The 72089-nt window shown below is 40.2% G+C and overlaps 4 protein-coding genes and 1 long non-coding RNA gene across 7 annotated transcripts; 3 read left to right on the forward strand and 2 right to left on the reverse strand.

Moving 5' to 3' along the window:
* Positions 1–880: 880 nt before the first annotated feature.
* Positions 881–1401, reverse strand: LOC145422002 (uncharacterized). Its single transcript, XR_013903370.1, has 2 exons — positions 1170–1401; positions 881–1082 (listed from the first exon to the last, which is right to left on the reverse strand). It is a non-coding gene; the product is annotated as an uncharacterized LOC145422002 (long non-coding RNA).
* Positions 1402–12537: 11136 nt separating this feature from the next.
* Positions 12538–14977, forward strand: LOC113019016 (ladderlectin-like). Its single transcript, XM_026162505.2, has 6 exons — positions 12538–12643; positions 12724–12801; positions 13075–13184; positions 13980–14114; positions 14388–14496; positions 14640–14977. Exons 2-6 carry the CDS (start codon positions 12741–12743, stop codon positions 14705–14707), a joined length of 483 nt encoding a protein of 160 aa, XP_026018290.2. The 5' UTR covers positions 12538–12643; positions 12724–12740; the 3' UTR covers positions 14708–14977.
* Positions 14978–29851: 14874 nt separating this feature from the next.
* LOC113017873 (ladderlectin-like) lies at positions 29852–41276 on the forward strand. 2 transcript variants are annotated; one of them, XM_026160980.2, is made up of 6 exons: positions 38855–38942; positions 39023–39100; positions 39376–39485; positions 40279–40413; positions 40687–40795; positions 40939–41276. In XM_026160980.2, exons 2-6 carry the CDS (start codon positions 39040–39042, stop codon positions 41004–41006), a joined length of 483 nt encoding a protein of 160 aa, XP_026016765.2. In that variant the 5' UTR covers positions 38855–38942; positions 39023–39039; the 3' UTR covers positions 41007–41276. The 2 variants fall into 2 exon arrangements, with proteins under 2 accessions (XP_080149282.1, XP_026016765.2); XM_080293156.1 differs by lacking the exons at positions 38855–38942; positions 39023–39100; positions 39376–39485 and adding exons at positions 29852–29927; positions 30202–30311.
* Positions 41277–48472: 7196 nt separating this feature from the next.
* LOC145422005 (uncharacterized) lies at positions 48473–52485 on the reverse strand. Of its 2 annotated transcripts, XM_080293100.1 has the most exons (4): positions 51650–52485; positions 50798–50954; positions 50560–50636; positions 48473–50082 (listed from the first exon to the last, which is right to left on the reverse strand). In XM_080293100.1, exons 2-4 carry the CDS (start codon positions 50931–50933, stop codon positions 49786–49788), a joined length of 510 nt encoding a protein of 169 aa, XP_080149226.1. In that variant the 5' UTR covers positions 50934–50954; positions 51650–52485; the 3' UTR covers positions 48473–49785. The 2 variants fall into 2 exon arrangements, with proteins under 2 accessions (XP_080149226.1, XP_080149216.1); XM_080293090.1 differs by lacking the exon at positions 51650–52485 and having other exon boundaries at positions 50798–51253.
* Positions 52486–66622: 14137 nt separating this feature from the next.
* On the forward strand, positions 66623–68965 carry LOC113017878 (ladderlectin-like). Its single transcript, XM_026160987.2, has 6 exons — positions 66623–66704; positions 66785–66862; positions 67136–67242; positions 67968–68102; positions 68375–68483; positions 68628–68965. The coding sequence occupies exons 2-6, from the start codon at positions 66802–66804 to the stop codon at positions 68708–68710; spliced, it is 495 nt and encodes a 164-aa protein (XP_026016772.2). The 5' UTR covers positions 66623–66704; positions 66785–66801; the 3' UTR covers positions 68711–68965.
* The last annotated feature ends 3124 nt before the right edge of the window (positions 68966–72089 follow it).

Consider the following 72089-nt stretch of genomic DNA (forward strand, 5'->3'; position numbering starts at 1 on the left):
CTGGGGGGTGATCTGGCTCACCGTGGACACACCGACTCTGAAACTGAATGCTTGGTCGTGAAGGAGTCCCCGGTGACAAGGAACCTGGACAAAATTGTTCAAAATCAGTATTATGTGTACTGCAGTTACAAAATACATTATTCAAATTCCAAAATACTTTTGTGATGTCAGATTTAAATCACAAAACTTAAATCTTACATAAAACATTTTGTAATTATAAGGATAATTACAAAATGTATATTAGATAACATCTAAAACAGTTGTGTTTTGTTTTAACTTTAACATATCATAATTTGATTGGTAGCAACTTTTGCCACTACAGTGAGCCAATCACTCATAATTCCTAAACATGTCAATCAGGTAGGAATGAAGTAAGACATTAATAGAAATAAAGAGTTGTATGTTGACATGTAGCCCTTTCCTTGCTTAAATCATTAATATTTTTGAAAAATTAATCTTAAAATCTTAAAATAATCTGCAAAGCTCTCTCAAAGAGATTAGAGAAAATGACCCCCCTCTTAATTCATCCTGACCAAACTGGTTTCATAAAAGGTCGGCACTCCTCAACAAACACTCGTAGATTACTTAATTTAATAGACTACTCATACGATAAAAACATCGAAACCATAATATTATCTCTAGATGCAGAAAAAGCATTTGACAGAGTTAACTGGAAATTTTTATTCGCAACTTTACACAAATTTGGTTTTGGAAACTCTTTCATAAACTGGATAAGAATATTATACAATTCCCCAACAGCTCGTATCAGAACAAATGACCAGACATCCTCCAGCTTCTATCTCCTGAGGGGCACCAGACTGTCACGGGCTGCGACGGCAGACCGTGGAGTTGTAGAGAAAGTAGGGCCCAAACGCGAGACTCAAGTGAAGGACAGTGGATTTATTTATGGCGAGTGGACAGAAACGACAACTATATACAATTCAAGCACTGTGACTCCTGTGGCGATTCCTCCAAGAATCCCACACAGTGCACGTGTCCATAGCAGTGAAAAGGTGACAACTCCAAAAACCCGATTCCACTCTGTGATTTCCCCTCGTGACGACGTTCCTGACTCCCGACTCCTGGTGACACAAAAACACACACAGCTCAGCAGGCAGCCTTTAGTAGCGAAGCCGATCACAACACACTAATCTACGGAGGTACTTAACAGGTTCGACTTAGTATAATCCCGCGCCGACTGGGGCTCCGCCACCTTCTTAAATAAGGCGCCCCTCATGAAGCCATCAGCTGGTGAGGGCTAATGGGCGGCAGGTGCGGCAGTCCCCAGTGCGGGAACACTTCCGGGTCGCAGTCCCCTCAGCGACCCCAAAACATCCGGGAGCACCCAGGGAGAAAGGACAAAAAGGGAGAGAAAACCACCATAACATATGGAAAAACATATACAAGAAATACACCATGACACAGACAGGGATGCCCACTCTCCCCTTCACTTTTTGCAATTTTTATCGAACCTCTAGCAGCAGCATTTAGACAGGCTACAACAATTAAGGGCATAAAATGTAAGAACATAGAACATAAAATCAGTCTCTATGCGGATGATGTGTTGCTTTTTCTGCAAAACACAAAAACCAACCTCTCTGAGGTAATTACTTTAATAAACTGGTTTTCAAGAGTTTCAGATTATTCAATTAACTGGCCAAAATCTACAGTTCTCTCCATTAACTGCTCCTTCCATAATTTTTCCTCTGCCCCACTGCAATCCGGAAATATTAAATATTTAGGTATTAATGTCTCTCCTAAGCTTTCAGACTTAACTAAATTAAACCACATCCCACTTCTAAAGAAAGTAGAAGGCGATCTGACTAGATGGAAATCTTTACCCATATCACTCATGGGAAGGGTCGCCACTATAAAAATGATGATCTTGCCAAAAATAAATTACTTATTTTTGATGATCCCTAACAAACCATCACAAGATTGGTTCAGATCTCTGGATTCATATACAGTGGGGCAAAAAAGTATTTAGTCAGCCACCGATTGTGCAAGTTCCCCCACTTAAAATGATGACAGAGGTCAGTAATTTGCACCAGAGGTACACTTCAACTGTGAGAGACAGAATGTGAAAAAAAAATCCATGAATTCACATGGTAGGATTTGTAAAGAATTTATTCGTAAATCAGGGTGGAAAATAAGTATTTTGTCACCTCAAACAAGGAAAATCTCTGGCTCTCACAGACCTGTAACGTCTTCTGTAAGAAGCTTTTCTGTCCCCCACTCGTTACCTGTATGAATGGCACCTGTTTGAACTCATCATCTGTATAAAAGACACCTGTCCACAGCCTCAAACAGTCAGACTCCAAACTCCGCCATGGCCAAGACCAAAGAGCTTTCAAAGGACACCAGGAAAAGTATTGTAGACCTGCACCAGACTGGGAAGAGTGAATATACAATAGGCAAGCAGCTTGGTGTGAAAAAATCAACTGTGGGAGCAATCATCAGAAAATGGAAGACATACAAGACCACTGATAATCTCCCTCGATCTGGGGCTCCACGCAAGACCTCATCCCGTGGGGTCAAAATGATCATGAGAACGGTGAGCAAAGATCCCAGAACCACACGGGGGGACCTGGTGAATGACCTGCAGAGAGCTGGGACCAAAGTAACAAAGGTCACCATCAGTAACACATTACAACGGCAGGGAATCAAATCCCGCAGTGCCAGACGTGTTCCGCTGCTGAAGCCAGTGCATGTCCAGGCCCGTCTGAAGTTTGCCAGAGAGCACATGGATGATACAGCAGAGGATTGGGAGAATGTCATGTGGTCAGATGAAACCAAAGTAGAACTTTTTGGTATAAACGCAACTCGTCGTGTTTGGAGGAAGAAGAATAGTGAGTTGCATCCCAAGAACACCATACCTACTGTGAAGCATGGGGGTGGAAACATCATGCTATGGGGCTGTTTTTCTGCCAAGGGGACAGGACGACTGATCCGTGTTAAGGACAGAATGAATGGGGCCATGTATCGTGAGATTTTGAGCCAAAACCTCCTTCCATCAGTGAGAACTTTGAAGATGAAACGAGGCTGGGTCTTCCAACATGACAATGATCCAAAACACACCGCCCGGGCAACAAAGGAGTGGCTCCGTAAGAAGCATTTGAAAGTCCTGGAGTGGCCTAGCCAGTCTCCAGACCTCAACCCCATAGAAAATCTGTGGCGGGAGTTGAAAGTCCGTGTTGCTCGGCGACAGCCCCAAAACATCACTGCTCTCTAGAAGATCTGCATGGAGGAATGGGCCAAAATACCAGCTACTGTGTGTGCAAACCTGGTAAAGACCTATAGTAAACGTTTGACCTCTGTTATTGCCAACAAAGGTTATGTTACAAAGTATTGAGTTGTATTTTTGTTATTGACCAAATACTTATTTTCCACCCTGATTTACGAATAAATTCTTTACAAATCCTACCATGTGGATTCATGGATTTTTTTTTTCACATTCTGTCTCTCACAGTTGAAGTGTACCTCTGGTGCAAATTACTGACCTCTGTCATCATTTTAAGTGGGGAAACTTGCACAATCGGTGGCTGACTAAATACTTTTTTGCATCAATGTATTTCCAAATTCCTTTGGAAAGATAAACCCCCGCGTATCAGCTTAAAAACGCTACAAAGAACCAAGGATAGAGGAGGATTAGATCTGCCTAATTTTCACCAATACTTCTTAGCCAACAGGCTTCAGTTTGTCTCAGAATGGTTAAAACATACCTTCTTAGTTGAGCCCTGGCTAGATGTTGAACAGGCACTATGCAAGGATCTAGAGATTTCAGACCTACCATTTATTAGCTCAAACATCAAAAGACATGAATGCTTTAAAAGTATCAACATCAGCTTTTCTCTGACAGCATGGTGGGAGTTTCTAAAAATAACGGAGTCTTCATTAATCCCATGCAAACGTACACCTATCTGGAATAACCCTGACATATTACAAAACAATAATATGATTAATTTCCCAGAATGGAGTTGTAAAGGAATTAAATACTTAGAACATATATTAGAGGGAACAGAATTTATTCCATTTGACAGACTAGTTGCACAATATGGGATCAACAAGACAAGATTTTTAGAATATCAACAAATTAAATCCATAGTAAAAAAGAAATTTAACCTCAGTCAAGTTGAATTACAAACACCACTAAGTGCGGCACATTTTCTTACTCTTAAGTCCCCCAAATTATTATCTAAAATATACAGAACACTTTCTAAATTAGATGAATCAATATCCCTTCCTATTGCAAAGTGGGAAGCAGATTTATCAGTCAGCTTAGACCAAAACTTCTGGTCTCAGATTTGCTTAAAAACCTTTAAATTAATTAAAAATCCCAGTCTGCAATTAATACAATACAAAATACTACATAGAGTGCACTATACAGGTCATCGGATGTTCAAGATGGGCTTTACATCTTCCAACAACTGCTCACACTGTCAAGGCTATACACCAGACAATTACATCCACGCTCTTTGGTTCTGTCCACCAGTGCAAAAGTTTTGGCGCGAGATATGTGAAGACTTATCAAAGTGTCTGAAATGTAACATTCCAACTTCCCCCTTAGTGTGTTTACTGGGCAGCTTAGATAATGTCACTTCAGAAAAGAATATAGCCCATATGATTTTCACTGCCCTATGCATAGCCAAGAAAACAGTCCTCATGAACTGGAAAAATAAAAATAATCTTAATTCTAACCAATATAGAAATTATCTATTAGATTACATTGACACAGCCTCTGCCACCACATCAGATCAATTGCTCTGGACTCCTTTTATCAGCTCCATCACCTAGTGGGGGTGGGGGGGGTCATAGTTTGGTCCCGCCTTCACTGTTGTGATTGGTGTGGGGGTAGGGACAGGCTTAGGGCGTCGGGGGGTTCCCCGGAGGTATCTTCCTTGGGGGGCTCAACCCGGGGTAGCGGTCATGTCCGGTTGGGGGCTCTGTTGGCTCTCAGGTGACTGTTTCCTCGCGGCTGCGTGCAGCGGGGCTAGGGGAGGGTCTGTGCTGACGGACGTGGGTTACTGACCTGGTAGCCTGGCTGGCCCTGGGTGGGTCCGGGATGGGCGTGAGGTTCTGGGGGCGCTCCGTCTCTGGGCTGGGGCCCGGGCCGGGCCTCGTGGGCTTGGATCCTGGTTGGTGTGTTGCCGGGGTTGTGGGCGGGTGGGTGCATGGGGGCCCGGCCCTGGAGCAGGGTGCCGCCGGTGCGTCGAACCACCTGGGGGGCTCTTCAACTGGTGGGGGAGATGGTCACATCTTGCAGGAGCTTTCCTCTCTTCAGGAACTCTCTCTGCAGGAGGGGGAGATACAGGAGAGGTGGAGGAAGATCTCAGCCTGGGCGTTTACTGTCTTATGTAGTCTGGAAGATGAGTGGATGGTGGGGTGGGTGCAGTTTTCTCTGTGGTGGGGTTGGGTGGACTGTCCCGGGCTCTGTGGGGCCGGGAGGCGCTGCTGCACTGGGCCCCGGTCTGGATGGGCCTGGGCCCCCTTTCCCTGGCGGGTCGCAGAGTGTGGGAGTGCCTACTGAGGTCAGCGGGGGAGCTGGCCCCAGGGAGGGGTTACCTGCCCCTCCCTTCCGTCCCTCCCCATCTCCAGCGTCCTCCCTCTTCCCGCTCCACCACAACCACCCACACATGCAGGGCCTTGGAGTAGGGGTATGTCACCAGGGTGCAGAGGAGGCTACCCCCCCCCCCCCCCCTCTGTCTGCCTCTGCCTCAATTTTATCCCACAACTTAGACATTCACATTATTCACACTCTCATTACACATACATATAGGATCTTGGGGGTGGGCACAATCACGGAGTCCAAATTACCATCAGGGTGTACACCTCACCCCTGGCGTCGTTGCCCACCTCTCAATTTTAAATACACTTAGACATTGAGGGCTATCAGGAGGGACCATGCGCTTACCTGCTGCTCCTTGGCAGGTAGCTCCATGCCCTCCTGGGTTTTAATTGCACCTTAGAACACACATGCATCAACACTACAATGAGCGGGTGGAGGGAGGTTTGGAGTCTTCTCCCACCCCCATTCTCTGCGGCCTGCTGGAGCGGGAGGGCTAGGTGGAGTTGGCCGTCCGACTGCGGTCTGGAGTGTGGGGCCTCCCTGCTGCTACGAAGTCGGGGTGGTCTGCCTCTCCCCACCGCAGGGAAAAGGGTAACACCACCTGGGTCTGGGTGCAGTTCCCCCCTCCAGGGGCAAGGGTACCTAGACCCGGTTTGTAGAGTACGCTTGGGGAGTGTGATCGTGTGTACAGCGTCTCTTTATGTCTGTCTTCACGTTGGTTGAGTGTGGAGTGATTGCATATGAGAGCATGAGGGGGGGAATGGATGTTTGTGTCTGTGTGTGCCTGTATGTCTGTGTCTATATGTCAGGCTGGGTATCAGACGCCACCTCTCTGGGGACACCTCAGGCCCTCCAAGGTTTGGAGGCCTATCTCCACCTACCACCACTTCCCCTGCCGGTGGCGGACTCCCTCAGGTGTCGGTGCGTTTGTGGTTCTTTGTGTCTGGGGGTGGGCGTCCAGGTACACACCGGCTCACTCCTTGGCGGCCGCTTATCGGGGCCTGGAGCCTGGGGCTCGCTCGGGCCCCTTCGGGGGTGGGGTGTCCCCGGCCTCTCGGCTTGGGGCTCGGTCACTCAGGCACAGCTGGCGGCCGGCGGAGCTCATGGGCGCGTCACTGCAACTCCCCCTGGCTTCTGCTCCGCGGCTGCTGAGTGAACCCTCATCTGGGACTCTCCTCAGCTCTTACTGGAACAGTGGCGCGGCTGCCCCTCTGTTGGTCTGCCATGGTCTCTTGTGTTCTGGGGGCCTCTGGATGTCTGGAGTTTTGATCTCCTCCATACCTGCTTCACACCCTGGAGGACGGGGCTGTGGCCCCCCCACACTCCCTAGCAGATCGTTACATGGAGAAACCTTTGGAATACAAGCGCGCTGATCCACACAGGTATGCACACGGGTGTTCACTGCTCGTAGACCCAAATTACACCTTTCTTGGCTGCTACTTCGAAGCACATCTGTCCTGCGTGCTGCACAACAACATTGAATATTTAGTATTTACTGCTGTTTACACTTAGCTAGATTAATGCGATGGTGTTGTGTTTAGTATGTTGCTTTGTTTTGTTTTTTTGTCTTTTTTTGCTTGTTTTCTATTCTTCTCTCAACAGGTGATCCAGGAGATTTTTTTTTCTCCCCCCCTTTCTCACTGTCCCTCTCCCCTTCTGTTTTTCCTTTCCTTCCTCTTTCTTTCTCCCTTTCCTATCCCTCACTCATGTCTGTCCCGTCTGTAACATCTGAAAATAAAATATAATAAATAATAAAAACAAAGATCGACCAAATGAACCAATACGGCAATGCCACGATGATCCATTTGGCAAAGTAAATCCATTGGGTATCCTTGTTGGTCTTCAGACAACAATTCTGATGGCTAAAGAACCAAATGGGACAGGCGAAAAAAAAAAAATTAATCTGTGATAAGACATAACTTATCAAGATAGAACCATGTAACTAAAGATGAACCAAACTGTTCACAGTTTTATCTAACTCTGTTTTAATAAAGGCTGGTGACCCCTGCTATAGAGTCTGACAGCTGCAGGGATTATATACAAATATTCAACTATCCCAGAATTAAACCAGGTCTAAATAAAAAGGAGTGAGCATCACTACAAAGGTTAACTCAGTGGTCCTAATGCTACAGTTTGATATCAGCAAACACCAGCGCATACATTGATGTGACACCACAGCCATGCTATCATTGCAAACACTGATAACAGCATAAATCGAATTAAATCGGGACTTGATGAGACCTTCTGAGTATCACTAGAAATATTATAAACAGTCTCCATACCACAGTTTCCTTTCAGTAAACACCGACAGCATTCACTGTTAGCATAGCACATCCATGTTAGCAGTGTATAACTGGATGGTTTAGCATATATTAGCACAGGTATCAATAAAGGACTACCGTATTAAATACTTTTACTAACCTCAGGCAGACGGACAGGCGCTCTGCAGGTGGGATTGAGCGCCTGTAGTTGGTGTCTAGGCGGGCGATGCTGGGACCGACGAGGGGAAGCAGGTCCTCAAACTGGCCGACGGTGATAGCGCTGGAATCGGCCGTCATCCAGGCGCGGCTCCTGGAGCAAATGGTGAAACTCACCAAACTGCTCACGCCTCTGGAGGACCTGATGGACCCAGGTACGGCGAGGACGTCTTTTACGCCGCTGCTCTGCTCTCCACAGTACATAGAAAAGGGAGACTCTCTCTTCAAGCGCTAGCTCGACAGCTGCCATCTTGCAAAGATACCGGTCTGGCACAACTCCCTCCCACATTCCTCCCACATTTCCGGTTCACACGCGTCAAAATATGATATTTTGACGCGCGATGGATTTTTCTTGGACACGCATTGAGACGCGAATGTGCACGCGTCAAATCAGGGGCGTTTGGGGCGTTTTATTCGCGTCCATCGCGTTCGGTGTGAACACACCGTTACACAGGTAGCCAGCAGCTATGACCAGCACTACTTGTGCAGTTAATAAAAGGACAGGTAATGTTTGTCGCGCTGTTGCACACACAGCACGCTCGTTTGTTTTAGTTCGTCAGTTGCAACAAGGCAGCTTACCAACGTGTACGTAATAAGCCAATACTCCTGTGTGCTATACACTACAGTGCTGTACACCTACTTACTGGTTTTGTGGCATCAGTCTGTGTCTCTGAGTTAACTTGTGTTTCTCCTACAGCTCCGGACCGGAAAAAATGCGCGTGCTCTTTGTGAGCTCGTTCCCGGCTCATAACCAGCGCGTTTTGCGGTCAAGGGCGATCATTGGTTAAATGTGAACATGTGACTGATGCAAGCGAGATCCTTTTATTTAGCAAAACTGTGATTAATAGTTAAATGTTATTGTTGAGGGGCACAGACAGGACTCGCACGCACACACACATTAAAAAAAAATAATAATAATTTTTTTTAAAAAGTTGCCTCAACAAAAGGGCACTTTGGGCACCCATCAGGAAAGGGGCGGGTGCTCAAGCCCCTCTAGCCCCCCCCCCCTCTGCACGTGCCTGCCTGTAAGATGTCCAAGACGTTTTGATACTGGTTCAAAATAACTTGGATTTGAGGCACAGAGACTATGCTTTGCTCATTCATAGAATCTTCCAATAGCATAACACGTCTCTCCACTTTCATTTTGATATATTACAAATCGTTTAAAGTTAAAGAAATTTTGATCATCATCATTCAACATAACAGTGAATGAATGACGTTTGAGTACACGACTGTAATCTTCGGAGTGAAACACCTCGCCATCTGTAATGATTCATTGAAAGTACTTTACTCTGCTCCTTTGTACCCCATAATGACTCAGTGCCATATAGTCATCCCTCCTAATTAATCGCACTTTAGGATGATTAAGTGCAGTGATACCGTGTGTGAGTTACATGTTTTAACTGTTTACGTCTTGTTAGAGATTCAAATATCTCCTTGCATTCATTTGAGGCATCTTTCAGTAAAGTCTGGCCATAAAATGGTAAGGCCTTCTGTAGCCAGAACATTTTACAATCTGTAGCGCAACCCCTTGAGTGCTTTTGATCATGTCTAGTAGTTTAGCATTGTAAGACTCAAACACAAAGGCGGAACGAGCCCACAATGGCCCCCAGTTAACTACACTTCTTGGTAGTGATGGGATTTCCAACTCTTTTTAGAGATCCGGTACTTTCGGTTCGGCTCACTAAAAAGAGCCGGTTCTTTTGGCTCCGAACCGGCTCTTCAGGTTGTTTTGTTGCTTTAATTAATTTATTATTAACAATACTATAAAATTATGCACAAAAGGAATTACTAACGTAAAAAAAAGAAGTGGTTTTATTTATATATGTTTATATATAAATATATGCGGTGGCCCCTAGAGACAAAACACGTACAAACTCATGATATCTTCAAGACAGTCATTGGTCAAACTGTTTTTGAGCTTGAGTGCCAGAAATAGTAGTTGGTTTTGCTCTTTAGTTTGACCTGAATCCACTGGGACCTCTACCTGAACAGGACCTGCAGTGCACTCTTCTTCATTAGTCATCAGCAGAGTTCTGTCTTCTGGAAGGATGTCTGGGATTTCCTTGAAAAGAGAAGAAGGAGAGAATTATGGGTCCTGTAAACATCACATTATAAATCTTCAGTGTAAGAGCATTAGCCTAGTGGATTACAGCAGACATTTGAAATTGGCCTTATTCACTAACTGTGCACTATTTGACATGTCCATTCAGTCTTGCCAAAATCTAAGTATGCTCTGGCAGACCAAGATTAACTCTCAAAATGAATGCTTAGTGCTTTCTTTCATGATAAATTCTGTAAGAATATATGATTGCAGTAGAAAGTAGGAATTACCGTAAAAATCATAATTAGAACAATGATTACTTGTTTTATTTTTTTCTTGTTCAATGCACTAATACATGAATATTCTTTAAAAAATTAATACGTTTAGAAATGTCATGATCTTTTTGATTTCATTTCTTAACTTGAAAATTCAACTAACTCTTGTGTACTTATTTCGACAAATCTATAGTGTTATATTCATAATAAATTGAATTTAGGTTTATGCATTAAATGTGTTTTCATTACAGTTAACCCAAAATGTTTATATTCCACCACTAACCTTAAAAAGAGACCAATAAGATGGTCATTTATTATTTGGTATAACTGAAGTAATTAAATGCTAAGGGATAAGATAAAATGGATAATAAGATAAAAGGAATAAAACTTTATTTTGGTAATCATCACCCTCAAGTTGTTCTGAACCTGTTTCTTTGTTCTGTTGAACACAAAATAAGATATTTTCAAGAATGTTGGTAACCAGTTTCTTGTCCCTACTGACTTCCATAGTATTGTTATTTTATACTATGTCCATACTATGTCAATGGGGACCAGCAACTGTTTGGTTATCAACATTATTTTATGTTAACCTTTCCAAAATTGACTTTTCTGTTGCAACATTTTTTGACAATGATTTTTAGTCTTTTCCCAAAAATCGTTGGTTTTCTTCAAACTACGTGACATCCATTATTTCCTAACATTACGTAGTCCATATATATCCAATATGATTTTACACCCTCAATAAATACAAAGTATGACCTAGTAACAGAAAAAAAAATCTGATATTTCAATAAGGAACAGTCAGCATTTCACAAACATTACACTTGTTTTGAGAGAGTGAAAGCTATCACAAAAGGACAGAAGCTGTAGCTACCTAGTGAAACTTTTTTCTGCTCTCCATTATTTATGGAAGCATCACTTCATTCATTATTGCAGACAAAACAAAAAAGAGACAAATCAAATAAAAACTTCAAAATGCTACAAACAAAAATAAGCATAAGAAAACTGTAAAAAAAAAAAAAAAACCTGTTGAATTTTAGTGGTATTTGATGAGGGTGTTGACTGAGCATCCATCCATCTCTAAAGAAACAACAGTTTCATGTGTGACTGATGGTGCCAACAGTGTTTTTTTAATGGGAGTTGGTACAGTAGCATATGAGGAAGTGAGGCTGATACAGTGACTTTGTAAACACTCTCACATTACAGCAAATATTATAATGATACTTCTCTCATGACAACTTGCCATCTACAACTAACTATTTTCCCATAAAGGTGAAGATGGTCTGCAGGGCTGGCACATTCATGAGCTTTCTCTTTAAGGTGTAAACTGTAGTAGGATAAATGATACATTTTCTCACAATCAGCTTCTTGTATGGACTTACAAATATTTACAAATACAAACACATTTTCAGTTTTTGCAGTTGATGTTAAAATCATTCAATCCAAGCTGTAACTTGCTTGGTGCATCACAATGACCAAGCCATGTTATGCTATGTGTAAATGATGCTTTTCTTTGAGTTGCTGCAATGAAACTTTGTCAAATCAAATCATATCAAATCTGATTTGCTTTCAAAGTGTTTGTTTCCTTTTTTTTAAACTGTCTATTTTATGGCTGTCCAAAGTTCTTTATTGATCTGTTACTCATTTTAGGTATTTTGTTTTTTATAGAAATACTCCGAAATCATCATGAAGCACTTGGGTGTGACACTGAGACCATTGGAGAAACATACATGGGAACAAGACTGACGGGGAGAAAGAAAGAGAACACCGAATGCAGAGACAAGACTAAATGGAAAGGATAAGGCTGACTAAACATGGGGCATGGAAACTCCCCTGTTCCGTGCTCCATGATAACAGAAACCTACAGACTAGAAAACAAAACTAAGAAGACCTAAGAAAACAAATATAAACAGAGGGATCACAACTGTACACCAAAACGAGGAACAGAACCTTAACCATAGAACATTAAACAACCCAGAATCAAAAGTCCAAACACATTTACACTGAGCCAAAGGCCCAGGAGCGTGACATCTTTGTTGACCAGCAGTCAATAAATTAAATTAAACATCCATGAAATTCAAGATGGGTGGAGAGAATTGCATAAGGTTGGTAAAGACAGGGGTAGTGAAGCATGGAATCAAAACATACTTAAGTATTTTTAGTGCATCTCTTCCTGGTATTGAAATGTAAATATAAGAAAGTGTATATAAGTGCTCATCTCTACTTGAGGGGTGAAGCTACAGGCTGACACTTGAAAGAGGAGAAGACATTCTACAGACAGGTATGTTACAAATATGCTGAGGATCTTCTATCCTTTCTTTATCAAACTGCTAATCACTTTTGTTAATGTGTTTCTTACAGAGACACTAAATATCATCATGAAGCTGCTGACTGCATCTGCACTTCTCTGTGCAATGATGGCTCTGATCGCTGCTCAGGGTAAGTATAAAAGTATGTAACTAGTATCATACTGAATGTTGTGCATGTCAATGGGCTATATACAGCTGTCCAAATAATAAGATCTATTTTTAAATACATGTTTTTAAAAATAGAAATCTAAAGGAAGAAAATGATACATTTTCCAGTTGAAATTTGTTGAAAAGTAAAACTATTGTCAATAAAACACAAGTTAATGACCATAATTATAATTATTCCAGTAAAGGGGGAATTGAGTCAGCATTTTGTCACACAATATGTTTGCTTTGTCTTTAGATGAGTGCTATGTTCTCAAGAAGTCCTCATCATGTCCCACTGGTTGGACTGAGTCCAACAACAAATGTTACTTCTATGTTTCTACACCCTTACCCTGGGGTGATGCTCAGGTAATAACATCAGGACTCACCAGTTACTGTGACTGTGTTTCTTTGATTCTTTAATATTTGGATAAGAGCTTATAATAATATTTTTTTAATATTATATTAAACATTTTTATATTGACAATTATTAAAATGTTATCAAAGCCAATGTACTGTTAAAATTTGTTTAAAATTATAATAGTATGTATTGATCATTGTTAATGTTATCATTTATTGAATTTTAATAATGCTATCATTTATTCTAATATGTATGTATGTCATATATGGCTTTACTTTTTAACAAGTAAACAGTAACAATATATTAGTAAACAAGAAATACAAACAAAGAAGCAAACAAACTAAAGTCTCCAGTTTCACGTTCCTACAATTTATGCCATGGATAAATCACCTGTCAATTTTTGCTTCGATTAAAACCAGTTCTTATATGTACTGTGAAATATGCATCCAAGCTTATAATAGCAAATATTATTTTTTTAATTTATAAAAATAATGCTAATTATTGCAGTAAATGGTTTAAGCCACCAACATTAACTGCATGAAATAATTCTGAATGATAAATGATTGTAAATGTATTAATCATTAGTCCTTTCAATATAATAATTTTTTAAAAACGTTACTTTTTATTACTTGTTGAATTGTAAGCTATTAATAAAAGGTCAGATAATTAAAATCAATAATTTTGTCACTCAATGTAAATATTTCTTGGTATGTTTTATTATTATTTGTATGTTTGTGGTGGTGTAATCATGAAGGTTGTTTTATAAATCTTCTGTAACTCTTCTGTCTTTTTGTTTACTGTAGAGAAACTGTCAGACCATGAGTGCAAACCTTGCATCTGTACAGAGCCTTGGGGAATACCAGCTGATTCAGAGGGTGATATCTGATGGGAGTAGAGCTAATGGACGAACATGGATTGGTGGTTCTGATGGTCAACAGGTATGCCAGTCTGCCAGTTAAAACATAAATCTATCCATTGGATATTTTACTTATTTCTCATTCTTATCTTTTTTTTCATTGCCATATAATTCCATATATCTTGTTTCATATATTTGATATCTTCAGTTTCTATCTACAACGTCGGTAGTAGTGAAAGTAAAGACAAACCAATAAATGAGAAGGTGTGTCCAAACTTGGTAGTCGATGTATAATGTTAAAGTGCAGTTTCGTTAAAAAACGATTTCTTATTTTTAACTTTTTTCTGTTCTGTAGGAGGGTTATTGGTTTTGGATCGATGGAACACGTTTCCAATACACAAACTGGTGTCGGGGGGAGCCTAACAACTTGGGCAGTGAGCAATGCATGGAAATGAATTTTTCAGGTATAAAATTGTAAATAATATATACAAGTGCTATTGTCATTATACATAAAACCAAAAAAACCAAAATATTTTTCTCATATATTCTATATTTTTGTGTCCATGCAACAAAAATTTCAGTTAAAGTTGATTTTTGGTGCTTACAGGAGACCTGTGTATGAATGATATCTCTTGCCAGTCCCGATTCCCTTCTGTCTGCATTAAGAGTAAGTGATGATTCCTGGGCTGACATGAAGGCACGTCATCTGAAAAAGAAAGAAATCTTCTCATATATCACTCAAAATATCTGTTTTCACATCTTTACCTTTTTCTTTTGCTGTAACGATGCATAAGGAACGAAGCGACAAGTGACATAAAATAGTGTGATTGTGTCTTTTAAAAGGAGCAATTGAAATGTGTAATGGAAAGAATGCTTTTAGCAAAAACTTAAAAACAAAACTTTTTTTCTCTTCTGCATCATTAAACTATTAAGCATTGAATCAAACTGGTCTGTGAGTATCTGTGTTTTTGTGTAACATTATGTAAGCTTTCAGTTCAGTTTTTAAACACTCACTGATTAGATTAACTCACTGATAGATTAACCCACGTATAAATCTGCTTGAAACTACACCAATTTCTCTTGAAGTTACTTTAATCTTTTTAATCCGATGCTATTTGCTTCTGCGTCCTGTTTCTGCTTTTGATGGCATGAGCACACATGAGCATACAATTAGACACACACACACACACAAAACACACACATGATGAGGTCTCTCTTTAAATAAGTCTCCCCTCCTTTGCTTCCCTCTTCCCAAAATTTTAATTTCACCTAATAGTGCTAAATTTCAGAAATAACTAAATATTTTGCTAAAGCTTTTGTACATTGTCATACTTGTTAAGATACAACCTTGCACCCTTTTCACAAACCTCTAAACACAAACTGAACTTTTTTTCACAAAACCTCTGCAAATACATAATAAAACCATGTTAGGTTACTTTTATAACAACTTCTGGGTAAAAGCCGTAGGTTATTAGTTTAAATGTTGGTTTAAAAGTCGTGACTCAAGAGTTGGGTTGGCGATGTGCTGGGTTCTTTAATTAACTCCCTGGCTTGAATAATTCTATTGGGTCATAGGTTCGCTAGCTTTGATCAAATATTGGGCCAAAATTTTACCCAATTGTTTGTGTAGAAGATACGCTTCAGAAGAAGCCACATTATTCTTCTGAAACGCATTTTCAACTAGACTGTGACCTGATCAGATATCACTGATTTCTCCTCTACTATGAAATAAAACATGGTAAGCAAAAAGTGAATTCCAACACTCTAAAAATCACTGGGTTATTTTTGATAATTACACTTTACTGGTTTATTCTAGAACTTTGATTAAAGGCCTTTTTACAGACAACAGCTAGCTTGTGATGAAGAAAGATAAAGTTATTTCTACTTAAAAATGCTCGATAATGTCTTTTAAACTTATTATTTGAAATGAGGCTGAGGTTGCTCTGTTTGACAAATTATTTAGAGATTACTACATCTAGAAAATATTTTGGTTTTGCATCTTTTGTTGAATAGATGAATCTCAGGACATGAATCAAATATGACCAAATTAACGAGGGCTCATTTAGCTATGATGGAAGCATAAAATGTTGCTCATTAAGGTGTATGAAATGATCTGAGAGGGAGAGTCCCTCTTGCCACTTGTAATGTTGGGTTGTGTTCAGTGGTTGAGAATAGTCGGTAGAAACCTTAGCAGGATAGTAGGAAGGATACACGATCATACTGGTACTGGGAATTCCACAGCGTATCCTTTAGTGCACATTCTCTTCATCAACCACACAAGGCCTTGCAGGAGGTCTCCTCTCTTCAGGAACTTACTCTGCAGGAGGGGGAGCTACAAGAGAGGTGGAGGAAGATCTCAGCCTGGGCGTCTATAGAGATTGAAAATGTGACGTCACTCAGGGGTAAAACCGCAAAGAATTCTGGGAACTCGTGGCAAGAGGTACTAGCGCACGCAGGCTTTCAATTGAAATCAGTTATACAGCGATAAAAAGAAACACAAAAAATGGCAAGAAGCTGTTGTGTTATTAACTGCAATAGCCGGTCGCATGACAGCCACGGGAAGCCGACGGGTAAAGAGATCGGTTGTTATCGGATTACGTCGTTGAAGAGAAATTGTTCGAGCCATGTTTCCGAAGTAACAAAGAGGCGACTGGATTGCAGCCATTCAAAGACCAAATATAACGTCCCAGAACACTCCAGCTCACAGGTTAGTCTGCTCCAAGCATTTCCACAAAGGTCAGTCTGCTGTTGTAGTTAATACATCATTTTCATAACATAATTGGTGATATAGGTTACAAGCAAGTCTGGCGCTGAACAGAAATTGTCGCGCTATGCTCCTTTATTTATTGTGCATAAATAGTAAATTGTCCTGACAGAATATTGTGTTTCGCTTCTGTTATTATGGTACACTGACAAAAACATATACTTTTATTCACAGGATAAAACAAGTTTTTTGTATCACTAATTGCCCAGTACGGTTACAGCATACAATATTATTGTCACTGCTACATTTCTGTGATGCTACCAGAAATTATTTCCACTACTAATTAATTACCGTTGAGCTCAAAGTTCCCATTATTAAACGGTTAACGAATGTGTATTTATGAAGACGATTTGTGAGACTGGTAAACTTATGATACGTACGATGGTCTTTCGTTCTACACGGTGCATTTCAAGGTCCTGTACCCATCTGTCGGTAAACTGTACCTGGGCTTGTTGCGGTGACCTGAAGTTACTAAACTTCACGAGTGTATGCACTCACTCCAAGAACCGTATAATTATAAATATGAGCATGGTGAAGTTGGGCAGCACGCTAACGTATTTTGTCCCTCTGTGTGCTCGTAAGGATTTAACACTTTCACTGGTTTGATTTTTTTCCTCGTATCTTTTCTTTGACTTTTCATCATGTCTGTCTTTGTACGGACCGGCATTGTTCTCCTTCGTTTTGTACATACCTTTTTGGGGGGCAAAGAAAAAGCAAGAATTTATTGGAACCGAAGAATGAATGCTTTGCAGTGCTGCAAATGCTTGCATTTGATGCGGTACTTGGATTGTTTTGCCACGAGTTACCGGCATGCACGTGGTCTGTCAATCTCTATTGTCTTGTGTAGTCTGGAAGATGAGTGGATGACGGGGTGGGTGCAGTTTTCTCTGTGGTGGGGTCGGGTGGGCTGTCCTGGGCTCTGCAAGGCCAGGCGGCGCTGCTGAACTAGGGCCCCCCTTTCCCTGGCGGGTTGCCAGGGAGGTAAGGAAGGGAGGAGTCACTTGCCCCTCCCTTCCTTACCTCCCCATCTCCAGCTGCCTCCCTCTTCCCGCTCCACCACAATCACCCACACATGCAGGGCCTTGGGGTAAAGTTGTGTCACCAGGGTGCAGGGGAGGCATCCCCCCTTCTGGCTGCCTGTGCCTCAATTTTATCCCACAACTTAGACATTCACCTTACTCACACTCGCATTACACATATGTAACCACGGTAACTTCTGACCCCACTTCCGCCAGTCCCTTTATTGTGGCGGGAATGAACCCTGCATAAGTTCCGGGTCAATCAGCTGCATGTTCCCTGCTCCTCTGGCTGTTGTTGTCCCTGTGGTTGGCGTACTTGTCAGATATCGACAAACACTACAGACCAGTTGACAGTGTGCAATAACCTGGCCGATTCATTCACCTTTACACTACCTCAAAATCGAGTCAACGGTGAGTTAGTCGTTTGTTTTGTTTTGTCACAATTAATGAAAATGCGGAGCCGGTAATACGCCGGCAAGCTAATGCTAGGCTAGCGACAGTAAGTGCAATTACTAGTTTTATTTATTCAATATTGTTGTTTTTGTTTATTCCATTATGGCCGAATGTTGACTTAACGTATCTACAGTTGAAGGAGTGATTTGAATTTTCTAGTTTTGTCCGTTTTGGATGTTTTTTGTTACTTTTCTGATGAAATGCCAAAACGGCCTATGAGATTTTGCATAGAGTTAAATTCCATTGAGATTATTGAATCTGTTGCGCAACACCTGTGATTAAATGAGTTTTGTAAATATATTTGATTAACTTTGGATAATGTTTATTAGCTTTATTGCTGATATACTTTGACCCATGAGAATGGTTTTCTATAATAGTATTTTGAATGAAATTCATTATAAGAGATGATGGTTTATTGATTGTTGTATGAAACATGGCATTAATTAGTTGTCTTTGTTATTTATGGTTTTTTATGTATTTATTTTGTCACAGCAGTAGAATGCTGTTTCATTTTCTTCAGTGAATGATAATTTATGTTTTTGACCTTGTTTAGGTCAGGTTTTTTTTTCTTCCGCGATCAGCGCGTGATGGCGAGCCACCCGACCACCGCTACGTTGCGGTAGGAATCGTAAACCTATGGACTGAATTAAACTGTTGACACATGACCTATCACAGGTCTATGGAACTAAACTAAATCTCATACTGGACTACACCTCATCCCACCTCCTTTTGGAACCTAATAAGCTGTTTTGTATTGTCAACATTATTTTTGTTTGTGATATATATGCATATTTTTTTAATTTTTTTGTACATCTGTCTATACATTTCTCATAACAAACATAATATATATATTTTGAGCTCTAATTTGCTTTCCTGTGTTTTATTCACACACTCAGGCTCCATAGTCGAAACGAATTCTGATAGCTCATTGTCTATGAAGCTGCAGTACGGCGCCCTGGTCCTTTAACCGCGTTACACATACATATAGGATCTTGGGGGTGGGCACACTACACGGTACCCAAAAGACCATCAGGGTGTACAACCTCACTCCTGGCGTCGTTGCCCACCTCTCAATTTTAAATACATGTAGACATTGAGGGCTATCAGGAGGGGCTATGCGCTTACCTGCTGCTCTCTGGCAGGTAGCTTCATGCCCTCCTGGGTTTTAAATGCACCTTAGAACACACATGCATCAACACTACATATGAGCGGGCGGAGGGAGGTTTGGAGTCTTCACACACCCCCGTTCTCGACGGCCTGTTGGAGCAGGGGGACTAGGAGTTGGAGATGGCCGCCCGATTGGGGTCTGGAAAGTGGGGCCTCACTGCTGCTGCCGAGCTGGGGCGGTCTGCTTCTCTCCACCCCAGGGAAAAAGGGTAACACTACCTGGGTCTGGGTAGCAAGGGTACCTAGACCCGGGGCTTAGAGTACGCTTGGGGAGTGTGATTGTGTGTACAGTGTCTCTTTATGTCTGTCTCCACGTTGGGCCTCACTGCTGCTGCCGAGCTGGGGCGGTCTGCTTCTCTCCACCCCCGTTGTGGGGAACAAAGACCAAACGGCTTAATTTATTAAAACAAGGAGAAAACGATCACCTCTTCACTGGGGTGAAGAATTGGGCCGCTACGGCGTGGAGGTACAAGAATCAATCAATTTACACATCATATTCATATGAGTACGGTCCTATTAACCTTCATGCTGTACAGCAGCGGTCCCCAACCTTGTTGCGCCACAGACCGGTTTGTTAGACACGGACCGGCCTTTAAGATAAATACAACCACATAAAATGATCCGACCAAGACAAAAACTGTGGTATTTTGTAAATATAATAATAAACGTGAATGTAACGTTATTAGCAGCGTTCTCCTGAAAATGTGCCAACATTGAGAGCAACATCCTCCTCTCTGCCGCTTAATGCTCTCTGGTCGCTATGGTAACGTAAATATTTCTTTCAAAATAAGACACACAACTACAACACGGGAAAGACCCAGGGAAACAGAGTTAACGATAAAAACCCCGAAAACCATAAATTTCACAGCGGCGCCTCAACTTTCATGGCCCGGTACCAAACGACTCACGAACCGCTGCTGTACAGAACCTGTGATGTCCAGACGGTGTTCCTCTGGTTTTCTGCTGTGAAAACTTTTGGGTTTAGGGATTAACATAGTTGCCATGGTTTCCTTTCTTCTCTTATTTGTTGTGTATGATCAGGACAATTCTGGAGAAGATGGGCCTGCAGGTGAAAGTCACCCCCTTGCAGGCCAGAAGACATGAGATAACTTCAAAGAATACAAAGTACATATGTGTGTTATCAAGAAGATATTTCTTAAGAACACAAGTTAATAAATGTGCAATTACTAAGAGTTGTTGTGGTGTTTTTATTTGCCTGCTGTCATTTTTGATTTCCTCTGCCTTTAGGATTGCAAGTATCCAGGCTCAGGAGAGGGGGCCAGTGGGAAGCCCACTGCTGCTACTTGGCCCTGGTTTGCCCTCATGGATGAGGTGATAGGACAGATGCTTTCCATTAAGCCTCCTGTCCTAATGTCCTCTCTCCTTGAGGACACTGCAGGGCCAAGCACAGCAGTGGGTGACCAAAACGACAGCAATGACGAAGCAAGTCAGCCACCTATGACAGGGAGAAGGAGGAAAAGAGACCGGGATGATGAGCTGCTAGACCTCATCAGAGAGGACATGAGGCAGCAAAGAGAGGCTGAGGAGAGGAGAGCAGGGAGAGGATGGACACACTGTGTTCACTTCTAGAAAGATTAGTTCCCAAATGAGTTGATTCAAGCAAACAGTAATTGTCACTGAACTCAATTTGATTTACAGGCATTTTTAACATGTATGAACATAACGCTAACTTTGAACAATATTACATGGATATTTATTTGATAGCAATAAAGTAAACAACAGTAACAATTAACCAGACAAGGGAAACAACAATCCTCATACCAGGTATGCAGGAACTTCACTGTGACATGTGTACATCCTAACACCTAAAAGAAATGGGATGAGGGCAGGCAAAAGGTGACTTGGAGAAATTCCGCTGTGGCTGCTCCTGCTGTGGTATGAAAATGACGACTGCTCCAGTCTGTACCACAGGAGAGAATGGAAGTGTGGTTGGATGATGATGGCGAGGGTTGCATTTCTTCTTTAAAGGTGGATCGAACGACTTGGAAATGAACCTTGGCAAAACATACTGCTGACGTCGAGAGCACCAAGTGGCGAGGGCCTCCAGGAGAGCAGCTGAATCCTCCTTCCCTGGGCCGCCCATGCCAAACAGTTCAAAACAAAAAGTGGCTCTCAGAGCTGTTACTATTGTTCTTAATCCGTTAATGTCCAGAAAGGTTATGGTGAAGGTAGGGGATGACAAGAAGTTGTCTAGAAACACTACCTCTGGAAGCCTCTTGTACAGGGAGTGCAAAATTATTAGGCAAGTTGTATTTTTGAGGAATAATTTTATTATTGAACAACAACCATGTTCCCAATGAACCCAAAAAACTCATTAATATCAAAGCTGAATGTTTTTGGAAGTAGTTTTTAGTTTGTTTTTAGTTTTAGCTATTTTAGGGGGATATCTGTGTGTGCAGGTGACTATTACTGTGCATAATTATTAGGCAACTTAACAAAAAACAAATATATACCCATTTCAATTATTTATTTTTACCAGTGAAACCAATATAACATCTCCACATTCACAAATATACATTTCTGACATTCAAAAACAAATCAGCGACCAATATAGCCACCTTTCTTTGCAAGGACACTCAAAAGCCTGCCATCCATGGATTCTGTCAGTGTTTTGATCTGTTCACCATCAACATTGCGTGCAGCAGCAACCACAGCCTCCCAGACACTGTTCAGAGAGGTGTACTGTTTTCCCTCCTTGTAAATCTCACATTTGATGATGGACCACAGGTTCTCAATGGGGTTCAGATCAGGTGAACAAGGTGGCCATGTCATTAGTTTTTCTTCTTTCATACCCTTTCTTGCCAGCCACGCTGTGGAGTACTTGGACGCGTGTGATGGAGCATTGTCCTGCATGAAAATCATGTTTTTCTTGAAGGATGCAGACTTCTTCCTGTACCACTGCTTGAAGAAGGTGTCTTCCAGAAACTGGCAGTAGGACTGGGAGTTGAGCTTGACTCCATCCTCAACCCGAAAAGGCCCCACAAGCTCATCTTTGATGATACCAGCCCAAACCAGTACTCCACCTCCACCTTGCTGGCGTCTGAGTCGGACTGGAGCTCTCTGCCCTTTACCAATCCAGCCACAGGCCCATCCATCTGGCCCATCAAGACTCACTCTCATTTCATCAGTCCATAAAACCTTAGAAAAATCCGTCTTAAGATATTTCTTGGCCCAGTCTTGACGTTTCAGCTTGTGTGTCTTGTTCAGTGGTGGTCGTCTTTCAGCCTTTCTTACCTTGGCCATGTCTCTGAGTATTGCACACCTTGTGCTTTTGGGCACTCCAGTGATGTTGCAGCTCTGAAATATGGCCAAACTGGTGGCAAGTGGCATCTTGGCAGCTGCACGCTTGACTTTTCTCAGTTCATGGGCAGTTATTTTGCGCCTTGGTTTTTCCACACGCTTCTGGCGACCCTGTTGACTATTTTGAATGAAACGCTTGATTGTTCGATGATCACGCTTCAGAAGCTTTGCAATTTTGAGACTGCTGCATCCCTCTGCAAGATATCTCACTATTTTTGACTTTTCTGAGCCTGTCAAGTCCTTCTTTTGACCCATTTTCCCAAAGGAAAGGAAGTTGCCTAATAATTATGCACACCTGATATAGGGTGTTGATGTCATTAGACCACACCCCTTCTCATTGCAGAGTTGCACATCACCTAATATGCTTAATTGGTAGTAGGCTTTCGAGCCTATACAGCTTGGAGTAAGACAACATGCATGAAGAGGATGATGTGGACAAAATACTCATTTGCCTAATAATTCTGCACTCCCTGTAGTTATCCACAGCGTGAATTATGCGCCAGCAATAATTCCACAGCTGTGCGAGGTACTTTCCCTCTGAGGCAAAAGGTGAGTCCGCTGGATCCATCTTGTGGTCGCGTCGTTCTGTCAGGGCTCTGTGTGCGGGCAGGCGGAGAGGAGGATCCAAACGCAGGACTCTGACACTAACTTGAAACTCAAAAACCTCAGCTTTATTGCTGGTACGAAAACAAAACATGAAGTGAACACGGAATATGGAGAACAGAAACACACAGGCATAATCTGATGGTACGACACAACACCAAGCATGGGAAAACACAGGGCTTAAATACACAGGGTAGTAATGAGGGAATGGGCAACAGAAGGGAGACACAGCTGGGGGAGATCAGGGCTAACGAGACGGGGGAGCTAAGCTGCACACTCTAACATAAGACAAAGACTTTCACAATAAGACAGGAAGTCAAAGGAGCTTGCAAAGAAAAGCGTCTGGACTTCTTTAAGTTACTTGAAGACGTTTCACCTCTCATCCGAGAAGTTTCTTCAGTTCTAAGGTCAAATGGTGGAGAGTCCCAGATATAAACCTAGTGGGAGTAACCCCCCACAGAGGGACAAAAGGACACCCTGATGATCCTCTAATCGCCTGAGCCAAGGTGTGAAACTGGGTGTGAGTCACAATCAGCCAGAGTTTCGGGTGAGCTCATTGTGAAACCTGGCCCCACCTTATCATGCGAATTCCTGAGATCAGATGGCCCAGGCTGTGAGTGGGCGTTAAGGCGTCTGGGAAGGGATCTCAAAACTGGATTATAGATGGCAGAGAGTTGGTGTCGTAAACCCCCGCCTCTGTTCAAAGATGGTCGCTCACAGTGGACATAGATGGCTTCTTTCACTCCTCTTTCAAACCATCTGTCCTCCCTGTCCAAAATGTGAACATTGGCATCCTCGAAAGAGTGTCCTTTATCCTTAAGATGCAGATGGACAGCTGAGTCATGTCCTGTGGAGGTGGCTCTTCTGTGTTGTGCCATGCGCTTGTGAAGTGGCTGTTTGGTCTCTCCAATGTAGAGGTCTGAGCATTCTGCACTGCACAGTACAGCAAACACCACATTGTTAAGTCTGTGTTTTGGCGTTTTGTCTTTCGGGTGAACCAGTTTTTGTCTGAGCGTGTTGCTGGGTCTGAAATGCACCGGGATGTCATGCTTGGAGAAAACTCTCCTGAGTTTCTCTGATACACCGGCTACATAGGGGATGACAATGTTGTTGCGTCTGTCCTTCTTATCCTCCCTGGCTTGTGTCTGGTCTTCTTTTCTGTGCCTCTTTGCTGACTTTAATAAGAACGCCCATTTAGGATAGCTGCACGTTTTGAGTGCTTCTTTTACATGTGTGTGTTCCTTCTTTTTTCCTTCAGGCTTAGAGGGAACATGTTCTGCCCGGTGGTGTAGGGTCCTAATTACTCCAAGTTTGTGTTCCAGAGGATGATGGGAGTCAAAGAGGAGGTACTGGTCCGTGTGTGTGGGCTTCCGGTAAACTTTTCTTTGCAAGCTCCTTTGACTACGATGACCTGGATGACTGAGAACCTTCATAGACAATAAGACAGGAAACAAGAATTACTAAACTAGATGCAGACATGACACTGAGAGACAGACTAGACACTGAACAGAAACTGCAACACACATGAGAACCCAAAACCTAAGAACTGATCCCTAACCAAGAATAACAGAAACAGATCTATAATGATAATAATAAACAAAGCACCAGAACATCAGAAAACAATCCATAATGAAAAAAAGAAACCAAAACATAAACTCAAAATACTGGGTCCAACGGACCCAGAAACGTGACAAGTTGGTTTTGCTCTTTAGTTTGATGTTGATGAATTATGGGTCCTGTAAACATCACATTATAAATCGTCAGTGTAAGAGCATTAGCCTAGTAGATTACAGCAGACATTTGAAATTGGCCTTATTCACTAACTGTGCACTATTTGACATGTCCATTCAGTCTTGCCAAAATCTAAGTGTGCTCTGGCTGTCCAAGATTAACTCTCAAAATGAATGCTTAGTGCTTTCTTTCATGATAAGTTCTGTAAGAATATATGATTGCAGTAGAAAGTAGGAATTACCGTAAAAATCATAATTAGAACAATGATTACTTGTTTTATTTTTTTCTTGTTCAATGCACTAATACATGAATATTCTTTAAAAAATAATACGTTTAGAAATGTCATGATCTTTTTTATTTCATTTCTTGACTTAAAAATTCAACTAACTCTTGTGTACTTATTTCGACAAATCTATAGTCCTATATTCATAATAAATTGAATTTAGGTTTATGCATTAAATGTGTTTTCATTACAGTTAACCCAAAATGTTTGTATTCCAACACTAACCTTAAAAAGAGACCAATAAGATGGTCATTTATTATTTGGTATAACTGAAGTAATTAAATGCTAAGGGATAAGATAAAATGGATAATAAGATAAAAGGAATAAAACTTTATTTTGGTAATCATCACCCTCACGTTGTTCTGAACCTGTTTCTTTGTTCTGTTGAACACAAAAGAAGATATTTTCAAGAATGTTGGTAACCAGTTTCTCTTCCCTACTGACTTCCATAGTATTGTTATTTTATACTATGTCCATACTATGTCAATGGGGACCAGCAACTGTTTGGTTATCAACATTATTTTATGTTAACCTTTCCAAAATGGACTTTCCTGTTGCATCATTTTTTGACAATGATTTTTAGGCTTTTCCCAAAAATCGTTGGTTTTCTTCAAACTACGTGACATCCATAATTTCCTAACATTACGTAGTCCATATATATCCAATATGATTTTACACCCTCAATAAATACAAAGTATGACCTAGTAACAGAAAAAAAAATCTGATATTTCAATAAGGAACAGTCAGCATTTCACAAACATTACACTTGTTTTGAGAGAGTGAAAGCTATCACAAAAGGACAGAAGCTGTAGCTACCTAGTGAAACTTTTTTCTGCTCTCCATTATTTATGGAAGCATCACTTCATTCATTATTGCAGACAAAACAAAAAAAAGAGACAAATCAAATAAAACTTGAAAATGCTACAAACAAAAATAAGCATAAGAAAACTGTAAAAAAAAAAAGACCCTGTTGAATTTTAGTGGTATTTGATGAGGGTGTTGACTGAGCATCCACCCATCTCTAAAGAAACAACAGTTTCATGTGTGACTGATGGTGCCAACAGTGTTTTTTTAATGGGAGTTGGTACAGTAGCACATGAGGAAGTGAGGCTGATACAGTGACTTTGTAAACACTCTCACATTACAGCAAATATTATAATGATACTTCTCTCATGACAACTTGCCATCTACAACTAACTATTTTCCCATAAAGGTGAAGATGGTCTCCAGAGCTGAAAACATTCATGAGCTTTCTCTTTAAGGTGTAAACTGTAGTAGGATAAATGATACATTTTCTCACAATCAGCTTCTTGTATGGACTTACAAATATTTACAAATACAAACACGTTTTCAGTTTTTGCAGTTGATGTCAAAATCATTCAATCCAAGCTGTAACTTGCTTGGTGCATCACAATGACCAAGCCATGTTATGCTATGTGTAAATGATGCTTTTCTTTGAGTTGCTGCAATGAAACTTTGTCAAATCAAATCGTATCAAATCTGATTTGCTTCCAAAGTGTTCATTTCCTTTTTTTTAAACTGTCTATTTTATGGCTGTTCTTTATTGATCTGTTACCCATTTTAGGTATTTTGTTTTTCATAGAAATACTCCGATATCACCATGAAGCACTTGGGTGTGACACTGAGACCAGTGGAGAAACATACATGGGAACAAGACTGACTGGGAGATAGAAAGAGAACACCGAATGCAGAGACAAGACTAAATGGAAAGGATAAGGCTGACTAAACATGGGGCATGGAAATTCCCCTGTTCCGTGCTCCATGATAACAGAAACCTACAGACTAGAAAACAAAACTAAGAAGACCTAAGAAAACAAATATAAACAGAGGGATCACAACTGTACACCAAAACGAGGAACAGAACCTTAACCATAGAACATTAAACAACCCAGAATCAAAAGTCCAAACACATTTACACTGAGCCAAAGACCCAGGAGCGTGACATCTTTGTTGACAAGCAGTCAATAAATGAAATTAAACATCCATGAAATTCAAGCTGGGTGGAGAGAATTGCATAAGGTTGGTAAAGACAGGGGTAATTGGGCATGGAATCAAAACATACTTAACCCTATAAGACCTACCATAGAACCAAGTCCGCTAGAGCTTCTATTATATTTTTACATGTTGTAGTGCCATTTTTGGGAGCATTTCAAGTTGCTATACATCAATACAACCATTACAGCCTAAATTTTAAAAACATGCATGCATTAAGTGTATAGTAATTAGATAAATTGCAAAAAAAAAGGTGCAATAAACTAAAAATAAAAATTCAAAATGGTTTTTGTTTTTTTAACACATATTTCTAGTTAGAGAAATTTAAGAGGCTTATCCCTCAAAACTTTAAATACAAAAAAGTTGCACAAATAGTTTCCCACCACAGGAAATTTATTTTGAGTGTCTTCATAGTTTTATTTTTGAAATACACCAATTTCTATACACTGCAGGAAAAACGAAAATAAATATTATACTGCAAATTTGCAAAAAAGCAGCATATGCATCAAAATACACTATTTCCAGCAGTGCAATATGAGTCCTAAGGATCCCAGAAATGACACAGAAAGTCAAACATAACTTTTAAAAACACTAGTATAAGCTCATGAGGCCCTGATGGTAAAAAACTACATTTCCGCGAAAATGACATCACTTCTGGTTTCGGGCAAGTCATTGCGGACATGCAACAGTTCGTGCTGATGGACGTAGGAAGTGTTATGAACAGCTGATCGGATCGGTAAAGCGTCTTTCTGGAATATTATGTTTTTGTTGCTCCAAGTGCTTTTTACGCAGTTTTTGCAAAGCTATATGTGGAAGGAAACTGTGACCTAGGACAAGCTGATAGCATAAGATGTAAGTGCAACTCCTCGGGTTTCATATGCAAAAAAAACTTATTGCGCTAGCTTACGTGGTTGCAGTGCTACCAGGATTTAAAAATAGTTACGCAAAACAGAGCATGCGCGCTCCCACCGGCTTTAAAGGGTTAATTATTTCTAGTTCATTTCTTCCTGGTATTGAAATGTAAATATAAGAAAGTGTATATAAGTGCTCATCTCTACATGAGGGGTGAAGCTACAGGCTGGCACTTGAAAGAGGAGAAGACATTCTACAGACTAGTGATGGGTCGTTCGCGAACGAAATGGCTCTTAGAGCCGGCTCTTTGACATGAACGACGCGAGCCGGCTCCTTATCGCGAGCTGTCACGTGGTTTTTTTTTTTTTTTCTCTCAGCCTCTCTCTCGCACTTTTTTTCCGCTTCACTCTGCACGCGAGCCTTGTGCTTTACGCTGGGCAGAGGGGGGAGGGGCGGTAGTTACACTCAGTAGCACAGGAACAGAGCCAGAGAGAGAGAAAGCGAGGCAGGGACAACAACATTAGAAAGGTATAGTAATCATCCACAACTATTTTCGGTTGCAGATGATAAAGGATTGAGAAAGTTTATTCATGCAGGTCCATATGACAGAGAATGTGCATGTTCTTTTAGTTTTCATATTATAATTTATATTTAATTGTGTTGTGGTTTGCAGTGTTTTGTGTTCTTTTCACTTTAAATTTGTGAAAGGAAAAAGCTGAAAATTTAAATAGTTAAAACTTGAAATGTGAATAGTTGATTTTTATATTATATGATTTATTTATTACATTTTATGTGGAGTGAATAAATAAAAGTATATTTACGGTGGCCCCTAGAGACAAAGCACATACAAACTTCAAATCACGTACGAACTCTGAAGCATGTACAAACTCCAAAACATGTAAAAACACGTACAAACTCCAAAACACGTAAAAACACGTACAAACTCCGAAGCACGTAAAAACTCAGAAGCATATAAAAACTCAGAAGCACATAAAAACTCAAAACACGTACAAAAGACAACAGAAGTGCTCCAGGATGCTGGGCGCAGTGTTGAGCCTTTGTTATCTTGTGGCTACACAAGCCAGCAAGTACCAACGACCGGATTTGGTGTGTCATAGTAACAGGTAAATGAACTTTTTTTTAAATTATTTGAATATATATATGAGTGCCTGTGTATAAATACACAAACAATACACACATGCTTTCAATTGTGTAATTTAAGTGATCTAGTAGCTCTGCTTTGGAAGTTCAGTTCATGCTAGAAATGTGTTTTGGAGTTTGTACGTGTTTTGTCTCTAGGGGCCACCGCATATATTTATATATAAACATATATAAATAAAACCACTTGTTTTTATGTTAGGAATTCCTTTTGTGCATAATTTTATATTATTGTTAATAATAAATTAATTAAATCAACAAAACAACCTGAAGAGCCGGTTCGGAGCCGAAAGAGCCGGCTCTTTTTAGTGAGCCGAAAGGAAAGAGCCGGATCTCTAAAAAGAGCCGGAAATCCCATCACTACTACAGACAGGTATGTTACAAATATGCTGAGTATCTTCTATCCTTTCTTTATCAAACTGCTAATCACTTTTGTTAATGTGTTTCTTACAGAGACACTAAATATCATCATGAAGCTGCTGACTGCATCTGCACTTCTCTGTGCAATGATGGCTCTGACCGCTGCTCAGGGTAAGTATAAAATAGGTTACTAGTATCATACTGAATGTTGTGCATGTCAATGGGCTATATACAGCTGTCCAAATAATAAGATCTATTTTTAAATACATGTTTTTAAAAATAGAAATCTAAAGGAAAAAAATGACACATTTTCCAATTGAAATTTGTTGAAAAATAAAACTAATATCAATAAAACACAAGTTAATGACCATAATTATAATTATTCCAGTAAAGGGGGAATTGAGTCAGCATTTTGTCACACAATATGTTTGCTTTCTCTTGTCAGATGAGTGCTATGTTCTCAAGAAGTCCTCATCATGCCCTGCTGGTTGGACTGAGTACAACAACAAATGTTACTTCTATGTTTCTACACCCTTACCCTGGGGTGATGCTCAGGTAATAACATCAGGACTCACCAGTTACTGTTACTGGTTTCTTTGATTCTTTAATATTTGGATAAGAGCTTATAATAATATTTTTTTAATATTATACTAAACATTTTTATATTGACAATTATTAAAATGTTATCAAAGCCAAAGTACTGTTAAAATTTGTCTAAAATTATAATAGTATGTATTGATCATTGTTAATGTTATCATTTTTTGAATTTTAATAATGCTATCATTTGTTCTAATATGTATGTATGTCATATATAATAATGAATTGGATTTCTATAGCGCTTTTCCAGGCACCCAAAGTGCTTTACAATGCCACTATTCATTCACTCTCACATTCACACACTGGTGGTGGCAGCTACGGTTGTAGCCACAGCTGCCCTGGGGCAGACTGAGAGAAGCGAGGCTGCCATATCGTGCCATCGGCCCCTCTGGCCAATACCAGTAGGCGGTAGGGTAAAGTGTCTTGCCCAAGGACACAACGACCAGGGCAGAGAGGCCAGCGAACAAACCGGTGACCTTCCGGTTACAAATGCGCTTCCTAACCTCATGAGCCACCGTCACCTCATATGTCAGGTCAGGTATCAGATGCCACCCCTCTAGGGACAGGCCCTCCAAAGTATGGAGGGTTATCCCCCCCCTACCCCATACGGTAGGGATCATTGTAAAGGGGGGCCAACTTTGCAGAAAAGTTGGATGATGCATCCGATTTCGGGTGAGACCTCAACCATACAAGGCCTGGTTGAACGGCTGCTGCTTATCAAACATGACAGACAGTGTTCATACAACCCGTAACGTTGCAAAGGGTTTCTGGAGGAGTAAAACATATAAAGCCGTCTCTCTCCATGTATTTGCGTGCAAGCATGTTGCTCCCATAAGTCACAGGCTGTGTCCGAATTCAGGGGAAGGATGCTTAAAATGCCATATTTGGATGCAATGACGTCCCAGCGACGTGACAAGGGCTGTCCGAATTCAAAGAGCACTCAAAATGTGGCGACAAATGCGTCCTACTTTGCCCCAAATTTTAAGGATGGGTCCGATGTATCCTTCGCGTCCTACTATATCCCAGGCTTCATTGCGGGTCATAGAGGAGATTTGTTTCTGATAACGATGGTGGTCGAAGCAGGAGAGGAAAACACTTTCAAATGTAAGTATATGAAAATCTGGTTGTACAAAAGTTAAATTGTTATAGCAGTCGTTTTGTTAAGCTTTGGGCATCTGCATAGACATGTTTCTTTTATTAAAATAACCATAAACCAGCTTGTCCCATGGTTTTTCATGTATTGCCGCTTACATACAGCTAATTTTGATTTTTTTCGAATTGGTGATATGTTGTGGGGAACAAAGACCAAACGGCTTAATTTATTAAAACAAGGAGAAAACGATCACCTCTTCACTGGGGTGAAGATTTGGGCCGCTACGGCGTGGAGGTACAAGAATCAATCAATTTACACATCATATTCATATGAGTACGGTCCTATTAACCTTCATGCTGTACAGCAGCGGTCCCCAACCTTTTTGCGCCACAGACTGGTTTATGTAAGACACGGACCGGCCTTTAAGATACAAAAAACCAGTAGATGTTTCTGTTTGCCTTCCTATTAATTCATCTGTAATTCCTGGCATTCTCAAGACATTTGGGATTTGATCTTCCAAGGAGAGGTATATGTTAGGGTCCCTGGGTCGTTGACCCAGTGTTTTGTGTTTTTGGTTCTTTGATTTTGTTATTTCATTATATTCTAGTTTTGCTTTATGGTTTTTAGGATCATTCTTAGTTTAGGTTCTCTGGGTGGGGTTTGGTTAGAGTTTTAGTGTTCTGGGTTTCTGTCTGTGTGCCATGTTGCTGTCACCCCTGTCTGCTGTATCCCCACATCCAGTCAGTGTCTGTCTGCCCTGGTCCCATGTCTCTGTTCCCTTTGTTATAGTGCCTGCCTGTGAGTCTGTGTTATGTTTCCTGTTTTACTTTGGAAGTCCATGTTTGATGTTAATGTGTCTGGTTTTGCTTCCCCTTGTCTTGTTAAGCCTGATTTGCCCCAGCTGTGTTTCCCTCCTGTTACTCATTCCCTGATTGCTCCCTCTGTGTATTTAAGCCCTGTGTTTCTCTGTGTCCATGTGGTGATCTACTGTTTATTTTGCTGTGTGTTTTGTCTGCTTGCCTGAGTTTATGCTTAAAGTCTCAGTTCTGGTATTTTTTCAGTTCAGCATTAAAGCTGTTTTTTTTGGAAGTTTACTTTGTGCCTCCAGAGTCTGCACTTTGGGTCCTTCTCCTGCCTCCACACAGCCGTCACATAACAGTATATGAAAAAGTTATTGCTAAAACCTACTTGCTTTGTCATAGCAGTGTTGCCAACTTAGCAACTTTGTCGCTATATTTAGCAAGTTTTCAGACCCCTTAGCGACTTTTTCTCTAAAAAAAGTCACTAAAAAAAGACACGTAAGTGCGTATCGCTTTTGCTCTCAACAAGCAGCGGGTGCTGTAACGCAGTCAGTTCTTCTTTTACTCTTTTACTCTTATGCTGTTTTGTGGATCACAAGGTTTAAAACTACTTATAAACACACACGCACAAAGTAACTCCACCAGAGTGCCTATTTCGGGTCACTTCTGCCGGTCCAAGCCCGGGTAAAGGAGCAGGGTTGGAAATGTGACATTAAAAAAAACAATAATTGCTAAAAGAAATTTAATTTGTAGTTCTAAATGAACTCTAAATGCATTTAGACATTTTTTACTCACTTTATGTCTCTTCCACGATGTTATTTCTCTCTCCAACAACATAGGTTACAGTTACATTAGCATGACCAATTATGCAAATTAGGCGATGACGTCATTTAGCGACTTCTAGCGACTTTTAGGACAACCAATAGCGATTTTCCTTACTGGGGAGTTGGCAACACTGTGTCATAGGCAGTGTTGGGTAAGTTACTTTAAAATAGTAACTTAGTTACTTCTCTCAAAAGTAACTCAGTTACTTCAAGTTACTCGTTACTTTCAAAGTAACTAGTTACTAGGGAAAGTAACTTTGGTTTTACTCAGAATTCTCTTGTTAATGTGTTTCTTCCATAACTTTGCCAGTCTTCTAGCTTGCTTACTTGTCACAAGTGCACTGTGCCACCTACCAATAGAAAGGAAAAGATAATGTGCATATTTCTGTTGTGATATTTTGATACCATGGTAGCATTTACAGGATATTGTTTTATAGTGATATTATACAGGAAAACTGTTACTCAATAAGGCCCATTTACTAGTTGTTTTTCTCTTTCTCTGTGACCCAAGAATTAATGTGTAAGACTCACAGGCTGGTACCCCAAGGTCGAAAATACCACAGAGATGAGACCACTTCCTTACTCCCATCCTCCCTTCCTTATCCTTTAGAAAAGAGCTTGTTAAAGGCCAGGTGGTTTGTTTCAGAATTCACTAATGAAAGAACTCTGTATTCTATGTCTAGGAGTGTATTTTGCTGGGATGATCATAAATTGTAGCTGAACTGATAAACTACACAAAGGATACCTCTTTGCTCAGGAAGACGTTTCCTTATTTGGTCTGTACCGGTTTGAACTGAGAACCTGCTGACACATGAACCTTTTTTTCCTTTATATAAACTGTTGTATACTGAATAAACCTTTGAGTTGATTGTGGGAGAGCAACCTGAACAGTCTCTGTATCATTTTGTTCTCCTAACTGCTCCCGACGTCGTAACTAACCCAGCTGAACGGCATACCTGAGCGTTACTTTGAATAATTAGGAATCTTATAAGGAAAGGACAAAACTCTGCTTATCGGTGCTCACGCCTTGGAGGAAACCCGATCCACGGAGAAACCCGGGACGGAGATTTCTTTCAATTTCCATGAGAGAAATCCCACGCCTGGACCGTCATTGACTGCTGCCATGATTCTAGCCTACGTCACAGCGTCATGTGCGCCTTTTACATCCAACACAAAAACTGCAGTCGTGGTGCTTTCGTTTGTCCTCAGAACTCGGAAATTCTGCCTTCTGAATAGGAAGATGTAGGCAACACCAGACTGCAGATGAGCTGCATACAGGGCTGGACTGGGACAGAAAATTGGCCCGGGCATTTTGACTAGAGACCGGCCCAGCATTATAGGAAAAATCATAAAGCCTTTGAATGAAAACAAACGCTGTTGTGACAGTGATGTACACTGTTTTGATGGAATATATGCATCAATCTATCAATCGTTTGTTGTAAGATTCAGATAATTATTTTTTAAAAGCTAGACATTTTAAATGAGAATAAGAAAGAAAAGTATTTCTTTGTGCCCCCCTTTCCCTTTTAATGCCCTACATGCCCCCCTGGCAACACATTGCTAGATCCGCCCCTGCACAGTTACCAGCTGTCAGCTACCTAAAAAAGGATCCTGGTGTTATTTGTTTCTCAGAAACAGTTCATAACTTCCCTTCAACTCATTCATGTCACCTAAAAGGTAAACCTGTTTCACCATCACCTGTTCAGCTCTGATGATTCAGTAAGGACATCTCCTGGTTTCATCTTCATGTTTCCCTCTCACCAGATAACCAAACCATATCATGACCAGCAGCTTTTTTGCAGCTGTGGCTCCAGCAAACATCAGCTGATACTAGAAATTAATATTAAATAAATTCTAACAATAGCTGATCAAGCTTAAACGTGCTGCTGTTGTTTAGCGCGACATCCGCTGGTTTCCTCTTTCGGCGCAAAGTGGGCGATAAATAAACAAGAGAGAAAACCTATCAGCTGATCATTGATCAGTTTTCATGATTGAAGTGGAAACGGGAGAGGGAGGGGGAGAATGAAAGAAGAAGAGGCAGCTGTGCAGCAAAGACACAGAATAACTGCAGCTTTGTGCCTTTTTCATTGTAGCTGAATTACGGGACAAACTGTTCCTTTTCACCTTAATAAGAAACGCATAATATTTTCTCTGAATACCAGACGGGACGGTTGGCAACTCTAATAACTTATGAACAAAATAAAGTTCAACATCAGTAACATAGCACCCACCCAGCTGTATAGAAACTCCGTCATGCTAGCTAGTCAGAATAAGGAAAAAAAATTACACCTAAACTTGGTTCATATCTGACCTAGAGAGACTGCAGGTCATAACTTCTTACCTGAAGTTCAGTTCACACTTGGACCGGCGGCCGCCTCGGGTCTCTGCTCCTCCTGCCTCCCTTTTCCTTCATCCACCTGCTGGCCTCCACCACTTGCTAATATTACTGAATCTGTGGAAGCTCCGCGATAGCCACCACACGAAGTAACGAGTAACGCGTTCCTGATTTTGGCATAATAACTAGTTACCGTGCTCGTTAACACAATAATAACGTAGTTACTGTAATGCGTTACTTAATAACGCGTTAGTCCCAACACTGGTCATAGGTGATGTTGCATTGAACACAATGAACTTGGTCCAGCTCAGCTGACATTATATTACTACCCTGTTCACACACATAACAGATTTTAATGTCTTTTGTATCATCAAAAGCTTTGTAAAATGAATATTTTGTCCTGCATGCTGAATCACTGCCACCAACAACATTAAGGATTTTCATGATATCTTCAAGACAGTCGTTGGTCAAAATGTGTTTGAGCTTGAGTGCCAGAAATAGTAGTTGGTTTTGCTCTTTAGTTTGACCTGAATCCACTGGGACCTCTACCTGAACAGGACCTGCAGTGCACTCTTCTTCATTAGTCATCAGCAGAGTTCTGTCTTCTGGAAGGGTGTCTAGGATTTCCTTGAAAAGAGAAGAAGGAGAGAATTATGGGTCCTGTAAACATCACATTATAAATCTTCAGTGTAAGAGCATTAGCCTAGTAGATTACAGCAGACATTTGAAATTGGCCTTATTCACTAACTGTGCACTATTTGACATGTCCATTCAGTCTTGCCAAAATCTAAGTGTGCTCTGGCTGTCCAAGATTAACTCTCAAAATGAATGCTTAGTGCTTTCTTTCATGATAAATTCTGTAAGAATATATGATTGCAGTAGAAAGTAGGAATTACTGTAAAAATCATAATTAGAACAATGATTACTTGTTTTATTTTTTTCTTGTTCAATGCACTAATACATGAATATTCTTTAAAAAATTAATACGTTTAGAAATGTCATGATCTTTTTGATTTCATTTCTTGACTTAAATTCAACTAACTCTTGTGTACTTATTTCGACAAATCTATAGTCCTATATTCATAATAAATTCAATTTAGGTTTATGCATTAAATGTGTTTTCATTACAGTTAACCCAAAATGTTTATATTCCACCACTAACCTTAAAAAGAGACCAATAAGATGGTCATTTATTATTTGGTATAACTGAAGTAATTAAATGCTAAGGGATAAGATAAAATGGATAATAAGATAAAAGGAATAAAACTTTATTTTGGTAATCATCACCCTCAAGTTGTTCTGAACCTGTTTCTTTGTTCTGTTGAACACAAAAGAAGATATTTCAAAGAATGTTGGTAACCAGTTTCTTGTCCCTACTGACTTCCATAGTATTGTTATTTTACACTATGTCCATACTATGTCAATGGGGACCAGCAACTGTTTGGTTATCAACATTATTTTATGTTAACCTTTCCAAAATGGACTTTCCTGTTGCATCATTTTTTGACAATGATTTTTAGGCTTTTCCCAAAAATCGTTGGTTTTCTTCTAACTATGTGACATCCATAATTTCCTAACATTACGTAGTCCATATATATCCAATATGATTTTACACCCTCAATAAATACAAAGTATGACCTAGTAACAGAAAAAAATCTGATATTTCAATAAGGAACAGTCAGCATTTCACAAACATTACACTTGTTTTGAGAGAGTGAAAGCTATCACAAAAGGACAGAAGCTGTAGCTGCCTAGTGAAACTTTTTTCTGCTCTCCATTATTTATGGAAGCATCACTTCATTCATTATTGCAGACAAAACAAAAAAAAGAGACAAATCAAATAAAACTTGAAAATGCTACAAACAAAAATAAGCATAAGAAAACTGTAAAAAAAAAAGACCCTGTTGAATTTTAGTGGTATTTGATGAGGGTGTTGACTGAGCATCCACCCATCTCTAAAGAAACAACAGTTTCATGTGTGACTGATGGTGCCAACAGTGTTTTTTTAATGGGAGTTGGTACAGTAGCACATGAGGAAGTGAGGCTGATACAGTGACTTTGTAAACACTCTCACATTACAGCAAATATTATAATGATACTTCTCTCATGACAACTTGCCATCTAAAACTAACTATTTTCCCATAAGGGGGAAGATGGTCTCCAGAGCTGAGAACATTCATGAGCTTTCTCTTTAAGGTGTAAACTGTAGTAGGATAAATGATATCCTACTACAGTTGTCAAATCAAATCGTATCAAATCTGATTTGCTTTCAAAGTGTTCATTTCCTTTTTTTTAAACTGTCTATTTTATGGCTGTTCTTTATTGATCTGTTACCCATTTTAGGTATTTTGTTTTTTATAGAAATACTCAGATATCACCATTATCAGATTATTCTGTTATTATATGTTACCTTATATATGTAATCAAAGTAGTTGAATTAGAATACTGCTGTAGATCATATTATACCCTTTTATATAGATTGTGTGATCTGTATGTAGTTTAGTTCTCATTATACTTTTGAGTTAAAAGAACATATTCACTTATTAGTTTATTAGATAAGTGTGCATCACTCTGTATCCTTGATCTGCTGTGAATGTATTACACTGTTTTCGTGACATGCTTTACTGTTGAATCATAAAAAGAAAGATTGTTCAGGAGACTCTGTGTCTAAGACAGGGGAGATAGACCACATTCCATACCCCCACTTTACAGAGAGCAGAGAAAGACAGGGAGCCGAGGTCATAACTTAGGCGCCGTAACAGAGAAAGAATGTGAATGTTTGGGCTTTTACGACTAGGTGGGGGCCACTAGCGGCTATAAGAAGCTGAGTAACACGTCACCATTTCGAGACTGCTGTGACCCTCTTCAGGCATGTCTCCCCATCATGATGGTTCTAAATGCTCTTTGTGTTGAATTGTATGGAAATAAATGATTGTTGATTGAGCATTTATACACCGAGTATTGTCCTTCCTTCAGCCCAAAGATTCAAAGAATTGGGAGATTTCAACACCATGAAGCACTTGGGTGTGACACTGAGACCAGTGGAGAAACATACATGGGAACAAGACTGACGGGGAGATAGAAAGAGAACACCGAATGCAGAGACAAGACTAAATGGAAGGGATAAGGCTGACTAAACATGGGACATGAAAACTCCCCTGTTCCGTTCTCCATGATAACAGAAACCTACAGACTAAAAAACAAAACTAAGAAGACCTAAGAAAACAAATATAAACAGAGGGATCACAACTGTAAACCAAAGCGAGGAACAGAACTGAGCGTGACATCTTTGTTGACAAGCAGTCAATAAATGAAATTAAACATCCATGAAATTCAAGATGGGTGGAGAGAATTGCATAAGGTTGGTAAAGACAGGGGTAGTGAAGCATGGAATCAAAACATACTTAAGTATTTTTAGTGCATCTCTTCCTGGTATAGAAATGTAAATATAAGAAAGTGTATATAAGTGTTCATCACCAGATGAGGGGTGAAGCTACAGGCTGACACTTGAAAGAGGAGAAGACATTCTACAGACAGGTATGTTACAAATATGCTGAGGATCTTCTATCCTTTCTTTATCAAACTGCTAATCACTTTTGTTAATGTGTTTCTTACAGAGACACTAAATATCATCATGAAGCTGCTGACTGCATCTGCACTTCTCTGTGCAATGATGGCTCTGACCGCTGCTCAGGGTAAGTATAAAAGTATATAACTAGTATCATACTGAATGTTGTGCATGTCAATGGGCTATATACAGCTGTCCAAATAATAAGATCTATTTTTAAATACATGTTTTTAAAAATAGAAATCTAAAGGAAGAAAATGATACATTTTCCAGTTGAAATTTGTTGAAAAGTAAAACTATTGCCAATAAAACACAAGTTAATGACCATAATTATAATTATTCCAGTAAAGGGGGAATTGGGTCAGCATTTTGTCACACAATATGTTTGCTTTCTCTTGTCAGATGAGTGCTATGTTCTCAAGAAGTCCTCATCATGTCCCACTGGTTGGACTGAGTCCAACAACAAATGTTACTTCTATGTTTCTACACCCTTACCCTGGGGTGATGCTCAGGTAATAACATCAGGACTCACCAGTTACTGTGACTGTGTTTCTTTGATTCTTTAATATTTGGATAAGAGCTTATAATAATATTTTTTAATATTATATTAAACATTTTTATATTGACAATTATTAAAATGTTATCAAAGCCAATGTACTGTTAAAATTTGTCTAAAATGATAATAGTATGTATTGATCATTGTTAATGTTATCATTTATTGAATTTTAATAATGCTATCATTTGTTCAAATATGTATATATGTCATATATGGCTTTACTTTTTAACAAGTAAACAGTAACAATATATTAGTAAACAAGAAATACAAACAAAGAAGCAAACAAACTAAAGTCTCCAGTTTCACGTTCCTACAATTTATGCCATGGATAAATCACCTGTCAATTTTTGCTTCGATTAAAACCAGTTCTTATATGTACTGTGAAATATGCACCCAAGCTTATAATAGCAAATATTATTTTTTAATTTATAAAAATAATGCTAATTATTGCAGTAAATGGTTTAAGCCACCAACATTAACTGCATGAAATAATTCTGAATGATAAATGATTGTAAATGTATTAATCATTAGTCCTTTCAATATAATAATTTTTTAAAAACTTTATTTTTTATTACTTGTTGAATGGTAAGCTATTAATAAAAGGTCAGATAATTAAAATCAATAATTCTGTCAGTCAATGTAAATATTTCTTAGTATGTTTTATTATTATTTGTATGTTTGTGGTGGTGTAATCATGAAGGTTGTTTTATAAATCTTCTGTAACTCTTCTGTCTTTTTGTTTACTGTAGAGAAACTGTCAGTCCATGAGTGCAAACCTTGCATCTGTACAGAGCCTTGGGGAATACCAGCTGATTCAGAGGGTGATATCTGATGGGAGTAGAGCTAATGGACGAACATGGATTGGTGGTTCTGATGGTCAACAGGTATGCCAGTCTGCCAGTTAAAACATAAATCTATCCACTGGATATTTTACTTATTTCTCATTCTTATCTTTTTTTTCATTGCCATATAATTCCATATATCTTGTTTCATATATTTGATATCTTCAGTTTCTATCTACAACGTCGGTAGTAGTGAAAGTAAAGACAAACCAATAAATGAGAAGGTGTGTCCAAACTTGGTAGTCGATGTATAATGTTAAAGTGTAGTTTCGTTAAAAAACGATTTCTTATTTTTAACTTTTTTCTGTTCTGTAGGAGGGTTATTGGTTTTGGATCGATGGAACACGTTTCCAATACACAAACTGGTGTCGGGGGGAGCCTAACAACTTGGGCAGCGAGCAATGCATGGAAATGAATTTTTCAGGTATAAAATTGTAAATAATATATACAAGTGCTATTGTCATTATACATAAAACCAAAAAAACCAAAATATTTTTCTCATATATTCTATATTTTTGTGTCCATGCAACAAAAATTTCAGTTAAAGTTGATTTTTGGTGCTTACAGGAGATCTGTGTATGAATGATATCTCTTGCCAGTCCCGATTCCCTTCTGTCTGCATTAAGAGTAAGTGATGATTCCTGGGCTGACATGAAGGCACGTCATCTGAAAAAGAAAGAAATCTTCTCATATATCACTCAAAATATCTGTTTTCACATCTTTACCTTTTTCTTTTGCTGTAACGATGCATAAGGAACGAAGCGACAAGTGACATAAAATAGTGTGATTGTGTCTTTTAAAAGGAGCAATTGAAATGTGTAATGGAAAGAATGCTTTTAGCAAAAACTTAAAAACAAAACTTTTTTTCTCTTCTGCATCATTAAACTATTAAGCATTGAATCAAACTGGTCTGTGAGTATCTGTGTTTTTGTGTAACATTATGTAAGCTTGGAGTTCAGTTTTTAAACACTCACTGATTAGATTAACTCACTGATAGATTAACCCACGTATAAATCTTCTTGAAACTACACCAATTTCTCTTGAAGTTACTTTAATCTTTTTAATCTGATGCTATTTGCTTCTGTGTCCTGTTTCTGCTTTTGATGGCATCACCACACACGAGCATGCAATTAGACACTCACACACACACACGATGAGGTCTCCTTTAAATAAGTCTGCCCTCTTTTGCTTCCCTCGTCCCAAACTTTTAGTTTCACCTAATAGTGCTAAATTTCAGAAATAACTAAATATTTTGCTAAAGCTTTTGTACATTGTCATACTTGTTAAGATACAAGCTTGCACCCTTTTCACAAACCTCTAAACACAAACTGAACTTTTTTTCACAAAACCTCTGCAAATACATAATAAAACCATGTTAGGTTACTTTTATAACAACTTCTGGGTAAAAGCCGTAGGTTATTAGTTTAAATGTTGGTTTAAAAGTCGTGACTCAAGAGTTGGGTTGGCGATGTGCTGGGTTAATTAACTCCCTGGCTTGAATAATTCTATTGGGTCATAGGTTCGCTAGCTTTGATCAAATATTGGGCCAAGATTTTACCCAATTGTTTGTGTAGAAGATACGCTTCAGAAGAAGCCACATTATTCTTCTGAAACTGCCATTTTCAACTAGACTGTGACCTGATCAGATATCACTGATTTCTCCTCTACTATGAAATAAAACATGGCAAGCAAAAAGTGAATTCCAACACTCTAAAAATCACTGGGTTATTTTTGATAATTACACTTTACTGGTTTATTCTAGAACTTTGATTAAAGGCCTTTTTACAGACAACAACAGCTAGCTTGAGATGAAGAAAGATAAAGTTATTTCTACTTAAAAATGCTCGATAATGTCTTTTAAACTTATTATTTGAAATGAGGCTGAGGTTGCTCTGTTTGACAAATTATTTAGAGATTACTACATCTAGAAAATATTTTGGTTTTGCATCTTTTGTTGAATAGATGAATCTCAGGACATGAATCAAATATGACCAAATTAACGAGGGCTCATTTAGCTATGATGGAAGCATAAAATGTTGCTCATTAAGGTGTATGAAATGATCTGAGAGGGAGAGTCCCTCTTGCCACTTGTAATGTTGGGTTGTGTTCAGTGGTTGAGAATAGTCGGTAGAAACCTTAGCAGGATAGTAGGAAGGATACACGATCATACTGGTACTGGGAATTCCACAGCGTATCCTTTAGTGCACATTCTCTTCATCAACCACACAAGGCCTTGCAGGAGGTCTCCTCTCTTCAGGAACTCACTCTGCAGGAAGGGGAGCTACAAGAGAGGTGGAGGAAGATCTCAGCCTGGGCGTCTGTCTTGTGTAGTCTGGAAGATGAGTGGATGACGGGGTGGGTGCAGTTTTCTCTGTGGTGGGGTCGGGTGGGCTGTCCTGGGCTCTGCAAGGCCAGGCAGCGCTGCTGAACTAGGGCCCCCCTTTCCCTGGTGGGTTGCAGAGTATGGGGGTGCCTACTGGGGTCAGCGGGGGAGCTGGGGCCAGCTCTCCCAGGGAGGGGTCACTTGCCCCGCTCCCTTCCTTCCCTCCCCATCTCCAGCTGCCTCCCTCTTCCCGCTCCACCACAATCACCCACACAGGCAGGGCCTTCGGGTAAAGGTGTGTCACAGGGTGCAGGGGAGGCACCCCCCCTTCTGGCTGCCTGTGCCTCAATTTTATCCCACAACTTAGACATTCACATTACTCACACTCGCATTACACATATGTAACCACGGTAACTTCTGACCCCACTTCCGCCAGTCCCTTTATTGTGGCGGGAATGAACCCTGCATAAGTTCCGGGTCAATCAGCTGCATGTTCCCTGCTCCTCTGGCTGTTGTTGTCCCTGTGGTTGGCGTACTTGTCAGATATCGACAAACACTACAGACCAGTTGACAGCGTGCAATAACCTGGCCGATTCATTCATCTTTACACTACCTCACAATCGAGTCAACGGTGAGTTAGTTGTTTGTTTGTTTGTTTTTTCACAATTAATGAAAATGCGGAGCCGGTAAAATGCCGGTAAGCTAATTCTAGGCTAGCGACAGTAAGTGCAATTACTAGTTTTATTTATTGAATATTGTTGTTTTTGTTTGTTCCATTATGGCCGAATGTTGACTTAACGTATCTAGAGTTGAAGGAGTGATTTGAATTTTCTAGTTTTGTCCGTTTTGGATGTTTTTTGTTACTTTTCTGATGAAATGCCAAAACGGCCTATGAGATTTTGCATAGAGTTAAATTCCATTGAGATTATTGAATCTGTTGCGCAACACCTGTGATTAAATGAGTTTTGTAAATATATTTGAATAACTTTGGATAATTTTTATTAGCTTTATTGCTGATATACTTTGACCCATGAGAATGGTTTTCTATAATAGTATTTTGAATGAAATTCATTATAAGAGATGATGGTTTATTGATTGTTGTATGAAACATGGCATTAATTAGTTGTCTTTGTTATTTATGGATTTATGTATTTATTTTGTCACAGCAGTAGAATGCTGTTTCATTTTCTTCGGTGAATGATAATTTATGTTTTTGACCTTGTTTAGGTCAGGTTTTTTTTTCTCCCGCGATCAGCGCGGGATGGCGAGCCACCCGACCACCGCTACGTTGCGGTAGGAATCGTAAACCTATGGACTGAATTAAACTGTTGACACATGACCTATCACAGGTCTATGGAACTAAACTAAATCTCATACTGGACTACACCTCATCCCACCTCCTTTTGGAACCTAATAAGCTGTTTTGCATTGTCAACATTATTTTTGTTTGTGATATATATGCATATTTTTTAATTTTTTCGTACATCTGTCTATACATTTCTCATACCAAACATAATATATATATTTTGAGCTCTAATTTGCTTTCCTGTGCTTTATTCACACACTCAGGCTCCATAGTCGAAACGAATTCTGATAGCTCATTGTCTATGAAGCTGCAGTACGGCGCCCTGGTCCTTTAACCGCGTTACACATACATATAGGATCTTGGGGGTGGGCACGCTACACGGTACCCAAAAGACCATCAGGGTGTATAACCTCACCCCTGGCGTTGTTGCCCACCTCTCAATTTTAAATACATTTAGACATTGAGGGCTATCAGGAGGGGCTATGCGCTTACCTGCTGCTCTCTGGCAGGTAGCTTCATGCCCTCCTGGGTTTTAAATGCACCTTAGAACACACATGCATCAACACTACATATGAGCGGGCGGAGGGAGGTTTGGAGTCTTCACACACCCCCGTTCTCGACGGCCTGTTGGAGCAGGGGGACTAGGAGTTGGAGATGGCCGCCCGATTGGGGTCTGGAAAGTGGGGCCTCACTGCTGCTGCCGAGCTGGGGCGGTCTGCTTCTCTCCACCCCAGGGAAAAAGGGTAACACTACCTGGGTCTGGGTAGCAAGGGTACCTAGACCCGGGGCTTAGAGTACGCTTGGGGAGTGTGATTGTGTGTACAGTGTCTCTTTATGTCTGTCTCCACGTTGGGTGAGTGTTGAGTAATTGCATATGAGAGCATGAGGGTGGGAATGGATGTTTGTATCTGTGTGTGCCGATATGTCAGGTCGGGTATCAGACGCCACCCCTCTAGGGGCATCTCAGGCCCTCCAAGGTATGGAGGGCTATCTCCCCCCCGCCCTCAGACATCGGTGCGTTGGTGGTTCTTTGTGTCCAGGGATGGGCGTCCGGGTAGCCACCGGCTCACTCCTTGGTGGCTGCTTGTCGGGGCCTGGAGCCTGGGGCTCGCTCGGGAGACTTTGGGGGTGGGGTGCCCTCGGCCTCTCGGCCTGGGGCTCGGTCACTCTGGCACAGCTGGCTGCCAGCGGAGCTCACGGGCACGTCACTGCAACTCCCCCTGGCTTCTGCTCCGCAGCTGCTGAGTGAGCCCTCATCTGGGACTCTCGTCAGCTCTTTCTGGGACAGTGGCGCAGCTGCCCCTCTGTTGGTCTTCCTTGGTCTCTTGTGCTCAGAGGGTCTCTGGATGTCTGGAGTTTTGATCTCCTCCATACCTGCTTCATGCCCTGGAGGGTGGCTGTGGCTCCCCACACCCTCTAGCAGATCATTACATGAAGGAACCTTTTAATACAAGCACGCTCATGCTCACAGGTGTACACATGGGTGCTCACACACACAAACTACACCCTTTTTGGCTCCTACCTCAAAGCACACTGTGCGCTGTCGATATTACGTGCTGCACAATAATGTTTAATATTTAGTATTTACTGTTATATTCCCATATATCATCGTGACGTTGTTTATTATGTTGATCTTTTTTTTTCTTCTGCTTGTTCTCTCGTTTTTCCTTTCTCAACAGGTGATCCAGGTGATTGATATATGTATTTTTTTTGTCTGCTTATTTTGTTGTTTTTTGTTTTTTGCCCTTTATCCCCGTCCCTCTTCCCCGCTGTTTTTCTTTCCCTTTCTTTCTCCCCTTTCTTTTCCCCAGTCAAGTCCATCCCGTATTTAACAAGTGAAAATAAAATAAAATAAACAATAAAAGGTGAATCAAATAGGCCATTACGGCAAGGCTGCGATGGTCAATTTGGTAAAGTAAATCCGTTGGGCATCTTTCTTCGCCTTTAGACAATAATTCTGATGGCAAAAGAGCCAAACGGGACAGGGGGGAAAAAAACAAAACATACAAGGCCTGGTTGAACGGCTGCTGCTTATCAAACATGACAGACAGTGTTCATACAACCTGTAACGTTGCAAAGGGTTTCTGGAGGAGTAAAACATATAAAGCCGTCTCTCTCAATGTATTTGCATGCAAGTGTTGCTCCCATAAGTCACAGAGAGGGCAGTGGCACACACTAATGACATCATTAACCCTCGACTTGTGTTACATTAAAGAGATACCACACCATTGTGACTGTTGCATATTTCCCCCGGGTTAAACAAAGGCTGTCTCCAGCCGAACACAGCAAAGGTACAATCCAGACTTCACCGGCCTCCATACATGGTTAGCAGGATAAGATGTTGAAACCAAAACAGGGAAATGCACAGTGCAATATTGACAAACTGGCATACATGACAGTATCCCACATGGTGTATGTCCATTTGAACAAATGTTATAGAAAGAAAATAAACTTAGGATAGCCAGGACAATTACAGAATGAAATTCCCTCTTTGTCGTTATTTATTTCTTTTCCCCAAAAACTGCAACAGTCAGCATGAACATATTGCCACAACATGAAAACATTGCCAACATGACCACACAAAACACATCAAAAAGCAAATACAGTCACTTCAGGTCAAATCTGTCAGTAGGAAAAAGGTTGGTCCACCTATTGACTGACCAGTCAGTGGTGACCAGGGCCGGCCCGTGGCATAGGCTGTATAGGCAAATGCTAAGGGCGCCGTCCATCAGGGGGCGCCACGCCAGTGCCACAAATGTTGAAAAAAAAATGAAAAAAAGTTTGTACTATTATTTCTAAATACAAAAAAATAATCCCACGTTAATTAAAATGCAAAGTAAAGCTTATTTAATAGAAATATTATTTGTTACAACATTACACTACACTGCTGATGTAGGGAGGCGCCACGTAAAATCTTGCCTAGGGCGCCAGATTGGTTAGGGCCATTTCTGGTGGTGACTCTAGGAACAGGTCTCGGTCTGAGGTTATAAGAACCTCCAACAGCACACCCATTGTCAGCAGGAGGTGAACTGTTAACCTCTGTCTCCAGAGCAATGTCAGCAGTCTCTTGTAAAGATTTCTGGTCCATGAAAAGCGGGACAGTGTCAGTACGGTCAAAGTCAGTCTTAGCAGTGGTGTCGCTAGAGACAATGGGGGTTGTGTCAATAGCGTCACAGTTATTGTGGCCTGGGTCTGGAAGAGCAGGAGACAAGCTGCTGTCTGGGGGATTGAGATCCAAAGCTGCTGCAGCCTTTAGCTTTCATGTTTGCCAGATAAAGCTGTGGCCCAGGTGTAGAATGGTTGCAGGTTTGCAACATGAAAAACTCCAACTTTCTCTCCAGTGTCCACTGTGGTGAGAGAGATTCACATCAGACATCCTCTTAGAGATACAGTAGGGATCATTGTAAAGGGGGGCCAACTTTGCAGAAAAGTTGGATGATGCATCCGATTTCGGGTGAGACTTCAACCATACAAGGCCTGGTTGAACGGCTGCTGCTTTTCAAACATGACAGACAGTGTTCATACAACCCGTAACGTTGCAAAGGGTTTCTGGAGGAGTAAAACATATAAAGCCGTCTCTCTCCATGAATTTGCGTGCAAGCATGTTGCTCCCATAAGTCACAGGCTGTGTCCGAATTCAGGGGAAGGATGCTTAAAATGCTATATTTGGATGAAATGACGTGACAAGGGCTGTCCGAATTCAAAGAGCACTGTATCCTTCGTGTCCTACTATATCCCAGGATTCATTGTGGGTCACAGAGGAGATTTGTTTCTGATAACGATGGTGGTCGAAGCAAGAGAGGTAAACACTTTCAAATGTAAGTATATGAAAATCTGGTTCTACAAAAGTTAAATTGTTATAGCAGTCGTTTTGTTAAGCTTTGGGCATCTGCATAGACATGTTTCTTTTATTAAAATAACCGTAAACCAGCTTGTCCCGTGGTTTTTCATGAATTGCCGCTTACATACAGCTAATTTTGATTTTTTTCGAATTGGTGATATGTTGTGGGGAACAAAGACCAAACGGCTTAATTTATTAAAACAAGGAGAAAACGGTCACCTCTTCACTAGGGTGAAGAATTGGGCCGCTACGGCGTGGAGGTACAAGAATCAATCAATTTACACATCATATTCATATGAGTACGGTCCTATTAACCTTCATGCTGTACAGCACACTCTCAGAAATAGGGGTACCAAAGTGTACCAAAAAGGGTACAAATGCTTGTCGCTGGGGGTGTTCCTTTTTGAAGGACATTTCTGTACCCTTTAGGCTTGGTACATTTTTGTACCTTATGAAGTTGTACCATCTGAAGTACAATCATGTACTTTCCTAAGACATAAATGTACCTTGAAACTATAGTACAGAAATGTTCCCTTGAAAAGGGTACAATAGGGTACCTATGAGGGTACCCCCCCAGCGACAACCTATTTCGTACCTAAAGAGACAAAAATGTACCCCCAATAGTTCAAAATATTTGGTTATTTAACCATTTATTTTCGATAATAGAATCACATCAAAGCACTTAAACAACCACAGGAATACATCCTTGATTACATTCGTATATTGCCATAGGACATAGGTGTCAAACTCTGGCCCGCGGGCCAAATTTGGCCCGCAGCCTAATTACATTTGGCCCGCGAAGCCATACCAAATTACTATTAGAGCTGGCCTACTGGTATTATACAGCTAATATATACATTGTTTAGTATTAAGCTTTGCTTGTTCCACATTCAGTTTTTCACCAAAACTTGTTTGAGTCCATAAGAAGAGATTCATTCTTATATCTGGAGGAAGATATTTTTCAATAAATATTAATGTTAGCCCGCGACCTTGTTCTAGATTTGAATTTTGGCCCACTGTGTATTTGAGTTTGACACCCCTGCCATAGGACATGTCAAGAAAAATACATTCATTTAAAAAAAAAAAAAAAAAAAAAAAGAAGAAAAAAAGTAAACAATCACAAAAAGACATTAAACACCTGAACACAATGTTTTGACGGATCACAGAGATGGCATGTATTTAAAAAACTGTCCACACAAATGTTTTGCTCTACTTCAACAAGCACGCACATACATACGCACGCACACGCACACATATATACATACATAAAAATATTCTTGCAATCACGTCACACAGAATACCTCAAGGACACAAACAGTCTATCATCAACTAAATACGTGTCTAGAGCTTGAAAGTCTAATTCATTTCCTGGATTGAACAGGATCCAGTCATTGTCAACTGCCACTTGGTAAGCATGGAAATGACATTCACAAGTGCAAGGAAGTAACAGTTTCCCACACAATACCCAACAAGTATCAACATTCAAAATATACTTGATTTTAAAGAATTGAGGTATGGCTTCAGTGTGTACATGGCCAACTACAAAAACATCCTCAAGTTCATATTTGACACTGCTGACAGATATAGCAGACACACACTGAAGCACTTTATCCTGAAAATGCACATCTGTAAAACTTTTGTTCATTTCCAGAGCATTCTGTAAGTCACCTGGCAGAGATGAAAATGGCACACTGACACTTGTGCTGAGTGAATGTTCAAAGTCAACAAGCAACCTACCTGAAGAAAACTCCCAGCACTGTTTCATTTGATGACGATTGCTAAGAGTTGCAGTGATGTTTACAAAGTTTTTGCATTTACTCGCTAGATTTTTGAAATATTGATGCTTGCTTTCATATCTCATACACCACAAAGGGCGAAGAGGACCATACATCAAAATCAGCATTGGGTAGTCAATAAGGTAGTGACACTTGGGTGGGGGCGTATTTAATAGAGTTGGTTAAGTACCCTGGCGACACTTACTGGCAGGGGTTTGTCTCCCTGGTCTCCTATGTTGACAATGCAGTTCTGAAGAAAGACAAGTGTTTTCTTGAAGTATGCAGGGTAGGTCATGTTGAACACGAAGAAGGTGGAGAATGCTGAGATGTAGGCCTCATCCAGCGAGCGGCACGAGCAAACATCCACTCCTTCAACTGTCACAACACGGCGACACTGTCTTAAGAGGGCAGTTGTCCAACTCTTATCCTTCATTCGAATGGTTGGGTATGGACTCGTGGGAGTATTCTGCAGAAGAGGAAGAAAAACATTAGTATACAGTATGTTTAAGCAATATGTGCCAAGTGGATTTTCAACAGATTCCTCAAATTACCTTCTTTATTTTCTAGAAAACAAAACTGTCTATTCTGATAACCTGTAAACATGGCCCATACTCCAAACAAAAAGCTTCTTGACCAATGACTGTTGTGGTAGTGTTTGATAAGCTGCTAAAGTTTGACATAATATTCAAGGGCAAAAGCAATCACCCCTGACAGTGACAGTACCTGTGAAGAAGAATTTCCCTAAGGGGACAATAAAGGTCTATCTATCTATATAAACACCAGACAAAACCCAAGAGCACAGCAGCACTGTGGATTAACAGCAGTGTTTCCCCTACATTAGCTTAGCTGTGATGCTGAACCGCAGCTGAATTCAGCTCCATGCCAACAAAACACCAAGAATGAAACTTGTGGCCAAAGGCTATGCATTGCATCATGCATTTACCTCTCCAAGGATGATGAAATCTTCTATCTTCTCCTTGAAGATGGATGGCAAGAGAAGTGCCCCCTTGAAGTCAATTCCTAGGTCATACAGATGCAAATGCACTTCATTAGATTTTGATAGCATGCAAATTCCCATTAACATGCTCTTCACATGACACTATGGTACATCAATTATCTTTGGAAGAGAGAGCAAATGAATTGTCACAAAATTTACTATTTGTATGAGGTCAAATTAGCACCTGTAATGTCTTCAGCCAGTGCATTCTCTCTTGCCTCCATGTAGACCTTCTTCAGTGGCAAATCCTTGGTCATTTGAAGAACAGCAGTGAAGTTTTTGCTAAAGCGGCGACAGATGTTGTCTTGGCAGGGATGCATTAAATCAACCTCATCACACAACTGGAAATGAAAAGAGCAGAATAGACAAAAGAATGACATTTTACATTGAGGATTTAAACTTTTGACATGTTTAAAGACACAGACTGGAGATAAATGTAAAGTGCTTTAACCCTTGAACAAAAATTCTAAAGCTAATAAACAGCTTGATTAATCAGTTAGTACAGAAAATAATAATAATCAGATTTAGAGACAAAAAAAAAATCATTAGCTGTTTCCCCAATCATCTTAACAATTTTTGGGTTGCAGACAGTGTCCCTGCGCAGAGCTTACAGTTCTCATATTCGAAAATCCCAAATCCCACTAAGTAGGTGGAATGGTACAAATGTGTACCTTCCATTGTTTAAAATCCCTTTGAGCGGGAAACACGTTAGATGGGATGAATTTTGCTTAGAGAACGATTTTGTTAATACCTATATTTAAATACTAGCATGTTTTGAGAAATTATTGATTTTTTTACATTGTTGTACACGGTTAGTGACTATTTATTGATAAAACACTGGAATACGGCGGGCAGACAGACGTTGAACATTCCACCAACAGTCTAAATAGTCCACATTTGTACCTTTCTTTGTTTAAAACTTAGCTAACTGCTAGCATTCACCCATGTTAAAGCTAGCTCTTCGGACTTTTGCTAACTCTACCGTAAAATTACACGTTGTAATTTTTATAAAAACACAAAATCACACCCGACTTACCTCTAAACCTTTGCGCCTCGTCGTCTGACATCAATGCCTTCTTCCATCAACTTTTTAAGGAGCTCCTCCATCGGTAACCCCCTGAGAGTCATTTTCTGCCTCAACGCTAGTCAGCGCGGAGGCGGAGCACTCATCGCTGCTGGCTTTTCAGCCTTTGGGATTAATGCGCGTTGCGAACTTGATACATGGACATTGTGGTATTAATGCGTTTGGAAACCGTTATGCTGTCTTGGCGAACTATATTTGTAACTTACAAAATGTAGTCACCGTAACATAAAAATCTGCTTGACATTTTAACTTCCAAAGAACCTCGGTTTAACTTGATGTTGCAAATTCCATAAAAACCTCCCAATTAATGAACAATTCTAGGATGTAGTAAAAGCGAAAAAGTAAATGGCCAAACATAACAGTAATATGATTTCACGTTTTTGAAGGCTACAACCAAGATTTAAAACATTAAAAATTATAACTGAAACTTAATAAAATGGAAATGGACCAGTTTTTTTTAACATCATTTGGTTGTGCCTGCATGTCATTGTGTGTGTTTTTAAAATATAATTTAACATAACTTACACAAAGGTAGGTTACAGATATTCTTTGCATCATAGGATAATTTATGTACAGAGGAGAGGACCAACAGATTTGATTATAACATGTAGCTTTTATGAGCACACTCACATCTCATATGAATTTTACAATTAACCAGGCCCATCCAGATTTTCCCATGCTGACCCATTACCACATTCTGTCACCTTCACTGCAGTACAAGTCAAAATGGTACAGATTTGTACTTTATTTCAAATTGTACCTTTAAAGGGGCATTTCTGGACTTTTAAAGACCAGTATTGTACTTTTAAGGGAACATTTTTAAAAAATGTACCTATAGGTACAAAAATGTTCTTCTCTCATACCTCTATTTCTGAGAGTGCAGCGGCCCCCAACCTTGTTGCGCCACAGACCGGTTTATGTCAGACACGGACCGGCCTTTAAGATAAATACAACCACATAAAATGATCCGACCAAGACAAAAACTGTGGTATTTTGTAAATATAATAACAAAGGTGATTAGCAGCGTCCTCCTGAAAATGTGCCAACACTTAGAGCAACATCCTCCTCTCTGCCGCTTAATGCTCTCTGGTCGCTATGGTAACGTAAATATTTCTTTCAAAATAAGACACACAACTACAACACGGGAAAGACCCAGGGAAACCGAGTTAACGATAAAAACCCCGAAAACCATAAATTTCACAGCGGCGCCTCAACTTTCGTGGCCAAACGACTCACGAACCGCTGCTGTACAGAACCTGTGATGTCCAGACGGTGTTCCTCTGGTGTTCTGCTGTGAAAACTTTTGGGTTTAGGGATTAACATAGTTGTCATGGTTTCCTTTCTTCTCTTATTTGTTGAGTATGATCAGGACAATTCTGGAGAAGATGGGCCTGCAGGGGAAAGTCACCCTCTTGCAGGCCAGAAGACATGAGATAACTTTAAAGAATACAAAGTACATATGTGTGTTATCAAGAAGAAATTTCTTAAGAACACAAGTTAATAAATGTGCAATTACCAAGAGTTGTTGTGGTGTTTTTATTTGCCTACTGTCATTTTTGATTTCCTCTGCCTTTAGGATTGCAAGTATCCAGGCTCAGGAGAGGGGGCCAGTGGGAAGCCCACTGCTGCTACTTGGCCCTGGTTTGCCCTCATGGATGAGGTGACAGGACAGATGTCTTCCATTAAGCCTCCTGTCCTAATGTCCTCTCTCCCTGAGGACACTCCAGGGCCAAGCGCAGCAGTGGGTGACCAAAACAACAGCAATGACGAAGCAAGTCAGCCACCTATGACAGGGAGAAAGAGGAAAAGAGACCGGGATGATGAGCTGCTAGACCTCATCAGAGAGGACATGAGGCAGCAAAGAGAGGCTGAGGAGAGGAGAGCAGGGAGAGGATGGACATACTGTGTTCACTTCTAGAAAGATTAGTTCCCAAATGAGTTACGTATTGAGAAATTTATTTATTTGAATATATTTGTTACACTGTTAATATGTGTTGCATTAGTTTAAAGGTTTTATGTTATTAATAAATTGATTCAAACAAACAGTAATTGTCACTGAACTCAATTTGATTTACAGGCATTTTTAACATGTATGAACATAACGCTAACTTTGAACAATATTACATGGATATTTATTTGATAGCAATAAAGTAAATAACAATAACAATTAACCAGACAAGGGAAACAACAATCCTCATACCAGGTATGCAGGAACTTCACTGTGACATGTGTACATCCTAACACCTAAAATCATGTTTTATTTGCATTTTTCATCTATGTGAGGTTTATGTTTTAGAGTACTTTACATTTTCAAAATATTCCAAGTTATTTATAAAACCGCACAGTGTTATGTCATTTTAGCTGGCTGTATGAAATCTGATCTTCAAATGGTTGTCATCACCATTTGAGGAACAGCTGGGTTTCTCTTAGCTGCAGCTGGACTGATTGCTCTTTTGTTTAAGCCATGTGGCAAATTTGGTAAGTAACAGTTCTCAACTAAAAGACGAAAACAAAAACAGTGCTACAGCAAGGCAAGCCACGGAGCCATATACTTTTATATATACTGAGCAGCTTAGACATATTTTATAGTGAGGTATGTCCAGTGATCAGTAATCAGTGTTGGGAAGTGCACACACTGATTCTTAAACAAGAATATTTCAAATACACAGTATGTAAAGATGAAAAAACAGTATTTACAGTTGTTCATACAGGAATAATCTGAGTGACCTGTTCCTGGACCGTTTCTTAGTGGATGCTATATTATTAGTATAATACTTGTAACTCTGTAGCAGACAACAGTTTGACAAAGTGCTATGTAAAAAAAACAAACAAAAGATTAGATTCTATACGTTTCAAAGATATTTAGTTTATATATTTTATATGATACAGTACATGTGTAAGAATGACCGATGTTGTCATATGTCAAATGTTTCCCTCATTAACGATATCAAGTCACCTTGAGCCACCAGCAACATTCCTGTAACAAGGTAGAAGCTGCAATCAGTTTTTGGCAGTGACTTTTCTATATCCTTTATTTATCCAGTTCACAAACAATCTTGTTGACATTACAAATTTATTTTTAAGAGTAATCTGGTCAAGAGGACAGCAGACAGTGCAACAAATATATCAATTGAACCTACATTATAACCAGAGTTATAAGGTTACTTGAACAACAGGTAATTATTGTATGTATAAAACCCCTTTGTAAACCATGTTCACCGAAGTCTATTTACCAACATACATAAAGATATTACACATATTACACACGGAAACATTGGAAATCAGTTTTGGCAGGCGAACACTTTTTGGCACAACGCTGGCAATAATTCAATTATCTGTGTAATTAGCTAAGTAATTCCTAAATGCGTGTAGATTAAAGGAAATTATTTTACCTGGATATGATTGTCTCTGATGAGCCTAACGGTGTGTTCACACCGAACGCGATGGACGCAAACAAAACGCCCCAAACGCCCCTAACACTAGCATCCCCAGGCTTCTACCTTTCTACCTATAAAACCCGAGAGCAGTCAAATGGTGGAAGTGGCTTCTACCTTTCTACCTATAAAACCCGAGAGCAGTCAAATGCTGGAGTCATTCATATGTATATTAGGTCGTTACCTAGGAATTCTGGAGGGAGGGGAGTGGGGGTGAGTGATTGGGGGGGGGGGGGGGGGGAGCTGCTAAAAGCTGTGAACTTCCTTTTGTGTTTCATCTTGATGCATTCTCAATCATCCAGGGAAATAAATCTCCAAAAGTCACCAACTTGGAGTGTTTCAGTTTGCCATCTTGGGGAGAAATCAACACACATGGGTGTATGTCCTTTGTTGCTGACATTTATTGATAAAAACAGTACAAAAAACCAACCATTTGTACACATATTTACAAATAATTCAACATTGTCAGCAATCACTCACAATCCTGGCACTGCCACGGTATCTGTCGTCTGCATTTACCACATGTGTACCTGTAGCAGTGAACACATCGCACAGTGGCCTGATTTTTTTTGCATCTGTGTTTGACCTGACACGTGGCCCTTTTTCCAGGGCTCGGTGTGGAGGGTTCTGCCCGAAGCAACTGATCTTTTCTTGCCTTCTTCGCAGCTACATGAGAGTGAGCCAACTCTGTTGCAAGCGCCACCAGGAAGTCCACCCGTCTTTCCTTCGTCCCGGTGCATGCTTGATACAGCACATGTGCATTCAGTGCTGCCATGTCAATCATGTTATAAAACATCGCCCTGAAGAATCGTCTCCTCTCCAAGGAAAGAAAAGACCAGACCCCAATCGGGCGGCCATCTCCAACTCCTAGTCCCCCTGCTCCAACAGGCCGTCGAGAACGGGGGTGTGTGAAGACTCCAAACCTCCCTCCGCCCGCTCATATGTAGTGTTGATGCATGTGTGTTCTAAGGTGCATTTAAAACCCAGGAGGGCATGAAGCTACCTGCCAGAGAGCAGCAGGTAAGCGCATAGCCCCTCCTGATAGCCCTCAATGTCTACATGTATTTAAAATTGAGAGGTGGGCAACGACGCCAGGAGTGAGGTTGTACACCCTGATGGTCTTTTGGGTACCGTGTAGTGTGCCCACCCCCAAGATCCTATATGTATGTGTAACGCGGTTAAAGGACCAGGGCGCCGTACTGCAGCTTCATAGACAATGAGCTATCAGAATTAGTTTCGACTATGGAGCCTGAGTGTGTGAATAAAACACAGGAAAGCAAATTAGAGCTCAAAATATATATATTATGTTTGTTATGAGAAATGTATAGACAGATGTACAAAAAAATTAAAAAAATATGCATATATATCACAAACAAAAATAATGTTGACAATACAAAACAGCTTATTAGGTTCCAAAAGGAGGTGGGATGAGGTGTAGTCCAGTATGAGATTTAGTTTAGTTCCATAGACCTGTGATAGGTCATGTGTCAACAGTTTAATTCAGTCCATAGGTTTACGATTCCTACCGCAACGTAGCGGTGGTCGGGTGGCTCGCCATCCCGCGCTGATCGCGGGAGAAAAAAAAACCTGACCTAAACAAGGTCAAAAACATAAATTATCATTCACCGAAGAAAATGAAACAGCATTCTACTGCTGTGACAAAATAAATACATAAATCCATAAATAACAAAGACAACTAATTAATGCCATGTTTCATACAACAATCAATAAACCATCATCTCTTATAATGAATTTCATTCAAAATACTATTATAGAAAACCATTCTCATGGGTCAAAGTATATCAGCAATAAAGCTAATAAACATTATCCAAAGTTAATCAAATATATTTACAAAACTCATTTAATCACAGGTGTTGCGCAACAGATTCAATAATCTCAATGGAATTTAACTCTATGCAAAATCTCATAGGCCGTTTTGGCATTTCATCAGAAAAGTAACAAAAAACATCCAAAACGGACAAAACTAGAAAATTCAAATCACTCCTTCAACTGTAGATACGTTAAGTCAACATTCGGCCATAATAGAATAAACAAAAACAACAATATTGAATAAATAAAACTAGTAATTGCACTTACTGTCGCTAGCCTAGCATTAGCTTGCCGGCGTATTACCGGCTCCGCATTTTCATTAATTGTGACAAAACAAAACAAACGACTAACTCACCGTTGACTCGATTTTGAGGTAGTGTAAAGGTGAATGAATCGGCCAGGTTATTGCACACTGTCAACTGGTCTGTAGTGTTTGTCGATATCTGACAAGTACGCCAACCACAGGGACAACAACAGCCAGAGGAGCAGGGAACATGCAGCTGATTGACCCGGAACTTATGCAGGGTTCATTCCCGCCACAATAAAGGGACTGGCGGAAGTGGGGTCAGAAGTTACCGTGGTTACATATGTGTAATGCGAGTGTGAGTAAGGTGAATGTCTAAGTTGTGGGATAAAATTGAGGCACAGGCAGCCAGAAGGGGGGATGCCTCCCCTGCACCCTGGTGACACAACTTTACCCCAAGGCCCTGCATGTGTGGGTGATTGTGGTGGAGCGGGAAGAGGGAGGCAGCTGGAGATGGGGAGGTAAGGAAGGGAGGGGCAAGTGACTCCTCCCTTCCTTACCTCCCTGGCAACCCGCCAGGGAAAGGGGGGCCCTAGTTCAGCAGCGCCGCCTGGCCTTGCAGAGCCCAGGACAGCCCACCCGACCCCACCACAGAGAAAACTGCACCCACCCCGTCATCCACTCATCTTCCAGACTACACAAGACAATAGAGATTGACAGACCACGTGCATGCCGGTAACTCGTGGCAAAACAATCCAAGTACCGCATCAAATGCAAGCATTTGCAGCACTGCAAAGCATTCATTCTTCGGTTCCAATAAATTCTTGCTTTTTCTTTGCCCCCCAAAAAGGTATGTACAAAACGAAGGAGAACAATGCCGGTCCGTACAAAGACAGACATGATGAAAAGTCAAAGAAAAGATACGAGGAAAAAAATCAAACCAGTGAAAGTGTTAAATCCTTACGAGCACACAGAGGGACAAAATACGTTAGCGTGCTGCCCAACTTCACCATGCTCATATTTATAATTATACGGTTCTTGGAGTGAGTGCATACACTCATGAAGTTTAGTAACTTCAGGTCACCGCAACAAGCCCAGGTACAGTTTACCGACAGATGGGTACAGGACCTTGAAATGCACCGTGTAGAACGAAAGACCATCGTACGTATCATAAGTTTACCAGTCTCACAAATCGTCTTCATAAATACACATTCGTTAACCGTTTAATAATGGGAACTTTGAGCTCAACGGTAATTAATTAGTAGTGGAAATAATTTCTGGTAGCATCACAGAAATGTAGCAGTGACAATAATATTGTATGCTGTAACCGTACTGGGCAATTAGTGATACAAAAAACTTGTTTTATCCTGTGAATAAAAGTATATGTTTTTGTCAGTGTACCATAATAACAGAAGCGAAACACAATATTCTGTCAGGACAATTTACTATTTATGCACAATAAATAAAGGAGCATAGCGCGACAATTTCTGTTCAGCGCCAGACTTGCTTGTAACCTATATCACCAATTATGTTATGAAAATGATGTATTAACTACAACAGCAGACTGACCTTTGTGGAAATGCTTGGAGCAGACTAACCTGTGAGCTGGAGTGTTCTGGGACGTTATATTTGATCTTTGAATGGCTGCAATCCAGTCGCCTCTTTGTTACTTCGGAAACATGGCTCGAACAATTTCTCTTCAACGACGTAATCCGATAACAACCGATCTCTTTACCCGTCGGCTTCCCGTGGCTGTCATGCGACCGGCTATTGCAGTTAATAGCACAACAGCTTCTTGCCATTTTTTGTGTTTCTTTTTATCGCTGTATAACTGATTTCAATTGAAAGCCTGCGTGCGCTAGTACCTCTTGCCACGAGTTCCCAGAATTCTTTGCGGTTTTACCCCTGAGTGACGTCACATTTTCAATCTCTATAGACGCCCAGGCTGAGATCTTCCTCCACCTCTCTTGTAGCTCCCCCTCCTGCAGAGTAAGTTCCTGAAGAGAGGAGACCTCCTGCAAGGCCTTGTGTGGTTGATGAAGAGAATGTGCACTAAAGGATACGCTGTGGAATTCCCAGTACCAGTATGATCGTGTATCCTTCCTACTATCCTGCTAAGGTTTCTACCGACTATTCTCAACCACTGAACACAACCAGTATGATATCCACATCCACACATGTGCAATAACACTAAGTGCAATAATCTTTTCTGGCATCGTTGTATTTTTACTCAGTTGTATATAGCATTCATATTCTATTTTTATCTTATTGTATATTTTTATTCTTATCTTTGCAGATAAGCACTGGGCTTATCCACACACACACACACACACACACACACACACACACACACACACACACTACCCGGGTAGATTGACAAAGTTTTTTCTCAGAGCTCTGAATTTATTTTATTATTATTTTTTACTTCAACACCATATTTTACTTTTTTTCCTTTCCTCACCAACCAGAGTGGTTGGTGGAGGTAGAGCTGTGACAAGAGACATAAATGGACTGCTACTACTATGGAAACTGAACTGACTGATTGAAGGGGGGATTGTATTGGGGTTTTGTCTCATAAGTGTTGTTAACATTCTGCATATTATTGAAGTTGCTGATGAGACTGTTATGTGTTGTGTTGTAATAAATGCCATAGAGTGTTCTCTATAAGACAGCATAAGGAGGTGTTCTAGTTTTCTTGTTCCTCTTCTCCTCATTGAAAGTACCTAGAATATCCATGTCCCTAAGTTAATCAATTAAGGGATCGATTACAATTGGAAATCAGTTTTGGCAGGCGAACACTTTTTGGCACAACGCTGGCAATAATTCAATTATCTGTGTAATTAGCTCCTCGAGAATTAAAATTGTCCAAACAACTGAGCAACATTTCTGGGTCCATTTTAAAATATTCGCGCTGTGGCACTAGCGACGGAAAAACACGGAAGTAAGGGCGGGGTTGAAGGATAGAAGGCTGTCCACAGCCCATCTGTTATGTTGGATACTCATTGTTTGTTCAATAAAGTTTCTATGGAGAAAAAAAATGGGGCTGTCCACAGCCGCTCACTTCTTGACTACCCGTCCGTCTACGGACACTACCTTGTGACGTAGGTAGGTAGTGTCCTTATGAGCATCCTTCCCCTGAATTCGGACACAGCAACAGAGAGGGCAGTGGCGCACACTAATGACATCATAAACCCTCGACTTATGTTACATTAAAGAGACACCACACCATTGTGACTGTTACACACTTTTCCTAAGTGTTGAAGTATGTTAAGTACTTAAAAATTATGCAGTCATCTGTTTTTAATGTTAAGAGTTTTTACATGTAGACATGAAAACTAAGAAACACAATGAAACAACTATGAGAAACTGTGAATAAACTGTGACAATTGTGACCACTATGAAACACTATGACATACTACGGTGAGGTTAACAGATGACCTGACAATGAAAGGCAGAAATAGAGAACTTAAATATAAACAGGAGGTGATCACGGGAAGTGGGAACACATGGGGAAGCAGCTGACTGACATGAACATAATGGCACAAGGGCCGCGTACTCAAAGACCGCTAAGGCCAGAAGTGTGATGCTTGTTGGCTTGTGAAATGGGACGGTCTAGCCTCCGTCACGCTGCCCAGGTTGCCTAGCAACCATGATACTAAAAGCTGGAAACGTTTCATACAGCTTTGTTTGACAGAAATGAAGGAGAACCTATTTTGTACATTTGTTTCTCCATGAGCTTTGTGTGATATAATAAGTATCTGAGGCTGAGACCACAGGACTGTAAAACATGATTGTTGGGCTTCATTTCTGTGCTGAACAGTCATTTAAGATTAGCTAGTAAATAACAATTAGCTAATGTTGTTCATGAGTTTAAAATCATCTCACTTTGGCAATGTAAATATAATATGGCCAATATTAAAGTTATTATATTAATCATTATTAGTCATTACAGCAGTGAACTTGAACTCTGTGTCAAATACTGAGCTTCAGTACAGATCCAAGTTACAGTTATTTATATTTCCTATCACCTTAAATCTTCACTCAAAGACACTCAAGTATCTTTGACAGTGTATCTATAGATGTATTATATATAAGAGACAAATATTGTTCTTTCAGTATGTTGGCATCACTAAATTTGGCTCGATGCTTATATATATGTATAAAAAGCAAATGTACGAGCTGTGATAACTTTCTGATAGAATGAAGAGTAGACTGATATATGAAATATTCCTTTATTGGGTGAGAAAATCAGACCATGTCATAACTGCTTTAAGTCATACAGAATAGATATCAGAGCCTTAAACAGGCTGACTTCTGCTAAATGGGTCAAACTGGGCAGAAAGTCTACAAACACATAACATCCTTATAGAATATGATGTAACACTATAGATCAACTTACCTCAGAATATATAAAGCATATAAACAATTACAGCAATATGATGCAACAAACACAGCAGTGCTACTAATCCAAAATACTCAAAGCTTCGCAGAACTGAAACAAATATTTATTTTTAGGTCCATTCTGCTGCTGATACATACTTTAGGTTTCTGAATATTAAACTTGTCTCTGCCTTTCATAGTGTGTAACTTGAAGGCCCTGAGTACTTTCTCCCACACTGAAAACACTGGAATGATAAAATGATTTGAACATTACCTAATAAGACTGATTCAGGACAGACAATTAATTATGTTAAACTTTTCTAGCAGTCCTTCACAAACAGGGAACAGTCTGTCTATTCTCTCCATCTGTCAGCTGCTGCTGGCTCTTCCTCCTCTTCCTCACACACTGCTGAGTTTGTCCTGGTGGATCATCAGGGGTGCAAAGCCTCACAGCTGATGTGCAGCAGTGGGTCCTTCAGTCTGTCCTCACTCTTGACACTTGCAGTCGTCACACATGGAAATCAAATGTGTGATAAGCTGCAGGATTCAAACACAAGTTATAAACACATGTTCATACTTTTATTCCACAATCAGACAAAGAAACAGAGAGAGAGTATACAGTATACACTGCTACAAAACAGCACAAGAGAAGGAGGATTTAGTGTTTGTGTTATTACGAAACAAGAAGAGTTCCCAGATGGTACAGTGGATTGAATGTCCTTCTGAAAAGGATATACACGAGTGGAACCTCTGCCTTTTTCAACTTCCTTTCCTTCATGAAGGCAGTAGGCGCATCCATGTTCACCATTAAACTGTTTAAAATTCTGGACCAGAGGTCTGGCAACTGAGTCACTCATTAGAATTAGAGGGATTACTTTTGTATTGACAGAAACTCCTTTGTCATTTTCCCATGTGAAACCACTGTCCTGTAGGTCCACAAACTCATCAATGGAAGCAATTAATTCATCTGTAATTCCTGGCATTCTCAAGACACTTCTGATTTGATCTTCCAAGGAGAGGTATATGAAAAAGTTATTGGTAAACCTACTTGCTTTGTCATAGGTGATGTTGCATTGAACACAATGAACTTGGTCCAGCTCAGCTGACATTATATTACTACCCTGTTCACACACATAACAGATTTTCATGATGTCTTTTGTATCATCAAAAGCTTTGTAAAATGAATATTTTGTCCTGCATGCTGAATCACTGCCACCAACAACATTAAGGATTTTCATATCTTCAAGACAGTCATTGGTCAAACTGTGTTTGAGCTTGAGTGCCAGAAATAGTAGTTGTGTCAGGGCTCTGTGTGCAGGCAGGCGGAGAGGAGGATCCAAACGCAGGACTCTGTCACTAACTTGAAACTCAAAAACCTCAGCTTTATTGCTGGTACGAAAACAAAACATGAAGTGAACACGGAATATGGAGAACAGAAACACACAGGCATAATCTGATGGTACGACGCGACACCGAGCATGGGAAAACACAGGGCTTAAATACACAGGGTAGTAATGAGGGAATGGGCAACAGAAGGGAGACACAGCTGGGGGAGATCAGGGCTAACGAGACGGGGGAGCTAAGCTGCACACTCTAACATAAGACAAAGACTTTCACAATAAGACAGGAAGTCAAAGGAGCTTGCAAAGAAAAGCGTCTGGACTTCTTTAAGTTACTTGAAGACGTTTCACCTCTCATCCGAGAAGCTTCTTCAGTTCTAAGGTCAAATGGTGGAGAGTCCCAGATATAAACCTAGTGGGAGTGACCCCCCACAGAGGGACAAAAGGACACCCTGATGATCCTCTAATCACCTGAGCCAAGGTGTGAAACTGGGTGTGGGTCCCAATCAGCCAGAGTTTCGGGTGAGTTCATTGTGAAACCTGGCCCCACCTTATCATGCGAATTCCTGAGATCAGATGGCCCAGGATGTGAGTGGGCGTTAAGGCGTCTGGGAAGGGATCTCAAAACTGGATTATAGATGGCAGAGAGTTGGTGTCGTAAACCCTCGCCTCTGTTCAAAGATGGTCGCTCACAGTGGACATAGATGGCTTCTTTCACTCCTCTTTTAAACCATCTGTCCTCTCTGTCCAAAATGTGAACATTGGTATCCTCGAAAGAGTGTCCTTTATCCTTAAGATGCAGATGGACTGCTGAGTCATGTCCTGTGGAGGTGGCTCTTCTGTGTTGTGCCATGCGCTTGTGAAGTGGCTGTTTGGTCTCTCCAATGTAGAGGTCTGGGCATTCCTCGCTGCACTGTACAGCATACACCACATTGTTAAGTCTGTGTTTTGGAGTTTTGTCTTTTGGGTGAATCAGTTTTTGTCTGAGCGTGTTGCTGGGTCTGAAATGCACTGGGATGTCATGCTTGGAGAAAACTCTCCTGAGTTTCTCTGATACACCGGCTACATAGGGGATGACAATGTTGTTGCGTCTGTCTTTCTTATCCTCCCTCGCTGGTGTCTGGTCTTCTTTTCTGTGCCTCTTTGCTGACTTTAAGAACGCCCATTTAGGATAGCCGCACGTTTTGAGTGCTTCCTTTACATGTGTGTGTTCCTTTTTTCCTTCAGGCTTAGAGGGAACATGTTCTGCCCGGTGGTGTAAGGTCCTAATTACTCCAAGTTTGTGTTCCAGAGGGTGATGGGAGTCAAAGAGGAGGTACTGGTCCGTGTGTGTGGGCTTCCGGTAAACTTTTCTTTGCAAGCTCCTTTGACTACGATGACCTGGATGACTGAGAACCTTCACAGACAATGAGACAGGAAACAAGAATTACTAAACCAGATGCAGACATGACACTGAGAGACAGACTAGACACTGAACAGAAACTGCAACACACACGAGAACCCAAAACCTAAGAACTGATCCCTCACCAAGAATAACAGAAACAGATCTATAATGATAATAATAAACAAAGCACTAGAACATCAGAAAACAATCCATAATGCAAAAATAAACCAAAACATAAACTCAAAATACTGGGTCCAACGGACCCAGAACCGTGACAAGTTGGTTTTGCTCTTTAGTTTGACCTGAATCCACTGGGACCTCTATCTGAACAGGACCTGCAGTGCACTCTCCTTCATTAGTCATCAGCAGAGTTCTGTCTTCTGGAAGGGTGTCTGGGATTTCCTTGAAAAGAGAAGAAGGAGAGAATTATGGGTCCTGTAAACATCACATTATAAATTTTCAGTGTAAGAGCATTAGCCTAGTGGATTACAGCAGACATTTGAAATTGGCCTTATTCACTAACTGTGCACTATTTGACATATCCATTCAGTCTTGCCAAAATCTAAGTATGCTCTGGCTGTCCAAGATTAACTCTCAAAATGAATGCTTAGTGCTTTCTTTCATGATAAATTCTGTAAGAATATATGATTGCAGTAGAAAGTAGGAATTACCGTAAAAATCATAATTAGAACAATGATTACTTGTTTTATTTTTTTCTTGTTCAATGCACTAATACATGAATATTCTTTAAAAAATGATTTTTAGGCTTTTCCCAAAAATCGTTGGTTTTCTTCAAACTACGTGACATCCATTATTTCCTAACATTACGTAGTCCATATATATCCAATATGATTTTACACCCTCAATAAATACAAAGTATGACCTAGTAACAGAAAAAAAATCTGATATTTCAATAAGGAACAGTCAGCATTTCACAAACATTACACTTGTTTTGAGAGAGTGAAAGCTATCACAAAAGGACAGAAGCTGTAGCTACCTAGTGAAACTTTTTTCTGCTCTCCATTATTTATGGAAGCATCACTTCATTCATTATTGCAGACAAAACAAAAAAGAGACAAATCAAATAAAAACTTGAAAATGCTACAAACAAAAATAAGCATAAGAAAACTGTAAAAAAAAAAAAAAAACCTGTTGAATTTTAGTGGTATTTGATGAGGGTGTTGACTGAACATCCACCCATCTCTAAAGAAACAACTGTTTCATGTGTGACTGATGGTGCCAACAGTGTTTTTTTAATGGGAGTTGGTACAGTAGCACATGAGGAAGTGAGGCTGATACAGTGACTTTGTAAACACTCTCACATTACAGCAAATATTATAATGATACTTCTCTCATGACAACTTGCCATCTAGAACTAACTATTTTCCCATAAGGGGGAAGATGGTCTCCAGAGCTGGCACATTCATGACCTTTCTCTTTATGGTGTAAACTGTAGTAGGATAAATGATACATTTTCTCACAATCAGCTTCTTGTATGGACTTACAAATATTTACAAATACAAACACGTTTTCAGTTTTTGCAGTTGATGTTAAAATCATTCAATCCAAGCTGTAACTTGCTTGGTGCATCACAATGACCAAGCCATGTTATGCTATGTGTAAATGATGCTTTTCTTTGAGTTGCTGCAATGAAACTTTGTCAAATCAAATCGTATCAAATCTGATTTGCTTTCAAAGTGTTCGATTCCTTTTTTTAAACTGTCTATTTTATGGCTATTCTTTATTGATCTGTTACTCATTTTAGGTATTTTGTTTTTTATAGAAATACTCCGAAATCATCATGAAGCACTTGGGTGTGACACTGAGACCAGTGGAGAAACATACATGGGAACAAGACTGACGGGGAGATAGAAAGAGAACACCGAATGCAGAGACAAGACTAAATGGAAAGGATAAGGCTGACTAAACATGGGGCATGGAAACTCCCCTGTTCCGTGCTCCATGATAACAGAAACCTACAGACTAGAAAACAAAACTAAGAAGACATAAGAAAACAAATATAAACAGAGGGATCACAACTGTAAACCAAAACGAGGAACAGAACCTTAACCATAGAACAATAACAACCCAGAATCAAAAGTCCAGACACATTTACACTGGGCCAAAGACCCAGGAGCGTGACATCTTTGTTGACCAGCAGTCAATAAATGAAATTAAACATCCATGAAATTCAAGCTGGGTGGAGAGAATTGCGTAAGGTGGGTAAAGACAGGGGTAGTGAAGCATGGAATCAAAACATACTTAAGTATTTTTAGTGCATCTCTTCCTGGTATTGAAATGTAAATATAAGAAAGTGTATATAAGTGCTCATCTCTACTTGAGGGGTGAAGCTACAGGCTGACACTTGAAAGAGGAGAAGACATTCTACAGACAGGTATGTTACAAATATGCTGAGGATCTTCTATCCTTTCTTTATCAAACTGCTAATCACTTTTGTTAATGTGTTTCTTACAGAGACACTAAATATCATCATGAAGCTGCTGACTGCATCTGCACTTCTCTGTGCAATGATGGCTCTGATCGCTGCTCAGGGTAAGTATAAAAGTATGTAACTAGTATCATACTGAATGTTGTGCATGTCAATGGGCTATATACAGCTGTCCAAATAATAAGATCCATTTTTAAATACATGTTTTTAAAAATAGAAATCTAAAGGAAGAAAATGATACATTTTCCAGTTGAAATTTGTTGAAAAGTAAAACTATTGTCAATAAAACACAAGTTAATGACCATGATTATAATTATTCCAGCAAAGGGGGAATTGAGTCAGCATTTTGTCACACAATATGTTTGCTTTGTCTTTAGATGAGTGCTATGTTCCCAAGAAGCCCTCATGTCCCGCTGGTTGGACTGAGTACAACAACAAATGTTACTTCTATGTTTCTACACCCTTACCCTGGGGTGATGCTCAGGTAATAGCATCAGTACTCACCAGTTACTGTGACTGTGTTTCTTTGATTCTTTAATATTTGGATAAGACCTTATAATAATATTTTTTTAATATTATATTAAACATTTTTATATTGACAATTATTAAAATGTTATCAAAGCCAATGTACTGTTAAAATTTGTCTAAAATTATGATAGTATGTATTGATCATTGTTAATGTTATCATTTATTGAATTTTAATAATGCTATCATTTATTCTAATATGTATGTATGCCATATATGGCTTTACTTTTTAACAAGTTAACAGTAACAATATATTAGTAAACAAGAAATGCAAACAAAGAAGCAAACACACTAAAGGCTCCAGTTTCGCGTTCCTACAATTTATGCCATGGATAAATCACCTGTCAATTTATGCTTCGATTAACACCAGCTGTACTGTGAAATATGCATCCAAGCTTAAGCCACCAACATTAACTGCATGAAATAATTCTGAATGATAAATGATTGTAAATGTATTAATCATTAGTCCTTTCAATATAATAATTATTAAAAAACGTTACTTTTTATTACTTGTTGAATTGTAAGCTATTAATACAAGGTCAGATAATTAAAATCAATAATTTTGTCAGTCAATGTAAATATTTCTTAGTATGTTTTATTATTATTTGTATGTTTGTGGTGGTGTAATCATGAAGGTTGTTTTATAAATCTTCTGTAACTCTTCTGTCTTTTTGTTTACTGTAGAGAAACTGTCAGTCCATGAGTGCAAACCTTGCATCTGTACAGAGCCTTGGGGAATACCAGCTGATTCAGAGGGTGATATCTGATGGGAGTAGAGCTAATGGACGAACATGGATTGGTGGTTCTGATGGTCAACAGGTATGCCAGTCTGCCAGTTAAAACATAAATCTATCCATTGGATATTTTACTTATTTTTCACTGTTATCTTTTTTTCATTGCCATATAATTCCATATACCTTGTTTCATATATTTGATATCTTCAGTTTCCATCTACAATGTCGGTAGTAGTGAAAGTAAAGACAAACCAATAAATGAGAAGGTGTGTCCAAACTTGGTAGTCGATGTATAATGTTAAAGTGTAGTTTCGTTAAAAAACGATTTCTTATTTTTAACTTTTTTCTGTTCTGTAGGAGGGTTATTGGTTTTGGATCGATGGAACACGTTTCCAATACACAAACTGGTGTCGGGGGGAGCCTAACAACGCGGGCAGCGAGCAATGCATGGAAATGAATTTTTCAGGTATAAAATTGTAAATAATATATACAAGTGCTATTGTCATTATACATAAAACCAAAAAAAACCAAAACATTTTTCTCATATATTCTATATTTTTGTGTTCATGCAACAAAAATTTCGGTTAAAGTTGATTTTTGGTGCTTACAGGAGACCTGTGTATGAATGATCAGTCTTGCCAGTCCCGATTCCCTTCTGTCTGCATTACGAATAAGTCATACTTCCTGGGCTGACATGAAGGCACGTCATCTGAAAAAGAAAGAAATCTTCTCATATATCACTCAAAATATCTGTTTTCACATCTTTACCTTTTTCTTTTGCTGTAACGATGCATAAGGAATGAAGCGACAAGTGACATAAAATAGTGTGATTGTGTCTTTTAAAAGAAGCAATTGAAATGTGTAATGGAAAGAATGCTTTTAGCAAAAACTTAAAAACAAAACTTTTTTTCTCTTCTGCATCATTAAACTATTAAGCATTGAATCAAACTGGTCTGTGAGTATCTGTGTTTTTGTGTAACATTATGTAAGCTTTCTCTGCTGACCTCAGGTGAATGTGTTACACCCTGAAAAGGGGCTGAAAAAAAAAAATCTGTCTGGTTAGTATCTGAGGTTTTGTGTCCCGATGTACCGTTCTGAGCAGCCTGTTGCAACTCAAAAATTTTGTCTTTCAAAATCAGTAGCTCAGACATTCCCTCATCTTCAAGCTCATCCAGCTCCTCTCTTTCTAAGTGATGTATTATATAGGAAATGAGAGAGGAACGACTTTTACCCGATACCCTTTCAAGTTTTGAACCAGCAATATTTAGGAAATCACAAACTCCGATCAAAATGTCTCTTGTCACTGTATACAATGTACCAGCAACTTCTAACTTCAGGTCCTCTAGCCCTGAAGACTCCATTTCAGTCTGTGGCTTGTGGAAATGATTAGTGTGATGTAAGACCTCTTTGCAGAAGAGTCAGTGCAGCTTCCCTGGCACCAGTAGTTAACCTCAGGTTGCATGCAGGTCCCTCTGCGTAACTGTCGAAACCAGCACACTGTATCTCCCACCGTGGTATTTGATGTGAGGGGTTGAATGATGACTGGGGCGTCTATCTGGGACAGCGGGCCCTCATCACATTCATCCCAGCGGTGCCTCCAAAATGTTACACCCTGAAAAGGGGCTGAAAAGGGGATAAGTCAATGACGACGCTCAGACACGATGCTTCTCTTTCAGCAGCTTCATTTCGAATGATTCAGAAATATAAACATACATACAAAAGTATTAAACATCCTAACAACGATGTACAGTCTCTGTTAGTTGTAAGACAATATATCTCAAGACTGTTTTCTTTCCTTTCCTTTAAGTTACAGATTAAATTGAATGTAAAAATTTACAAAAACAGCTTATGAATCAATAAACAAACTTAGACCATTAAACTGAAATGTACAGAAAATAAACAAAATATTCATATAAAAATACTAATAGGCATTTGTCCCTTCACACAAAATAAACATGTTCTTTGTCCAGAGCAAATGCAAAATGCACACAATGTATGTTTCATACACAGTCTGACACGATAATGCTTCATGCTAGCCACCAACAGAGCGCTTAGCTTAGCTTGCTGCTTATAGCTTATCCTAACATCACAGTTAACATAGGTCATCTAAGTATTCCTAGTATCCTCTTGGTAGGTGTGGAGGAGGAGCGAGTAAGCAGAGCTGTAGGCCTTAAGCGGCAGGGAGCATGGACAAGGTGGGAGAGCACCTTGCAGCGCAAGGTCACCTGGGCAAACATCATGCAGGCAGACTTCCACCGGATCCGATTCCTAGTGCAGGCAGTATACGACACTCTGCCAAGCCCAGCAAACCTCCATTTGTGGGGAAAGAGCGAGACACCTGCCTGTCCCCTGTGCTCTGGAAGAGGGACCCTAGAACACCTCCTTAGCAGCTGCCCAAGGGCCCTGGCCGATGGTCGGTATCGTTGGCGGCACGACCAGGTGCTCAGAGTAGTTGCTGAAAAGATTGCCTCAGCAATCAGCATCAGCAAGCATCATCATGCTCCGAGGAAGGCAATCTCTTTTATTAAGGCTGGAGAGAAACCCCAGGGGCGCCCACATTTGACAACTGGCCTTCTCAACACAGCCTCTGATTGGCAGCTACAGGCTGACCTGGGTAAACAACTAAAGTTTCCTCAGAACATTGCAGAAACATCACTCCGGCCAGACTTGATAATTATTTCTGAGGCCTCAAAACAGCTGATCATGCTGGAACTCACAGTGCCCTGGGAAGAGCGGATTGAGGAGGCTAATGAAAGGAAACGAGGAAAGTACCAGGAACTAGTGCAAGAGTGCAGGGGAAGGGGCTGGAAGACTTTCTATGAGCCCATAGAAGTGGGTTGTAGGGGCTTTGCAGGACGATCACTCTGCAAAGTTCTAGGCCGGCTGGGCGTGGCTGGGGCAGCCAAGAAGAGGGCCATCCAGGCTGTGAGTGAAGCGGCAGAGAAAGCCACAAGGTGGCTGTGGATTAAGAGGGCTGATCCGTGGGTAGCTACTGGTACGCAAGTCGGGGCCTGATCACCCCCGGCTGGGTCGCCTGGGCGAGGGTGTATGATGTTGTGAGACCCGAAACACCTGATGACCCTAGGATACATCACTGAAGATGCGTACCAGTGCATCCAGGAGATGTGTCTTTATAGTATAATAGGAAACACGGTCAGTACAACTCAACATACATATTTGTAAAGTCCAACAGCAGAATTGCACAATTATTACCTGAAAAGGGGATAAGTCAATGACGACGTTCAGATACAATGCTTCTCTTTCAGCAGCTTCATTGCGAATGAGGCATCGTGGCCAGAGCTCCCCCTTCCGGCAACGGCAGGCATAACTAATCAATCACGATCACTAAATCACATGGATTATTCCCCAGGCTCGACAAGTAGATCACAGATTGAATGTTACACAGGTTGTAGTCACATTAATACGGTGGCCCATAGAGACAAAGCATGTGCAAACTCCAAAACACTTACAAATTCGAAATAGCACGCACAAACTCCAAAACACGTACAAAATACAAAACACATGCAAAATACAAAACACGTACAAACTCCAAAACACGTACAAAATCCAAAACACAAGCAAAATACAAAACACGTGCAAAATCCAAAACACGTACAAAATCCAAAACACGTACAAAATCCAAAACACATGCAAACACTAAGACACGTGCAAAATCCAAAACAGTTACAAACGCCAAAACACATGCAAAATACAAAACATGTACAAAATTCAAAACACATGCAAACTCCAAAACTCATACAAAATCCAAAACACGTGCAAAATCCAAAACACTTACAAAATCCAAAACACATGCAAACTCCAAAACACATGCAAAATCCAAAACACATGCAAACTCCAAATCACAACGGAAGTGCTCCAGGACGCTAGGGGCAGAGTTGAGCTCGATTTGCAAAATAAACGGCAAGTTTGTTGCAAATACATGGGCTCAAGTCTCCGTCGTGCTTCCCAGGTTGCCTAGCAACCATGATACTAACAGCTGGAAACGTGTCATACAACTTTGTTTGACAGAAATGAAGGAGAACATATTTTTTTCATTTGTTTGTTTGTTTCT

The sequence above is a fragment of the Astatotilapia calliptera genome, chromosome 3 (genome assembly GCF_964374335.1).
Source record: "Astatotilapia calliptera chromosome 3, fAstCal68.1, whole genome shotgun sequence".
NCBI lineage: Eukaryota > Metazoa > Chordata > Actinopteri > Cichliformes > Cichlidae > Astatotilapia > Astatotilapia calliptera.

Excerpts from the sequence above, each read along its gene's own strand:
- LOC113017873 (XM_080293156.1), top strand. The coding sequence starts at position 29,867 with ATGAAGCTGCTGACTGCATCTGCACTTCTCTGTGCAATGATGGCTCTG. Across the intron at positions 40,414-40,686 it reads GTGGTTCTGATGGTCAACAG|GAGGGTTATTGGTTTTGGAT; the intron begins GTATGCCAGTCT and ends TCTGTTCTGTAG. Across the intron at positions 40,796-40,938 it reads CATGGAAATGAATTTTTCAG|GAGATCTGTGTATGAATGAT; the intron begins GTATAAAATTGT and ends TGGTGCTTACAG.
- LOC113017878 (XM_026160987.2), top strand. The coding sequence starts at position 66,802 with ATGAAGCTGCTGACTGCATCTGCACTTCTCTGTGCAATGATGGCTCTG. Across the intron at positions 66,863-67,135 it reads GGCTCTGATCGCTGCTCAGG|ATGAGTGCTATGTTCCCAAG; the intron begins GTAAGTATAAAA and ends CTTTGTCTTTAG. Across the intron at positions 68,484-68,627 it reads CATGGAAATGAATTTTTCAG|GAGACCTGTGTATGAATGAT; the intron begins GTATAAAATTGT and ends TGGTGCTTACAG.
- LOC145422005 (XM_080293090.1), bottom strand. The coding sequence starts at position 50,993 with ATGTCATTCTTTTGTCTATTCTGCTCTTTTCATTTCCAGTTGTGTGAT. Across the intron at positions 50,637-50,797 it reads ACTGGCTGAAGACATTACAG|GAATTGACTTCAAGGGGGCA; the intron begins GTGCTAATTTGA and ends TGTATGACCTAG. Across the intron at positions 50,083-50,559 it reads ATTTCATCATCCTTGGAGAG|AATACTCCCACGAGTCCATA; the intron begins GTAAATGCATGA and ends CCTCTTCTGCAG.
- LOC113019016 (XM_026162505.2), top strand. The coding sequence starts at position 12,741 with ATGAAGCTGCTGACTGCATCTGCACTTCTCTGTGCAATGATGGCTCTG. Across the intron at positions 13,185-13,979 it reads TACCCTGGGGTGATGCTCAG|AGAAACTGTCAGACCATGAG; the intron begins GTAATAACATCA and ends TGTTTACTGTAG. Across the intron at positions 14,497-14,639 it reads CATGGAAATGAATTTTTCAG|GAGACCTGTGTATGAATGAT; the intron begins GTATAAAATTGT and ends TGGTGCTTACAG.